The following is a 72089-nucleotide window of genomic DNA, read 5'->3' on the forward strand; positions in this document are numbered from 1 at the left end:
TAAGGATGATGCCCACTTTGACGCTCTGGTGGCAGGTGAAGAAGCAGAGAAAGGTAATAAGTTAGGGGTAATAAGGTACCTCAACAGCCTTAAAGGGTCAGTGCAGCTTCCAAGACAATAAACATAAGTCGGCACTAAGGAATTCATTGCTCAGGCCACCAGGCTGATCAGCTCAGAGGTAAATCTGCTCAGCCATGGCTAAAAGCCAAAAATAAAATCCAAAACCAAATACATAAAAGTTGCGAGAGCAGCAACAGCTAAGAATCACAGAATTCCCTACAGGTAAGGAAATCTTGTCAATCATCTTAGCCAGCCCTTTCATATTACCAGTGGGGAAAACAAGACCTAAAGAGGGAGAGGTAACTTGCCCAGCTAGTTTGTGAAGGAATTACCAAATGCCAGCCATTTTTGAGTTCCAGTCTGTTATTTCCCCCTACAGAATCCGAATTAAAGGGGAAACACCATGTAAGCACCCGTGTCATGAGATTATGACAGCTAATTAACTGACCGCCCTTAAAAACAAGTTTCCTATCGGGACACACATGGTGCCAGAAAAGAGCTGAAATTTACTGAGGGGAATAGAATGCTTCCTATCACTGGTGTAATGCAGCTGACAGAAACTGCACAGGATAAAGCATTAAATGGCCATCTTCCCAAGAATACAAATGCTGGTCTCTCATATTGTACGATAACATGGCAAGAACAGACTGGGAAGTTCTTAGAGCAAAGTTTGCATTGATCTGTTTCCCTCCTAACAGATCAAAGGCAAACGTTATCCTCATATCTTTGGTGTCAGTGACATAGAGGATCCCTCGGGCAATGAAGGCGTTGCCGGCCTTGGACTTGGGGTACGTAGTGTTGATGTGCTGCACCACGGAGAAGGTCCTCTCCTCCAGCTGTGCGACAAGGATGCTTGAGCCATCCGCGCTGGAAGCATAGATAATCCAAAGGCCCTTTTCATCTACAGCTATATTGAAGTACGTCTTGGAATTCGCAAAGAGGTATTTTCGATCAAAATACAAGGCATTTTCAAGCTTCAGAGTTTGGGATGTTTCTTTGCCAAATTCAAACCTGAAATGTGTAAAAAAAAAAAAAAGTAGATATGAGACACCATTTTTATGGACAAAGGTGGTTTTTAGGCTCCTCTGTTAACCTAGGGTGGGGCCTGGGATTCTGCGTTTCTAGTAAGTTCCAGGTTGTGCTCATTCTGCTATTACATCTGCAACACTGTGAGCAGTGAGGATGCAGAGGCTGGTGACTACATCTCAGTGTCCACCTACTAACCATGTGACCCCAGTAAAAGTCCTTCACTTCCTGAATCCTCAGGTGTCTGCTGACCTCCTGATATGCCCTCTCAAAGCTGCTGCTGCTGCTGAGTCACTTCAGTCGTGTCCAACTCTGTGTGACCCCATAGACGGCAGCCAACCAGGATGCCCTGTCCCTGGAATTCTCCAGGCAAGAGCACTGGAGTGGGTTGCCATTTCCTTCTCCAATGCATGAAAGTGAAAAGTCAAAGTGAAGTCGCTCAGTCATGTCCGACCCTCAGCGACCTCATGGACTGCAGCCTTCTAGGCTCCTCCATCCATGGGATATTCCAGGCAAGAGTACTGGAGCGGGGTGCCATTGCCTTCTCCTCTCAAAGCTGCAAGGGGCCTTAAAAGATAATCTAGTCTGTCATTTCATTTTACTAATGAGAAAAGGAGATGTGACCAGCTCAGGAATACAGATAAGCAGTTTAAACTCAGGCTTTTGACCTCCAAGTTTGGGGGTGATTCCTCTACTCCACGCTGGAGTTTTAAGACAAAAGTTTCACAGCAGGCTCAATGAAGGAAGTCAGCAGCTGAGAGGTGAAGTAGCAAAGTCATGGCTGTAAAGTCACTTTTCTTTCTTTGGTAAGCAAGTAGATCAATGAAGTGATGGCGTGAAACCCCATGCCCCTCAGCTCCTGGAGGCTGTTTGATTTGGCAGACTCCAAATCTACATCAGAGCAAAAGTGGATTTTGATTCAGCTTCAGGAATGAAAATTCAGGGACTCAAGGCTAAACGAAAAGAAAAGCACTAGAAGGCGCCATTGAGCAGCAGAAGAACTGTGACAGGTGCAAAGCTGCGGGCATGCACCGGAGTACAGCAAGCTTGAAGCCAGTTAAGAAATCCTGAAGTAAATTTGAAAAGAAACTAGACAAGAGTGAGGGCTTGAGAAGGTCTTTCATGCCCATCTCTGCTTTCAGGGCTCCCCTTCCTCTGAATGCCAGGGATTCAGGACTGTCCGTGTCTGGTACTGGCATTGACAGTTGCTTTTCTTGATGAGGTTCATCTCTTCCAGCAAAAACAGGGTCTAATTCCAGTCTGCCTCCGATTCTCCTCCCAGACTGTAGCCAGGCACTGGAGCAGGGCCCCAGTATAGTTGTTCTAACCTCACACAAGCTTAGTGTCATTAGAAGCCACTCTTTCTTAGGGTGGCCAATCCTCCTCTGGGCCTCATTCACCCCAGAATACGCCACGTAACTGCTCTCAGTTGCTCAGTCATGTGTGACTCTTTTGCGACCCCATGGACTGTAGCCCGCCAGGCTCCTCTGTCCAAGGGATCTCCCAGGCGAGAATACTGGAGTGGGTAGCCATTCCCTTCTACAGGGGATCTTCCCGACCCAGGGATCAAACCAGCTTTGATTGAACCTGTTTGGCAGGTGGATTCTTTACCACTGTGCCACCTGGGTGGCTCTATATATATGGCAGCCACAAGGCTTCCTGGTGGTAAAGAACCCGCTGCCAATGCAGGAGACAAACGAGATGTGTGTTGGATTGCTGGGTTGGGAAGATCCCCTGGAGGAGAGAATAGCTATCCACTCCAGTATTCTTGCCTAGAGAATCCCATGGACAGAGGAGGCTGGTGGGCTACAGTCCATGGGGTCGCAAAGAGTCGGACACAAATGAAGCAACTTAGCACACACGCACGTGCAGGGACTGAATGATAACAAATGTCACAGAAAGCAGTGTGTGTGGGGACAGAGGGCTTCTGAATGGGTGGTGGGTCAGTTATCTTTTCTTTTCACGCAAGATTCTGTCTAGATGAGGTAGCCAGGAGGTGCTGAGGTGCTGAGGGAACCCAGGATGGGAGGTGGTGCAGAGGCACAGGAGGGGGTGCCTCCAGCCACGGCTGACATGTGTGTCTGACGTGGCTGGTTTGACCACATGATGTACTAGCAAGCCCATGCCCATGAAGAAATCGTCTTCCCTCAAGATACAGGTCTCTTGTTTGGAATGATGAAGACCATGGCTTTCATAACACTGGAATTGTCATTTCCAATGGGAGTACAGTTGGAGGGCTGCAGAGGTTCTCATCCATCTTTCCATTTGTAGTGAGGGCACGGAAGTCACCGGAAGTGGTGTCTCTCCTCTGAGGTCACAAATAAGTAGGTGGGAGGGTTCACTGCTCCCTTGATTTGCCCAAGATGATGTCTGCCTCTAAAGCCCAGCACTTGATTTCTTCTTGAGCCATGCAGACAACCTTTAGCAATTCTTGTGCTGAGCCAGGAAGCCTGAGCTGCTGTCCTGGGCCCCGACTACCTGGGTGGCCACCTCTCCTGCCCATGGGAAAATGGAGGGCGTGTGGAGGCGGCTTGGTGAGGGCTCTGTCAGGATGACAGAACCACCTGAAGGCCTTGCAGTCTCTAGTCCTCAGAGATCTCAGCTGTGACATGAAATTCTTCACACCCAACAGTTTTCAGAACAAAACCGATTTGGGGGTGTGACACCTTCCTGCCAGAGGGAGGCCTGGACTCTGCTCTTTCTTTCCCAAAGGATGAGAAAGCTTCCACCACCATCCCCCGCACTCCCCCGCCCCACCACCGTCACTCCCGGCCTCCTTCTCTCTGGCCCTCAACTTACACTTGGTTCCAGACCAGCAATAAATGCAATGGGGGCTCACTCCTTGTGGCCTGTGGTTCATTCAGTCAGCAAACCCTGACTGACCTCTGGCTGTGCGCCAGGCCCCGGGAACATAGAGGGTAGAACCACAGTCCCTTCCCTTAAGTAGCTGAAGTATGACTGAAGCGCCACGCACAGTAGGTGCCAGCTGGGATGGGTGAGGAGAGACAGCGGGGCCCTGAAGGACTCACCTCACTATGGTGTTGGAGCCTCCCTTGTGGTAGTAGAGAGAGTTGTTGTGAACAGTGTGCCCACAGCCATGGAAATAGTATGGGAGGTGGATGAGCGTGTAACTGCCATTCAGCAGTGAGGGCTGGTCTTCGAACTCCTTCACCCTGATGCCTGTAGGAGGGAAACCAGGGAAAGGCAGTCACAGCTTGGAGGTGAGTCGGGGGAGGAGGGCTAAAAGGACAGAAGGTGAGAGTCAGACGTCCCGCAACGGTCCCTGTCCAGTTTCAAGATCCCAGGCTCCCAAACCCTAAGGCCGATTCTCTTCCGTGGATTCCTGAACCATCTTTTGAACACAGTAACCAGAGTTGCCTTTGCTCCTCCCAGGAAAATGGTATCATGCCCTCCCCTACAATTTCATCAGCTTTTCTGCCACAGGCCTGCATCGTGAAGAGCACCTGTGTGGTCGCCTCCCACCACTCCAAGGGGGCCATGCTGCCTCTGTGGCCTTGCTCTTCTCTTTAGAGTCACAGATTCCCTTTCAGCTGGTCATCTGGACAGTTACTGCCAGCTGATGAGTGAGCCTGGATGAAACCAAAGTAGCATGTCTGAGCTATTGCTCTGACTAGTCGGCATGGCCAGGCCTCTTCTGGCATGGGGCCACTGCATGCCTGACCACACCTGTTTGGGACAGTGTGATGCAGTAGACCTTCGAGATGGTACCTCACCCACTCCCCTGGGCTCTCAGATACTGTGGTATCTGAGAAAAGTGGCCAAAAGGATTCTCCTTAAAGAAAGATAGCCTGTACAAAAATAAATAAATAAATAAAAATTGTCCCTGACATTTCTTCTTCATTATGGTTTCAGGGTTTGTAAAGGGTTTATCAGTCAGGATGCTATTTGTTTCCTCCTGGACACTTTGCCAAAAAGCTGCAGTGGAGGCACCCTGGTCACGTCCCTCTTATCTGAACTGTGAGGTTTGTCCCCAATGTGCTCAACTGAGAGCAGCATTCTGCCCACTCATTTGGGCTTTCTAAAATAAAAAAAAAAGCAATTCTGTTATACCAATGAGCAAGGATTTCAGACACAGAAACAGGATAAGCCTGAAGGGAGGCAACAAAGGAAATATAAAATTACAGCAGAGATATGGATCATCTGCCAAGTAAAAGCACCTGAGAAATGTTCAGTCACCCAGATGCGTTCATCACTCTTGTTAGCAGACTCTCTTATCCAAGTCCCAAACGTCTCTTTAACTTTCAACACTTGTATTGGACTTCCAATGGATGTGATCATGGATTCTATCAAAAGAAGAGAAAGTTACTCACCTCCCAATTATGATTGTCACCTACAAATTGGCAGTTGCCATTGGCACTTGCCCCCTACCTCTACAAGGATTAAATCATGTGCTGATGCAGCTGCTGACTTTCCACATCCCCTGAAAGGAGCTAAGGGTGGAGAGCAGAAATGAGGCACTCTGTCCTCAGTGGAGGTGGGAGTGGGGGACTGGTAGAACAAGTCTTCAGATAGTTAGATATTTTCAGGAGCTGATTTTATGAGCCCAGGCTGAAGAATTGATGCTTTTGAACTGTGATGTTGGAGAAGAGTCCCTTGGACTGTAAGGAGATCCAACCAGTCCATCCTAAAGGAGATCATTGAAATATGATCTCCTGAATATTCATTGGAAGGACTGATGCTGAAGCTGAAGCTCCAATTCTTTAGCCACCTAATATGAAGAACTAACTCAGTGGAAAAGACCCTGATGCTGGGAAAGATTGAAGGCAAGAGGAGAAGGGGACGACAGAGGATGAGGTAGTTGGATGGCATCACCTGTGTGGTGATGGCTCAATGGATATGGGTTTGAGTAAACTCTGGGAGTTGGTGATGGACAGGGAAGCCTGGCATGGTGCAGTCCACGGGGTCACAAAGAGTAGGACACAACTGAGCAACTGAACTGAACTGAACTGAAGTCATGTATCTCTTCATATGGTGGCCAGACAGTAAAGAATCTGCCTGCCATGTGGGAGACCTGGGTTCGATCCCTGGGTAGGGAGATCCCCTGGAGAAGGAAATGGTAATCCACTGCAGTATTCCTGCCTGAGAATTCCATGGACAGAGAAGCCCGGCTGGCTACAGTCCATGGGGTACAAAGAGTCAGACATGACTGAGAGACTAACACTTTCACTTTCTAAGTATCTAGAAAAGCACCCAAATCCTTCATGGTGATGACTGCTCCATGTGACTTGCAGAAACCTTCTGCAAAAAACATGTGCTAGATTGCATGTACTCCTCCTTCACCAAAATCACATATATACTGACCTTTCCCCCTACTGCTCTGGAGCAGTTTCTCAGAGCTACCTGAAACGCTTTCTCCCGGGCTATAGTCCTCATTTTGCAACAAAAGAAACATGACTCACAACTCTCACATTGTGCTTATTTTATTTTTTTAGTTCATATGACTTTAAGGTATCTGATGTCTGAGTTTTAAAACAGGATGCTTTGGGACTTCCCTGATGGTCCAGTGGGTAATAACCTGCCTGCCAATGCAGGGAACACAGGTTCGACCCCTGGTCCGGGAAGATGCCACATGCTGCAGAGCAACTAAGCCCGTGTACCACAACTACTGAGCCCACACTCTGCAGCCCTCGAACCACAACCATTGAGCCTGTGCAACACAACTACTGAAGCCAGTGCACCTAGAGCCTGTGCTCCACAATGAGAGAAGGCACCACAACGAGAAGTCCTTTCATCGCAACTAGAGAGTAGCCCCCGCTTCTGCAGAAAGCCTGTACACAGCAATGCAGACCCATGCACAAATAATTAAAAAAATAAACAGGATGCTTTGCTTCTGTACCTTCTTGGGGGGAATGGTGTTCACTGACTTTCTCATCAGTTTTTCCAACCAAGGTGTCATCATTTGGTATAGCACATGTCTCACCTAAAACAACAAAGATAATCAGAGCAAATGCAGTTGGCATGGTGAGATGTGTATAAGTTTATAACTGGTGCTTTCCGCCACCTTATTCCAGATTCAAGTTCCATAAGCATCCTTAGTTTTTGCTTGCTTGCTTTTAAGCACCAACTCATATGCTTCCAATTTTTTTTCCTCTGCCTGGTGAGTTCCCAACAAGCATCTCACGATCATAGTTGCTAAGGCTGTACAATCCTGAGAGGATGTCAGTAATAGAAAAATGTCACCTGAGTCAGCTATCCTAACCCTCAACAACCTAGGGGAGGGGGGGAAGACTTACTGACATGTTCCTGGCCACTCTGGGCAGGTGGGAAACTACCACAGTTTGTATTTTCTGGAGGGATTTTCACCCTCAGAGAAGTTGATCGGGATGAGGGAGCAGCCTCATGATGGGGTGGCCCATTTCACCCGGTCTTCCTGAACTGCCAGGGAGCAGAGGAAGAAGAAGCCTAGAGACAGCCCAGACCAGAGAGGTCGGGGCCCCTTTCCCCTCCCCATTTTCCATCTGTTTTTTTTTTCTGCTGGAAGACCTGTGAGACCCAGGCCCTTGAGGGGCACCTGATTCATAGTTGGTTTGAGGCTATGACTAAGCATAGATTCATCTTGCTTAGCAAATGGGCTGAACTCAGACCTTTGGTGAAGAGGTGGCTCAGGTGGCAGAAGCGGGACAGAAGGCGGGGGTAGTGTGGCCAGTGTGGAGATGAGAGGCCACAGACCGGCTGGCCGCAGGTCTCAGCAAATCAGGCTTTCTGGGAAAGGCCAGGACCCCACTTCCCTAGGCAAATTCTGAGGGTTTCCGATCACCTTGTGGCTGCTAGATAGAGAGGAGCACCTCCACTGTCACTAGGGAAACACACAGAATAAACTAGAGAGGTGTCTTTATCAGTAAAATAGGGAGGCTCTTCTCAAACGTTCCTTTAGCTGGATGAGCCCTGTCTCTCTGAAGCCCTTCTGCCATGGATGAGAGCGGTCTCGGGGCTGTTAGACTCCCCACACACAATCCTGCCTCTCGAGTTCCCCCCTGAGTTTCCACTTAGGGGCCTGGGCTTCGCACAGAGAGGGACAGAGAGACCCTCCCATTCTTAATCTGAAGAAGGGGGTCTCATTAACTCGTGCAGGACCTACCCACCAGCTTCTGAAGCTGAGGGGGTGGGACGGGGTTAAAGGAAAGGGATAGGAGGAGCAGGAGAGAGGGCCAAGCTCAGACGCTGGATGCCTGGCAGCCAGGACTCACTCCTGGGAGGCAGAGCAGAAGGAAACGGCCTCTCTTTTAAAGCAGTTTTCACAACCCTGAAGCCCAACCTCTGCCAACCAGCCTCTTAGCAGACAGGCTAGGCTGGGAGGGCACCTCTCCAGCACCCCTCTCACTGCTGACAGAGCCTCTGGCAAGTCCGAATTCCACAGAAGCAGGGCCAGACTTCCTCTCCTCTCAGGGGATAGTTCCGCTCAGCCTGCACCCCCAGGGAGGCTGAACAAAGGGCTGATGCTAAGGGAAAGGGTGGTGTTGAATTAACAGCCTGCTCACTGCTGGGCAGGGTCATAATCAGGCTCCATTTACTGGGCGTGATGGTGATATCTCTGAAAGCTCAGATTCACCCACTCTGAAACTAAGTGTGTGCCCCCCACCAACCCAAACATCTTCCAGAAAGAACAGTGTACCAGACAGAATGAAAGAGTGTTTAGGAAAGTGGTGGAGAAATCCACAGCAAGCAAGAAAGAAACCCCAGTCAGGACCCTCTTCTCTGCTTGCCAGGAAGCCGGGCATCCAGTTGTGCCTCCTCATGGCCCAAGTTAGGGGAATAAGTCCCTGAACATCTCTGTGTGGAGAAGTTATAGCAGCATCTGAGAAGGACTTTTCATTCACATGGCCCTTGATTTCTTCTTAGCTCTCAACCCCATGGCCACCTCTGTCACAACTGGCCGAAGAACAAGCCATCCAGGCCTGCCAGAGATCAGGCGCCCTTGCATTACTTTGCCAAGAAAGGTCCGTCTAGGCCATTGTTTTTCCAGTAGTCATGTACGGATGTGAGAGTTGGACCATAAAGAAAGCTGAGCGCCAAAGAATTGATGCTTTTGAACTGTGGTATTGGAGAAGACTCTTGAGAGTCCCTTGGACTGCAAGGAGATCCAACCAGTTTATCCTAAAGGAAATCAGTCCTGAATACTCATTGTAAGGACTGATGTTGAAGCTGAAACTCCAATACTTTGGCCACCTGATGCAAAGAGCTGACTCATTTGAAAAGACCCTGATGCTGGGAAAGATTAAAGGTAGGAGGAGAAGGGGATGACAGAGGATGAGATGGTTGGATGGCATTACCGACTCAATGGACATGAGTTTGAGTAAACTCCAGGAGCTGGGATGGACAGGGAGGCCTAGCACGCTGCAGTCCATGGGGTCACAAAGTCAGACACGACTGAGCGACTGAAATGAACTGCCCTTTGTTGGCTTATTCTCAACGTGTGGATTTCTGTCTCCGAAAGGAAAATGCTCCAAGCAGGGGCTTTGCAGGCAGGCACACTGGGGTTTGAATCCCAGCTGTTGCTTACTAACTGAGTGACCATGGACAGACTACATAGCTCCCTGGGGTTTCAGCTTTGTATCTGTGAACTGGTCAGAATACAACTCCTATATCTTAGGGCCAGTGTAGAATTAAATGAACTGAGCACTTAGCCCTATGTCTACAATGTCGCTAGCATTGTTAGCAAAGCTTAGAGGTGGTGATGGCAGTACTGGGGTATCTATGGGGAGTTAGACGATATGAATTTCCCCATCATCTCCATCCGTCCAACATCAGTCAAGCCCTCCATGCTCCAGAGATGGTGGATCTGGCAAGAAAGACAAATAGTCTGGTGATGGCTCAGCCTTTATAGAGAATCCACCTGCCAAATAGGAGACCTGAGTTTGATCCCTGGGTCGGGAAGATCCCCTGGAGAAGGGAATAGCTACCCCATCCAGTAATCTTGCCTGGAGAATTCCATGGTGGAGCCTGGTAGGGTACAGTCCATGGGGTCGCAAAGAGTTGGACACGATTGAGCGACTAGCTCAAGTGAAGGAAGAGGGATGAGGGCAGGAGGCAGGAGGCCCAATTCTAAACCTGCCACCAGTCCTTACCCTGGGCAGGCTGTTCGGGCCTCCCAGGTCAGTGGAGAGGGGGAGGAGCAATCAGATCAGATCAGATCAGATCAGTCACTCAGTCATGTCCGACTCTTTGCAACCCCATGAATCACAGCACACCAGGCCTCCCTGTCCATCACTAACTCCCAGAGTTCACTGAGACTCACGTCCATCGAGTCAGTGATGCCATCCAGCCATCTCATCCTCTGTCGTCCCCTTCTCCTCTTGCCCCCAATCCCTCCCAGCATCAGAGTCTTTTCCAATGAGTCAACTCTTCGCATGAGGTGGCCAAAGTACTGGAGTTTCAGCTTTAGCATCATTCCTTCCAAAGAAATCCCAGGGCTGATCTCCTTCAGAATGGACTGGTTGGATCTATCTGGTCACAAAGTCTGGGTGAAGCCTGAGAGCTTGGGATTGTTAACTGAAGAGGTGTCTCCCTAGGGCAGGGGTGTGTGACCTGGGCACTGGCCGTTGAACATGTTTGGCTGCCGAGGGCCTTTGGATCTTCTGCTTCCAGGAGGACCTGGAGGACCCGGAGGGCCTTGGGGCCCAGGTGGGCCAGGTGGGCCAGGTGGGCCTTGGTCACCTTTGGCACCTGGAGAAAGAGAGAGAGAAGCAGGGGTGGGAGTTGATTAGAGAGCTGTAAGCAGAGATGGGTTCCATACAAGGGAAAAGGAGATGGAGCTGCTCCAGGGAGGCTGGCTGAATCCTGGACAGTGGTCCTCCAGCACTCACTCACACAGGGTCAAGGGAGCTCCCACAGAAGGTGATGAGTTTCAACTAGGTGCCAGGAACTGTGCTGGGAAATTTAGAAATCTCCCCTTCGTCCCTCCCAAGTACTCTGTGAGGCAGTACCAGCAGCGTCTCTGGTGACCCAGGTCTCAGGGAAGTTCAGGGCTTTGCCCCAGGTCACAGCTGGAGCAGAGCTGCCCCCCACCCGAACACTCAGGGCTGTCTCACTCCTTAGCTCATTCTCTTTTTGTTGGCTAATGTTGGGGGATCTCAACCCTGACTGTTTATTAGAATCACCCAAGGAGCTCAAATACAATTATAATGCCTGGACCCCATCCCAGATCACTTCATCAAAATGATGGAGAAGCTGGTCATCTGTAGTTTTTAAAACCTCCAAGGATGCTTCCAGGCATGAGAAACTCTGCTCCATGTTGTGGAAGAGATCGGGGGCGGCTGTCCAGCTCTGTGACCTTGGGCAGGCAGTGTATCCCTCTGAGACTGGGTCTTCATTTCCAGATTCTCATACTCCCTGCCCTGCCCACTGAGGTCACCAGGGTGAGTGCTCTGATGGTTGGTTTCCCTACACATCAGCAGGTGGAGTCACTACACACTTCTAACTTCAGGTGGCCGTGTGGGTACAGCCCTTTGCAGGGGCCTTTGGTTCTGCAATTTGCATAAAGATGCCGCTAGTCTGGGATATTCAGTCCTTTGGTTCTACACTCCTTTCCTGGGCTGACTGGTGATCTGAGATCTCTTTAGCTGCCTCTTCCCAGCCCCACCAAATAGGCCTTTTCAGCTGCTTTAGAACTGAAGAAGCAAGCAGGGGTCACAGAGGCTGAGGGTGGTTCTAAGCCCCCAGCTGAAAGGGCAGAGATCATGGCAGATGTGGTCCAGCCCTCCTATTCCTTCTCTGCCCTCTGGCCAGAGGACACACTGAGCTCTGGCCTGGTCTCTAGAGTTGGAATACACTCAGAGCTGCTGCTTTCCTGAATGCTTTGTGGTCACCCTCATTTGTTTGGTAATATAGGGGTGTGTGACATTCTGGATGTGTAGATTTCCCATATAACTGAATATAACATGATCTTATAGTTTCAAAATATATTCACATATATATATATATATATGAATCCTGTCAAAGCACCTCTTAAATCTTACATATTTTGTGCACAACCTCCTTTTTTTGGAATAAGGCATGCTAAACCTAATTTGATTTTTCCTGGGTGCTTTGATCTTCACACAGTACCTGGTAAATGGCAGGTGCTCAAGAAATTTTGAAAGCTGGATGGGGCATTGATTCAGGGTCACTGTCCTGAACGTCCATCGTCCCGGCTTCTCGAGGACAGATATCATGTCTTACTCATTTTCATATTACCATTTTCAGCTGTTACAGCAAAGTCCCTAATTCATAAATGGTGTTCTCTGATATTCAAAAATGCTTATTGAACACATGAATAGGATAGTTATGCTTTTCTAGTACAAATGGTCCCCAAAGTAAAGTGCTTTTAAAATTCTGCCTCTTCCTCCTCCATGACCATCAGCGGTCACTTACTCTTTCCACCATGCCTTTGCCTTTCTGAAGCTTGCTGTGCCACAGACATCAATTATCTGCTTTTAACCTGGGCTGGAAACCAGATAAAGAAGATCAGGACCATGTTTGCCTCAACCCTATGTTAAGAATCTTAGGATAAGGGTCTGAACATGGCCTGATCTCAACTCTGAAGCTTGTACTTTCTGTCTGTTGTCCTTTGAAATTTCCCACTTCTCTTGTTCTGGATTGTGCTGGATTTAACAGATATTTGGGAAAAGGAAGTTTCCTTCTTCCTAGATCCATCCAACTATGGCATAGTGCTTCATCTCAACTGCTTATGCTTAGATCTCAGATTTGGTCTTACCAACATTGGGCTTACATTACACATGGTTTTCTCCTCGTCAAAAGCACAGGACTGTAAAACATGCTATGAAACAGAGGGGCATCTAGGGCAGATAAGGAGAGATGACCCAGGGCAGCCTTAGTACAAGAAACCAGGATGGTTTCCAGGCCCATTCACCCCAGGAGAAGACCACAGCACCAGCCCCTTACCTGCGGGGAGCACATCATTGGACACGTCCCCTTTGTCTCCCTTGTCACCCTTCTGCCCTGCTGGGCCCTCGTTTCCAGGCAAGCCCAGCTCACCAGGGTCTCCCTTTTCCCCTGGAGTTCCTGTGGCTCCAGGTGGCCCTGAAGGGAAAAAAAAAAGATTTATGAGCCTGTTGTGCAGGAAATTCTGGTATACTACTTTGTAATACTGTGCTTTGTGTTTTTAAGGTGAAGCAAAACCAAATACATAACACTTCATAATCATTTTAGGACAGCAGCAAGGTACAAATTCATGAAAGAATATACTTCTAGGTAGTTCTGTTGAATTTTTTTTTAGAGACATTTTGCTGGGCCAACAGGTTGGAGATAGAAGGAACCCCAAGAGGGACAGTCACAGTAAGAGCAGAAAGAAGGGGAAGCCTCATCAGAAATCTGCCCTCCCCATCCCAGGAGGGAAGGCTGAGCACTTGGAGGACTTTGTTAGGCCCTTGAACAGTGGATGTTGTCATCTGCATTATCTGGTGTATCCCTCACAATACTGGGGTGGTAGGCTGGTCAGTTTTCCTTACTCTCACTTGGTAGAAATTGGAAATAAGGCCTACAACAGAGGCTGCTAAGTGAGCAGCAAAAATCTTGATTCCATCTCCAATGCCCTTTTCTGTGACATTTGGATACAAAATGTTTTTAAGCAAAATAGCAAAACAGGTCACACTGCTTTAGGGCAAGCATTATGAAGGAAGGAGATAGTGTGAACAACAGGTAATGGACAAAATTTCTGTCTCTGCCCACAGGGAGACATCACTACAGGAACCACAGTCCTACTAGGAGTAGTCAAGATCAGGCAGTGACTCATTGCAGATTGCAAAATGGGCAGCACAGCATTCTGATGCCGGGGAGAAAGGAAGCCAATCTCACGCATCATATGATGCCCCAACTCGTAGCAGCTTCCACACAGCAGCTTCGCTGAGGTGAGGAGACAAAAAAGTAGAGTTTGGGGAGATAAAGGTGGCTGGGATTCATGGGACAGAATATGAGAGAGGAGGTCATTGTGTAGAAAGAGCTCTGGTGAACTTCAGAGGGGTTTCCTCAAGTCTTTGGCAGAGTAATAGTCGGTATAAGGTGAAAGTCTACCAGGCAGGGAAAAGAATGAACAGAAAGCCACTCACTATACGGCTCTCAGAACTTGAACAGGAAAGGGTCCTCATTCCCACCAGTCAAAGCAGAGGGATCTCAGAAAATGGCAGGCTGTGAGGTAGAGTCCTTGGAAAGACTTGTCTTAGTAGTGAGGCTAAATTAGCTCAACAGTCAAGGCTGCTGTGGATCTATCATAACAAACCTTAAAAATACTGAGCAGTAAGCTTAACTGCCTGCCAGGATAGAATTCAAAATCTGAATCACTTAGTCAATGTAATGTAGCATATTAATAATTTAAGCAAGGAAAAAATTACATGATCATCTTGATGGATATAGGAAAGACATTTGATAAAATTCAACACCTATTCTGAATAAAAATTCTCATCACACTAGGAATAGAAGGAAATGTCCTCAATATGAAAAAGGGCATCTATGAAAAGAACCTACAACTAACATCATCTCCAGAGCTTCCCTGGTGACTCAGATAGGAAAGAATTCTCCTGCCAATGTAGGAGACTCGGGTGTGATCCCCAGGTTGGGAAGATCCCTGGGAGGAGGGCATGGCTACCCACTCCAGTATTCTTGCCATGGACAGAGGAGCCTGGTGGGCTATAGTCCATTGGGTCACAAAAAGTCAGACATGACTGAGTGACTAAACAACAGTAACAACGTCCCTAATAATGAAAGACTAAATGCTTTCCCCCTAAGATCAGGAACAAGACAATGGTACCTATTCTTGTCACTTTAAATAGAGTACAATAAAGCAAAGAAAAAGAAACAGAGGCAAACAGATTGGAGAGGGATGCATTAAAACTGTCTTTTAGAAAATTTATTTAAAAGCTGCTAGAACTTAGGAGCACCTAGGGATACTAAGAGGGAAAGTGATTACTTACTATGTGCAAAGGTACTGCCAGATATGGATAAATTAATATGATATCCCATTGCAGGCATTGTTTGTTCATTTTGACAAGAGCCTCCTGGAGATATCACTCAACAGAGATATTTTTCAAAGGGGCAGAGATTTCGGGCAACAGAGAAGAGCCAGAGGCAAGTTTCAGTGAAAAACGTCAGTTTCTCTCAACCTCTATAACCAAGAGGCCTTAGGATTCATTGCTTTTTCTAATTATGCGGCCAATCCCAAGCCCCTTCTTAAAGGTTCTGGCTGAGTGCCCCACCAGCTTGGCGAGTCCCCATTCTCCAAATGTCATTTTATGACATCGCCACTGTCCTCCCTCCAGATTTAAAATCAATTCTGATCCCCACCCCCAACTTCCTACCAGCTACACAGGATTCCTATATAACCATCCCAAGAGAATCATAGAATTTCAGATAGGAAGGCATCTTAGAGGTCATTTAGATTAACCTCCCATCCAACCCTGAACACCTCTCGACCCCACCTGATTGGCTCTTCTCAAGCCCTTGCAGCAATGGGGAGGTTATTATTAATAAATCGTGTCACACCACAGCTGGCGCTGGAATACCCTGCACTGCCATCCTAGCCCATTATTCCCTAAAATGTGCAACTGGCACTCCCAGCACCTTTTCTCTATGCCGAGGGGGTGATAAGCTCTATTAGAGTCAAGGGAGCCTACACAGACCATCCCAAGGAAGATAGCAGCATATGAAAGAACCTGAAAGTGTTGATCACTGTTAAAAAATGCAACAAACAGGGAAACATTTGCTCAATTTCTGCCAATGGAATTGCTGGGGACACGGTGGAAGAGCATGTGAAGAAGAGCAAGGGAAGCGCCTCAGTGTAGGTACTGGAGGCTGTGCCGTGGAGTCAGTCACATGGTGGAGGCAGGTCCCACAATGCATCTCTCACACCACACTGAGATCCCATGGCTGGGGGGTCACCTCTGCCCACAGTTATCAGGACATCTTTCTGGAAAGAGGTTCACTCACTGAAAAGCCCTTAATCAGGGACCTCTGCACGAGCGGACGTTCTTTTGTCAGAATTTTAAATAGGCAATTTGGCACATTATCTGAAGGACACAAAAGATGAGAACGTTGCCATAGAGTCCAGCCAGCACAATGCACCCGAAGATAACTGACACCTTCGAAAGGTGTCGTGTGACGCACATTCAGCAGTGCTCAGGGAAATGGTATCTTCTAGTTACTTGAGGGTTTTCTTTTTCAAGCATTTATTCTAGTCACAAAGAGCCTTTGGCATCATCGTTCGATTTCCTCTTCTTTTATTCCCTCCTTTCATGCATTTTCCCCCTTTCTCAAAAAGGCCGGGTGTGAAACAGGAGAACATTCTCACAGCTGTCATAATGCACAGGGGCTGGTGTTTAGTGCTCAGGATATTAAGCACTTCTGCTCACGGGTGTATTTTGACGCTCAGCTGTGTGTGCACATGATCACTTTCTTCAAGAAAGGGGAGGGGACGTTCTGTCTATGTAGTCTTCGCCACCTCCACAAAGTCTTCCCTCTTCTTGGTTGGTGAAACCACCTTGGCCGTGCCCTGGCCGTGGCGTGCAGAAGTACACCACCACCTCATCACGTTCGCTGGCAGAGGAGCCAGATGTGGCACCGTCTGCCTTCCCTGACTTGGCTATGGGCAGGGACACTGTTAAACACTGAGTGGCCTGGATCAGGGCAGTGTCTGTCCCATGACTGCTGGCAGGCTTGGAATCAGCACATTCTGCAGGAGAAGAAAGGCCAAACTCTGTTCGCCTTGCTTGGGTGCTGGGTGTGGCTTTCTGCTGTTTTCCTTTCCCGTCAGCAGTGCCCACTCAAAACAAGTCATTTTCCCAGCTTTAGAGTCTGGGGTTGTGTGATCAACTAGGGTCAACGCCATCTTCACTGCAGGGGGTGAAGGAGGACATCTTATTTTTGGCAGCACCATCTGTCACCCACTGAGGCAGAGGAGATGGGAGCTGAGGGTGTTATGTAAAACCCAGACCCAAGGCTGGGACGAATAAGGAGGAGGATGTTTATTTCTGTTTTTGTGGGGACTCAATTTTTAGAGAAAACACTAAAGCATTAACTCTTGAGTGAGAAAGTGAGAGGCAGATGGAAAGAAAGAAAATGCTTGGTTTTGGGGCATAGCACGTCAAACTTCGGAAAGGACGCTGTTTGCAAAACTGACGCCGTTTAAGTCCAATTCTCTCTAAATCTAAGTTGATGGTTTCAAATAAATGTAGGCATTTCCACTCAGATTTCCTTCCCCACCCTTTGAAACAACACCACCACCTAATATCTAAAACGAATGCAGCACTTGCTCTGTGTCAGACCCTATTCTAAGCACTTGATATATATATTTTATATATAAATTTAATCCTCCTAAAAACACTATTACTATTCTCATTTTCCAGTTGAGGAAACAGGGCGATTAAGTAACTTGCCCAAGTGCACACAGCTAGTAAGCAGAAGAGCTGGGATCCAAACCAAGACTTCAAGCTCTGACTCTGGCCTATTCCACTCTTGTTCTTAGTATTCCTAAGATCAGAAAGTGAGGGTTAGCTTCATATTTCAATATCCTGGAAACAACTGTTCATCTGGAGCTCTAAACTCTGGTATCATTAGGTTGGTCTTCTTCTCAAGAGCCCACAGTGGCTCCCGGCTGCCTTCTGCAGACACAGAGCTAAAATCCCTGCTCCCTCCCCACCCCACCATCCTCACCTGGGGCCCTTCTCATAGGCAGGGCCAGCCTCCCGAACAGTGCCTCCAAGTAGGGCCTTTCCCTTCTCTCCTTGCAGTGCCCTCCCCATTTCCCCTCTATTTATTTCCAAGGTGTGGAACACACGTCTCTCTTGTCCTTTACACTTAGCTCTACAGTACAACTCATCCTCTATACAGGATCCTATTTGTCCATTATCTGCACAATTAAGTTCAGATTTTTCTTCTGGCAGCATTCCCTGTTGTACAGTATAAAGCATCTTCATATCAGAATAACCAGTTACAGAATTCATGCTGTATATAAACTATCTTCTCTTCCAACAGGACTGCAAGCCCTTATGGACAGAAACTATGTCCTACTGTTCTCTCAGTTCTTTCCTGAGCCTTAGCTGGGGTTGGCTGAGAGCTGTGTCAAACAACAGGATACACAAGGCACAGTCTCTCCTTCACAAACACTGGAGCAGACTGTTTCAAAACTAGAAGCCATGTTAGAGTTGTTGGAAGCCCTGCTCCTCAGTGTACAGGTGAGGAGACCCAGGCCCTTGAAGCCAGTCAGAGTTCAAGGCAGGTGCTCCCAGAATGCCTTTCCTGGCTCCCTTCTGCTTGCAGAGCAGGGATAATTCTTTCTGCCTGACACGTGGATACTTGATGAACTGTGCATCCTGCCTGTGTCCTAAGGGCTTCTCTGATGGGCTAGCGCCTTCCCACCCTCCTGGTGAGACTCAGAATGAGGCTCAGCAACATCCTTAGACAATTAATAGCACTAGCTCCCAGTGCCCGGGCTTCCTTCCCCCTGCTCCTGCTCTGTGGCACCTCCGGTAATGCCTCTTGGACTCAACCCCCTCCAGCCTGGAAGTGTTCTGTGCTGTCGTGTTTAAGAGCAGGGGTCCAGGAGTCAAGGCCTGGAGTCAAGCCTGCCTCTTATGCTTATTAGCTTTTGGACACTGGGCATGTTATGTCCACTAGTTCAACAATGACTTGATTGCCGCCTTCACTGGGTGCACCAGGCTCCGGAGCCTGGTTCTCATGGACCTCACGTTCTCCCTAGGTGGCCAGACCATCAGCACAACAGCGAGCAACACGAGGAGAGGAGTTCAGGGAGGGATCTATGCTTCGGAGGAGAGCAGGGGATGTAACTGAGCTGGTGAGGCGGGGGCCAGACAGGGAGGTCAGGGGCGATCTTGAAGAGGAGGAGGAGGTATCAGCTGCAATTGCTCCAGGTCACGGATGGGCAGGGGCACAGCGGTGCACAGGCCCTGACAGAGGGCCCGGGCCTGTTTGGAAAATGGAAAGATGAGACTTCTTCATCTGGGAAAAATAAGGCCCGCAAATATCCCCATCTCCTGGGGCTGTTGTGAAGACTCAGTGAGGTAAATGTAGAGCGGACTTAGTAGAGTGCCTGACAGTTAATGTCAGCTATTAATATATTACCATTGTTAAGAGATCACCACTAGAGTGCACAGCCTGCTGCTGCTGCTGCTGCTAAGTCGCTTCAGTCGTGCCCAACTCTGTGCGACCCCATAGACGTGCACAGCCTAACCCAGTCCTATCTCTGTGGAACACAGGCTCTTTAGCCTGTTTATGGAAACAGCACTTGTTGTTCCCTCATTCTGGAAGGCATGCCCACTCCTCCCCTCTCCCAACCCTGCCTGCCAAACCACTAAAGATCCCGGAGCTCTCTGCTGACATCATGGCCCCTCCTTCTCCATGGCCATGACCCTGGCCCTGAGGGTCACATCCTGCATGTGGCTGGCAGAGAGACCCAGGCCACCATGCAGAAGGCTCTGGAAGGGCCTGGCCCCCGCCTCCCACCTCACCTGGCTGTACGTCCCCTCCCCCAGCTGCCCCAGCAGGGCCTTGGCAGGGGTGTGCACTCCACTTGGGCCACCGTCTGCCTTGCTCTTGTCCCTCAGGTCTGACCTCAGACATTACCTCTTGACCCTCTTTCTCTGCCCTACTTATAACATACTGTTCTTTCCTTTCTGCACCTCACACCGTGATTACAGATGTATCTGATTGTTGACTTTATGTCTGCCTACCCCCCAAAGACAGAAAGTTCCACTATACAATAGGGGCTGCATCTATTTTGTTTCCGCACTAGCACCGGGAACCCTCTCAATACATGCCTGCTGAGGAATGTCCCCACCCTCTCCTAGGGTTCCTCCTGCTGCTCAGCCTGTCCTTGGCTTCCTTTGCTGGCTCCTCCCTTCTACTTGGTCACTAGATACTGCTGCTCCTCCTGGATGGGCCCAGGCTCTCCTCTTGGGTGGCTCCCTCCCGAAGGGGCTGGGCTCATGGCCCAAAAGCCCATCGCCTCAGGTGACTCCTTAAGGACCTTGAGCCCCAGGGTCTCCTCTGACTGCAAACCTGCATCTTCAAAGCCCTCTGACACCTCCTCATGACATTTCAAGGCGTTTCAAACTGAGCACATCCCATGCTAGGACCTAAGTCGGTCCAGGGCTCACTATCTTAGGGAAGAGCCGTCAGGCAGGAGGAAGACCTTGGAGTCAGCCTTGGTGCTTCCCTCCCCCTTCCTACTTATATTTGCCTTCCTCAAGTACTGCTGATGTTACCCCCAAAATATCACTCAGCTCATCAACCTTTGCACATCCCACCTGCATCCCTTCTGCCTGCCTGCTGAGTAGCCTCTTCACTGTCTCCCTGTCTTGGCTCCCATGCTTGCTCGAGTTTGTCCTTCCCCAGTGGGGGTATCACAGAAAGGCAGATCTGATCATGTCACTCTCCTCCTCAAAACCCCTCTGTGGCTTCTCATGGCTCCCAGAACAAAGCCAGTTCCTCTCTGCGGCCCTGCCAGCTCTGGCCCCCTCCTCCCACTCCCTGCAATTACACTGATCTCTGGGTGGGATGAGAATGCATCCTGGGCCCAGGAAGGGAGCAGGGGAGGGCATTCATAGCCCCGGGGCTTTGGCAGGGTGGCGGGGACAGCACAGCCCTTGCTTTCTAGTCAGATGGTCCAGGCTAGAGTCTGAGCTGGTCGAGGGCTGAGCCATGCTCCCAACAGCCCGTCCTTAGAGAAAAGCTTTTCACAGCTTCCTCCCTTCCCTCCTGCAGCCTCCCTTGTATGGCTGCCCAGGGAGGTATGCAGGGCAAGGGGCTGGGTACAAACCCTGGTTCTTAAAATGCCCAGGGCTAACCTGATTTGGCTGTGTTACCTCTCTGGTGTCAACTTGACCACATTCACCTCTCATTCTCTCTGTCCAGCTACCCTGGCTAGGGCAGGAACTGACCCCTGAAAGAACTTGGGGTACCAGTACAGACACTCTTGCCCCTTCCATCTGTCTGTTGGTGTCAGAGCAAGCAGAGGCGTGGACATCAGTTCCCAGGAACACTGCTTCTCCCAGGCAGCCTGGACATACACCGTCATCAGGGTTGGACCAGAAAGGAGGCCCTTATAGCCCCAAGACACAGCGGCTTCCAGGCAACACTTAACCGGCCTTGCATTCAGAGATGCAGCACTTTTCCCCACTGCATCAGCGTTGGCTCATCCAAAATGCAATGATGGAGACAAAACAACCAAGGGATTTAATTAGAAAAACTGTGCCTAAATACCCATTTTTCCTCTTTTTCCATTGGCTCCTTTTTCGCCTTTTGGGCCCTGAGGACCAGGCTGTCCGTCTGATCCGTTGTGTCCTGGTAACCCACTGACTCCGGGAGGCCCTGCATCAAAACATGGGAAACGGGAACACTGAAAAAAATTTTCACTGAAGTTAACATTATTTCCTTTAGTCAGTGAGACTGGGCAGGCATCAATGCCTTTCCCAGAGCTTATCCTGCTTCTTCCTTTCCTTCCCCACCTTCCCCACCACCACCCAAAGCAGTGTCAGATAGGGAATGGTGATGGCAGGCTCTCAAGTAGGAGGGAGCAGGAGAGCTGGTGACTCCGGTAGAAAGAAGGTAGGGACACAGCTGTAGTCAAGGCTGCCTCTGGATTCTTCCCCCCTCCCTGCCTCAGTCCCTTCTGAGGGATCCTGGGGAGCCAGCCACCCACATCCTCCCTGCAAACTCAGAATATCTATAGGTTCTTACCTGCTGGGCCAGGTGGTCCTACAACAGAAGAAAAATTTAGATGATAAACCACAGATAGATGTAAGTTAACTCCCGAACCCAAAGAACAAAGAGCATCTTCCCCCTCTTAAAACATACTGATCATCTATGGGCCCAAAGGAATTGCCCTGTGCCTTTTATTTAGAACTCAGTATATTTACCCAAAGAGCCTTAAAAACAATTAGACAAATACCCATAGCCCAATCAAACCCACTTTTGCTCAAGTTCTAGTGGACTAAGAATAATTTCTAAGTTGCATCACCATAGACTCCGAAGTCAACTTAATTACATGAGGTTTGGTGACCACGTGGGTGGGCCCTGCTGCAGCCTGTGTGCAGCTAGGTGTCAGGAAGTGCTGCATTTGCAGGGCTGAGAGCCAGCTGTCCTGGGAGCAGCCCCGAATGCACTCATCCAGACAGCCTGTCTCCTCTGGGCCACCCAGGGGAGTTGAGAGCAAAAGCTGGTTTGCTGGGTTTCTATTTTGTTGCACAAAATTGCCTGAGAAAACCTGAGGGCTCAGATCAGGTAACAAATACCTTTCTTCATTTGTAATCACCCTAAAAAGGATCTAAGGTGTTCAGGTGAATCATTTACACATAATCTAACACAATAAATTGCTCCACAAACAGTTTTAGTGTCAATTATTCCACTTAATAAGCACTCATACAGACCAGTCAGGTTGCAACATGAACAGCTGAGGGTCTTTGTTTCTCTGACCACATAAACAATCAGCAATATTGGAGTGGGTGCGTGCAGGCTCAGTTGCTTCAGTCATGTCCGATTCTTTACAACCCCATGAACTGTAGCCCACCAGGCTACTCCATCCATGGAATTCTCCAGGCAAGAATACTGGAGTAGGTTGCCATGCCCTTCTCCAACTGGAGTGAGTAGGTCTGTCTAAAGATCCAAGTCCTGTGACTTTTCAGAAAACCACCATTTACAAAGCACTTACTATGTGCACCAAAATCTACCCATAGAAACCTTGGGACTTCCCTGGTGGTCCAGTGGTTAAGAATCCGCCTAATAATGCAGGGGACATAGGCTCGATCCCTGGTCTGGGAAGATCCCGCATTCCTCAGCACAACTAAGCCTTTGCACTGCAACTACTGAGCCCACACACCCTGGAGCCCACGTCCTGCAACAAGAGAAGCCACTGCAAGCAGAAAACCATGAACTGGCCGCAGTGAAGACTAGCTCCGGCTTGCAGCAACTAGGGAAAGCCAGTGTGCATCAATGAAGACTCAGTGCAGGTAAAAAAATTAAGAAAATAATTTTTTTTTTAAAAAGAAATCTTGGTCCTTGAATCTGTCGTGTTTACAATCGAACTGAGGAAGGTGAATACTCTGACACCACAGTGAGATATGAGGGAGCAACAGAGAAGCAACCACAGAGGTGCTGGGACAGTCTGGGCAAAGGGCAATCTGAGCAGGACTTCAGAGAGGGTAAGCCTTGAGTTGTAGCTTTGAAGACCCAGGGGGCCTGAGACAGTTGCAGGGGTGAGGGCTGGGCACCCCTGCATGAGACCAACTGGAGCAAAGGTCCAGGGGTGAGCGAGAGGAGGGAAGCTGGCCCAGCTGGAATGTGTAGTGATGAGGCCGGGGTACTTGGCGGAGGGATATGACACAGCAACACTTGAAGGCCTGGTGGCGGAGCATAGACAGTATCTGCAAGGCAGCGCGGAGCCATAGTCGAGTTTTAAGAAGGGAAGATGACACTGAAATCAGTGCGCGTTTGCGATCCTTTCTGTAGATGGAATACAACTAGGGAGTGAGATGAGAGAGAGAAAGAGGCGGGGGTGGGGGTGGGGAGGAGAAACTATCCATAGGATGTTTGTAGTTAAAACTCGGGACAAGGTTGAAGATAAATGTGGTTGGTGACTGTAGCGTTCTAGAGGGAGCTAGAAATGCGAGAGGTATTTTCAGCAGAAGAACGGGCAGGACTCCATGTCTGGTTGGAGGCAAAACAGAAGGCCTCTCAGATGATTCGGTGCCTGGATACTGATGAGCCTATTTGACAGACTTGAAAACTTTCAAAAGAGCAAGTGTTTGACAGTATGCTTTATATATATATAGTCCTATATTGCGCAAAAATGATTTGCTGAAAATGGCACGGCATTTTCTAGGATCAGGGTAGCCTGTAGTCATACCACCAGATGGCGCCACAAACGCCCTGCTGAGGATGCAATGTGGACTTTCCGTAGCTGTCAGACAGAAATCAATCCACAGTCAATTCGGACTGCTGATAGAGCCAAAATCAGATGTGCAGGTTGGTAGAAAAAAAGGTGAACAAGCAAGAATCAACTGTATATAGTAGGTTGCAAGAGTTCTCAGGACAGTCCATTGCCGTGCAATGGAGTATTAGAGAGAGGTTCTGGCCAGAGCTGTATACTTAGGGCACATTAGTTAGGGCCAAGGATATTGGTATGATGAGGTGCTTAGATTAGGGTTTACTGACCCTCACCCGACGTCCTTGACATCCTACGGCTACAGTTCTTAGTCACTTGAGGCCTAGAGTCGACTAGAATGCTTGTAAAGATGCAGATACCTGGGACCAAACTGGAGATTCTGATCCAGTTTGAATTAGCATGAGGCCCTGGGAACCTGCATTTTCACCAAGCACCACAAGTTACTGGCATGCAGGTGGTCCTGGGTCCCCTGGACCTGATGTGAAAGTTTTCTGGGAAAAGAATCAGTCATTATCCTTACAGGGGTTCCTGACCCTAGAAAGACTGGGAGATACTAGCCTTGAGGTAAGAGTGAAATATCTGAGCCAAATCTGGGGATGCAGAGAGGGGGACACACCCTACCTGGAGGGAGGCAGGAGACAGAAGCAGCACCAGGAAAGAGAGAGAGAGTGCTCTGGAGAAGGAAGAGCGAGGCCAGCCCAGCAGGTCCCATGCACGTGTGCATGCTCAGCTGTGTCTGACTCTTTGTGACCTCAAGGACTGTAGCCTGTCAGGCTTCTCTGTACATGGGACTTTTTGGGCAAGAATCCTGGAGTGGGTTGCCATTTCCATCTCCAGGGGATGATCCTGGCCCAGGGGTCAAACCCACATTTCCTGCGTCCCCTACATTGGCAGGCAGATTCTTTAACACTGCACACCACCTGTGAAGTCCATGCTTAGGCCTTGAAACTAGAGAATTTCAGAAGAGAAAGGATGACAGTTTCAAAGAGCTCAGGGGCAGAGTGATGGTGACTGTCCCAGGGTCCCCAGGATACCAACAGAGCTGCTCATGGCCCCTCACACCCAGAAGAAGCCCCCAATATGAGTCATTATAATAATGTCAGATGTCAAACAACATGTGCCAACTAGCCCCTAGAAAACTGTCTTGCAGGATGCTTTCTCAGCTCCTGACCCTTGTCCCCTTCGGAAATAACAGACCCTCTGGGAACACGCATAGGCAGTCACTTTCCTATTAAGGCTGTATGCAGAGCTGTTCCCTGGGCCTGCCGCCAGTGCACTTATACAAGGTTCCATGCTAAGAAGGGGGCTCCCCACTTGGGTTGGACTGGCTACAGCTTTGAGGCCTCAGCTCCCACCCTCTGTGTGCTGGTCCACCCTCTGCAACTGGCCCTGCTGCCAGCTATTCTGCCAGTCCCAGGGTACCTGATGTGGAAAAATATATATCTTTCCCCACATGCCCCATTAAAGTGGAGCTTTGGTCTAATCTCATTTATTTGGTGCATTTCAATTTTGGATTATGGCCATGACAACCTTAAAAATGAGAAGAGTTGGATATTATTTCAAGTGCCAACTCCAATCAGTTAGTACAACTTTCTGCAACACCAGAAAAGAATGACCTGGGACCTGAGGCCATGCTAGGTAGCAACAGTGATCCACGACAGATGCCTGGGTATAGGATAAGAAGTGTTATCACAGACTTGGAGTCATGTCTCTGCAAGGAGAATGGGCACTGTGGATTTGAAGCACCTTGGTCCCAACAAGCAGTTCAGCAATATGATGATTTAGAGATTTTCCAACAAGCCTATATGTGGAGGCCACTGGAAGTGAAGAATTACCCAAGACCTGCCTTCTTCACGATAACCTGCTCTTCCAGAAGACATGCTTCTGGGGTCCCAAGGAAACCTGGGATCAGGGGTAAGATGCATCCAGAAAACCATATGTCATTTGACAAACTCTGCATTAGCAAAATCCTAAAGCCTGACTGCTCTGGCTTGTGAACTGCCCTCACTCTTCACCGAGATGTCACAGGCTGCACAAAGCTCCCCGGCATCTGTCCTTGTCCCCAGAGCAGCCACAGCTGAGTCCTGGGACAGGAACAGGAGGGGCTTTCCTGGTCACAGCTGGACTAGCCTCAAGTCACAAACACCTGCTTTTTCAAATATGCCTCCAGTGAAGAGCTAGATCTTGTTCTCAGGCCCAAACCCAGGCTCTGTCCTGGCAACCCTTCCTGAAGGTGTCATCTGGGAGCCTTGTAACCCTGTAACCTCTGGACCGCTGCTCTCTGCCTCTCCCCCTGAAGCTCCCCTGTTCGGTCCTGGGTCCTCTCACCTCCCTGCCCCCAATCCAGGCACCTTGGCCTATCCCTGGGTGCCTCCTTGCCTTGTAAAAAAGTACATACAACTTGTACTTTTCACACCTAAGTTTTAATTGAAGAGCTTTCTGTGTAAAAGAAGACCCAATTTCAAGCTGTCATGAAAAAAGGAACTGGCTTTTGAAAAGCATTTTTAGGTGCCAAAGAATAACCTCCTCAACCCATCTCCAGCACAGATGCGATCCCGTCAATCTTTCCTAAGTGGTCTCAATAGCTCTGGCCCACATTCACTGAACAGCCTGGCTCTCATTCTATCACTATAAAAATCAAAAAGGAAGAGGCTTTTCCTGTGCCTCTCAACAGGGCTTTTGTGCCTGTAATTCTATCCATTTGAGCATTTCTCTAGCGCTCATTACTGTCACATGCAGCAACGCTGAAAAGGGACTCCCAGAGATGTAAGAAATCCTTGTGCTTAAGCCACAAGGGTTTCAGAATAAAGGACTAAGCTGTTCTGAAGATATTTAATTTTCTGTGAGGGCTGAAATGTGACTTGAGTAATAACTCAATTAGCATTTTCTAAGAAGCCACAGCATTACAGCTTTTCTCTCTGAGGTTAAACTAAGCCAACAAGAGTCAGGTTTGGACTCAGAGTTCCTCCAGGAAGCATCTTTCTTGCTAGCCCACCACCCCCATTAATCACTTACAAAAATCACAGATTTAGTCATTCTACAAACGCAGCCAGAGTTCCTAATGCCGGGCAGGTAATGAGAGGTCCTGGGGAGAACACTGCAGCAGGTTTCTTGCAAGTCCATGCACACTGTGCAAGGCTTCTCAGCCTTCCCCAGTGCAGCCCTGTGAAGAGACCAGGACCTCCTCAGAGCCTGGAGCCTTAGACTGAGGAGCCCCAGCACAAGCTCCAGATGGCTTCAAAGTCTTGTGCTTATCTTTAGAGTCCGTGGGAGCAGTGCATTTATTCCATAATAGAATTTTTTTTTAATTGAAGAATAGTTGGCAAATTATATTAGTATCGGGTGTAGTACATCATGATTCAACATTAATATATATTACAAACTGATCACACAAGTCTAGTAATCCTTCACAATACTAAGTTACTGTGATAATATTGACTGTATTCCTTATGCTGGACACTACACTCCCATGGCTCATCTATTTTATAACTGGATGTCTATACCCCTTAATCTCCCTCACTTATTTCACTTATCCCCTAACCCCTCCCTCTTGTCTCCTCTGGCAACCACCTGTTTGTATCCGTGAGTCTGTTTCTGTCTTATTATGTTTGTTCACTTGTTTTGTGTTCTAGATTCCATGTGTAAGTGAAATGATACATTTGTCTTTCTCTGTCAGACTTATTTCACTTAGCATATTACCCTCTAGGTCCATCCATTTTGCTTTAAATTTCGTTCTTTTTTAATGACTGAGTAGTATTCCATTGTGTGTATTTATACCATACCTTATTTATCCATTCATATATCAATGGGCACTTAGGTTTTCATATCTTGGCTATTATAAATAATAAATAATGCTTCAGTGAAGACAGGGGTGCATATATCTTTTCTAATTAGCTTCTTATTTTTTTCAGATAAATACCCAGAAGTGGAATTGCTGGATCATATGCTACTTCTATTTTTAATTACTTATTTTTAGTTGTCTTTTTGATAACAGCCATTCTAACATGAGTGAGGTGATATCTCATTGTGGTTTTAAATTGCATTTTCTTGATGGTTAGTGAAAATGAGCATCTCTTCATGTCTCTGTTGGTCATCTGTATGTCTTCCTTGGAAAAATGTCTATTCATGTCCTCTATCCATTTTTTAATTAAATAGATTTTTATATTGTGTTCTTTATATATTCAATATTTTGAATTAACTACTTATCAGATAAATCAGTTGCACATATATTCTCCCATTTGCTTGGTTTGCTTTTCTGTTGATGGTTTCCTTTGCTGTGCAAAAGATTTTTAATTTTTTTGTAGCCCCATTTGTTTATTTTTTCTTTTGTTGCTTGTACCTGAGGATACAGAGCCAAAATTTATTGCTAAGGCTGATGTCAAAGAGTATACTTCTTGTTTTCTTCTAGGAGTTTTACGGATTCAAATCTTATATTTAGGCCATTTATCTGTCTTGAGTTTATTTTTGCAGATGGTGATCCAGCGTCATTCTTTTGCATGTGGCAATCCAGTTTCCAAACACCATTTTATTGAAGAGATTGTCTTTCTCCACTGTCTGTTATTGTCTCCCTTGTCATAATAAATTGATGATAGAAGCATCTATTCTGTTCCGTTGATCTATGTGTCTGTTTTTGTGCCAATTCCATACAGTTTTGAGTCACTGTGCAATACAGCAGAAAGTAACTCAACACTGTGAATCAACTATGCTCCAATATTTCTTTTAAAAAAGAACCACACAGTTTTGGTTACTATCTTTGCAATACTGTTTGAAATGAGGAAATTTGAAGTTCTTTGTTCACCTTTCTTAAGATTGCTTTGGCTATGTGGGGTCTTTTGTGGTTTCATACAAATTTTAGGGTTTTTTCAGTTCTGTGAAAAATAACATCAGCATTTTGATAGGGATTTTATTGACTCTGTAGATTGCTTTGAGTAGTATAGTCATTTTGACAATCTTAATTCTTCCAGGTCATGAATACAATACATCTTTCCATCTGTTTGTGTCATCCTCAGTTTCTTTTATCAGTGCCTTGAAGAAAAGCTACGACCAACCTAGACAGCATATTAAAAAGCAGAGACATTTCTTTGCCAACAAAGGTCCGTCTAGTCAAGGCTATAGTTCTTCCAGTGGTCATGTATGGATGTGAGAGTTGAACTATAAAGAAAACTGAGCACCAAAGAATTGATGCTTTTGAACTGTGGTGTTGGAGAAGACTCTTGAGAGTCTCTTGGACTGCAAGGAGATCCAACCAGCCCATTCTAAAGGAAATCAGTCCTGAATATTTATTGGAAGGACTGATGCTAAAGCTGAAACTCCAATACTTTGGCCACCTGATGCAAAGAACTGACTCATTGGAAAAGATCCTGATGCTGGGAAAGATTGAAGGTGGGAGGAGAAGGAGACAACAGAGGATGAGATGGTTAGATGGCATCACCAACTCGATGGACATGAGTTTGATTAAACTCTGGGAGTTGGTGATAGGGAGGCCTGGCGTGCTGCAGTTCATGGGGTCACAAAGAGTCAGACACTACTGAGCAACTGAACTGAATTGAAATGTAGTTTTTTGAGTTGTTTTTGTTGTTCAGTCACCATGTCTGACTCTTTGGTGACCCCATGGACTGTAGCCCGCCAGGCTTCTCTGCCCGTTGGATTTCCCAGGCAAGAATACTGGAGTGGGTTGCCATTACCTTCTCCAAGGAGTCTTCCTGACCCAAGGACTGAACCTGTGTCTCCTGCATTGGCAGGCAGATTCTTTACCACTGAGCCACATGGAAAGCCCAGTTTTCTGAGTACAAGACTTTTGTCTCCTTAGTTAAAGGTTCACATATAACAACTTATGTATAGAACAGTCTCTTTTAAGTTGGTGGTCACTTAAGTTTGAGCACATTCTACAAACATTACGCTTTTACCTTCCTTTCCTTCATTTTGTTTCTGACATCATATTTTACATGTTTTTATTTGTGCATCACTGAACTAATTATTTTAGTTATATATAATTTTACTACTTTTTGCCTTTTAAACTTAATACTAACTTCCTTGGTAGTTGATTCACTACCTTTACTATATGTTTGCCTTTATCACAGAGATGTTTTTCTTTCATAATTTTATTTTTAACTATGGTCTTTTCTTTTCTATTTAAAGAAGTTTTTTTGTTTTTTTTTTTAAACATTTCTTGTAAGGCTTGTTTAGTGGTAATGAACTCCTTTACAAGCTTTCTCTTGACTGCAAAACTCTTTATGTCTCCAATTCTGAATGATGACCTTGCTGGGTAAAGTATTCTTGGCTGTAAATTTTTTTCTTTCAATACTTTCAATATATCATGCCACTCCCTTCACACCTATAAAGTTTCTGCTGAAAAAACAGCTGATAGTCTTATGGGGGTTTCCTTGTACATAATTAGGTTTTCTTTCTTGCTGCTTTTAAGATTCTCTCTTTAATTCTTGACAATGTGTCTTGGTGTGGACCTCTTTGGGTTCGTCTTTTTGGAGGATTCTCTGTGCTTCCTTTACTTGGATGTTTGTTTCCTTTGACAGGCAAGGGAAGTTTTCAGACATTATTTCTTTAAGTAGGATTTCTGTCCCTTTCTCTCTCTGTCTTCTTCTGGGACCCCTGTGATGCAAATGTTGGTACTCTTGATCCAGAGGTCTCTTAAACTATCTGTTTGTTTAAAGTTCTTTTTTCTTTTCAGTGTTTTGATCAGGTGATTCCCACTGTTCTTCCAGACTGTAGTCTTCCAGACTGCTGATCTGTTCTGCATCCTCTAATCTGCTGTTCATTCATTCTAGTGTATTTTTCATTTCAGTTACTGTATTCTTCAGTTCTGGTTGGTTCTTTTTTCCTATATTTTCTCTCTCTTTGTTGAAATTCTCACTGAGTTCATCCATTGTTTTCTCGAGTCAGTGGGCATCTTTATGACTGTTACTTTGAACACTTTATCTTGTAAATTGCTTATCTTCGTTTAATTTAGCTCCTTTTCTGGTGTTTTGTGTTATTTTTATTTATTTATTTTTTCATTTGAAAGGTATTCCTTTGTCTCTTTATTTTGCCTCTCTGTGCTTGTTTCTATGTATTAAGGGTGTTGGCTACATCTCCTAGTTGTAGAAGAGTGGCCTTATGTAGAAGGTGCGGCTCAATGGTGCAATTGCCCCAGGTCACCAGAGCACTGCTGCGGGCCTGCTGATGTGTGGAGCTAGCTCCAGTGCCACTGGCTTCAAGGCCAGGCTGGGACTATTGTGAGTGCTCTGTGGTGTGGGGCTGGCCCCCTAAAGTGGGAGCTGCTTTGGAGGGGGGTTGGTGCCAGCTAGGGCTGCCCTCTGGGTAGGGCAAGGCAAGATGTATTTTGGAGGGACTGGCTGGAGTCAGTCCTCAGGGGAGCATCAGAGTGGGGCACACAGTGTCAGTTTGGTGGAGAGTGACAGAAATGGTGTCTGCCAGGGCTTCCATTCCCAGAGGAAGTTCCTCCAGATCCCTGTCCCTCCAGCACATGCCTTAAAATTTGTCAGTGAATCTCCTTTTTATGTGACCCAAGCACTTTTCAAGCTGCTGCCTCTGTGCTGGAAGTTAGAGTGAATGAATGTGTATGCAAGGAGCAGAGTCCCAGATTCCCACAGCCCTTCAGCTCTCCTGAATGAAAGCCTCACTGGTTTTCAAATCCAGGTGTCGTGGGGGCTCGTCTTCCCCATGCACGTCCCACAGGCTGGGGAGCCTGATGTGAGGCTTCGACCCCTTGCTCTTCGGGGGGAATCTCTGTGGCTGTGACATCCCTCCTGCTTGTGGGTTGCTTCACTGGGGGTGCGGGTTTGACTAGACTGTGTCTCTGTTCATCCTACATGGGTCCCTCACTGTGTCCTTTTCTTTCTGTCCTTAGTTTAGAAAATCTGTTCTGCTAGACTTCAGGTTGTTCTCGGAGATAATTGTTTTGTAAGTAGTTGTAGTTTCGGTGTGTCCATGGGAGGATGAGAGCTCAGGATCTTCCTACCCTGCCATCTAAGATCTGGACCTCTCCATAATAGATTTTTAATGCAAAAATAACTTCCCTCTGTTTCCTCAGAATGCTGCACCCCCTTCAAAGAGACAGGAAACGCAGTGTCTGCGACCAGGCACTGTGGGCCTGTCCTTGGTGATCAGTGCCTGGTTGGGGCAGAGGGTGATGAATTGGGTGACTGGCCTCAGTTCAACATACCACACATTTCTGATTACCCAAGACCTAGTTATTTTCCATGGTCATACTACTATGGTAATAATGAAAATGTTATTATTTTTCATAATTTTAAATTGATTTTTAGCCCATTAAAAATGTCTGGTAAAAGCAAATCAACGTGTATTTTCATAACCTAAAGTGTTTCTAGGTACTCATTCTGTCCCCAACCCTTTGGCCAGAGCAGCATTCCGCATGTGAGCTTGTGAGCTCTGAAGGCAGTGGGCAGGCACTCCTCCCATGAGATGAGAAGCCAATCTCTGCCAGAGTCAGGTATAATCACACCAAGACCACTCCCCAGGGACTTCCCTGGCTGTTCAGTGATTCAGACTCTGCCCTTCTACTGCAGGGGACACGAGTTTCGGTTTGATTCTTGGTCAGGGGAACTAAGATCCTGCATGCCTACATGCCTTGCAGCCAAAGAAAACCAAACACCATGCCTCTCTTTCCCTGCTCCACCCCCATCAGCCATTCCAGGTCCTAAGGCTTGATGTGCCTTGAGGTTAATTCCGTCCTTCCTTTCTATTTGTCTTTGATTCATTGAATAGAAGGGGACAGGGTGTGACCAACTTCCAGTCCCATCGAGCACACAGTAGGCACCGCATAGACAAATCGTCATAAAAAACGTTTTCTTGACTAATTAGCAGTTTGCATCTAGAGCTTCCCATTCAAGCTATATGTACGATATGGGGAAATAACTACTGGTAAGGGCTCTCTACTACTTAGCAAGGTCTTTTTCCTTTCTTTTCCCTTTTAAAACACTAATGGGAATTAGTGTTGGCCTTAGTTCAAGGTACCACATATTTCTAATTACCCAAGACCTAGTTCTTTCCCATGGCTGGATTTCTATGGCAATACCAAAAATATTATTGTTTTTCAAAATTTATGTTACTACTGAGTTTTAGCCCATTGAAAACATCTGGTATGCAAGTAAACCAGCAAGCATTTTCATAAAGCTAAGGAGTTCCTAGGTGTTCACTCTGCCCCAGGCCCTTCGGCCAGCACATGCACTCCCCATGCGAGCTGCTCTTGGTCAATGCCGGCCAGCTTACCTGTGAGGCAGATGCCCCTGGTACTGTTGCATAGGTCCACCATCACTCGGATCTGTGGGAAGAGAGGACCATTACCAGCAGCACGGTAGGCAGTAGACCCTGAACTTGCTCTTTATTCAGACAAGCAGAAAACAATTATAAAAATTTCCAAAATAGCTTCAGAAGAACAGGTAGAAGTCTGAGGAAAAGTTAACCTAAAACTGAAAAGACACCCCTGAAAGAGCTAAAGATAAAGATTTTTCTTGTATCAGCAGCTATTTCTATCGACATTAACAGAATCTCCTTGATTTCTATCAAACCCTGAGAAGGCAGAGGATGGGGGAGGAACAGCCAAATCTAAACCCAAGCTGATGCTCCCCAGTGTCTGAAGGACTCAATCTGTGGATCTGAATAAACAGGACTGGTGAACTTAGCAGTCTGAAGCACATACTTAACTCTGTAAGTGGGTATGGGTAAGGTACTTGACTCCTTGATGTTTCGGTTTCTTCTGGAAATGTAGATTATATGAATTGCTGCTTTTAGGGTTAGGGAGCTCCATGCATGGTGTGTGGAAACTGCCCTTAGAGCAGTGATTCTCTTGTCATGGGGACACTGCTTACTTGCCATTGGATGTTCATCTGGAATGCATGGTCACTGCACCGTGCTATCAGCCTGACACAAGATTTCCACACACCACATTACACTCCCCCCTCTGCTGTTGCTTGTGAGCTTCACAAAACCCAAATCTGATCAGGTCAGCCCTGATTCAATCACTTTCGTGATGCCTTGCTGCTCTAAAGATACAGCAAAATTCCTCTATATCTGGCCTCATCTCACACCATCCCCCTCTCTCTTTCTGTTCTCTAGTTCTACTTCCCTAGTGGCTTAGTGATAAAGAATCTGCCTGCCAATGCAGGAGACACAGGTTCTATCCCTAGGTCAGGAAGATCCCCTGGAGAAGGAAATGGCAACCCACTCCAGTATTCTTGTCTGGAGAATTCCATGGACATAGGAGCCTGGTGGGCTACATTCGGGGCTATAGTCCATGGGGCTGCAAAAGAGTCGGACACGACTTAGAGACTAAAGCAACAAATTCCATTCTGCCTCAATTTGCTTATCTGTGAAATGGGGCTATTAGTAGTACTTAACATCTTAGGAGGAGGAAATGGCAACCCACTCCAGTGTTCTTGCCTGGAGAATCCCAGGGACGGTGGGGCCTGGTGGGCTGCCGTCTATGGGGTCGGCGCACAGAGTTGGACACGACTGAAGCTACTTAGCAGCAACATCTTAGGATTGCTGTGAAACTTAAGTGAAGTTATATATGAAGTTCTTAGAACAGCTCCTTGGATGTAGGAAGCATACACAAAAGCGTTTTCTATTTTGTGAAGGCAGCAGAAAGTACAGATGAAGGCATGAATCCTGAAGTCAAATTGCTTGTGTTCAAATCACGGGTTTGTCATTCACAAATAGTGTGACTTAGGGAAAGTTACTTAACCTCTCTGTGCTGCAGCATCCTTGTCTATAAAGGAGCTAATAGTACCTACCTTACTTATAGCATGGTTATGTGGATACATGATTGAATACATGCAGTACACTCACAACAGGGCCTGGTATGGGATAAGCAAACTCTATTTACACTATTGTTTTGATGGTCTCTTGGATATGCCAGGAATGATTTAGTTAATTTATCAATTTACCATCTAAGAATTTCAAATTCATACATAGAGAAAATTTTAAACCCAAGTAAGGTGGCATTTCAAAACTGTGGGAAGAAACCTTATCAATTGGGAAATGGAGTTGAGACAGCTAGACACACATCTAGGGAAAAACATAAATACAGATCCCTATTTCACTCCTTACACTAAAAAAGTTAATTGAGCAGCATTAGTTGAAAATTTTAAAGTTAAAAACAAGCTAGTAAAAATACTGAAGGAGACCTTTGGAAAAATATTTATAATGGTATTAGAGTAGAAAAGACTTTTCTAAGGAAGAAACGATCCCCATACTATATATAGGAAAAATGTGATAAATTCGACTGTCTAATAATTAAACATTTCTATAAGACATAAAATAGTATAAACAATAACAAAAGAGAAATACAAACTTAGAATAATTATGCAAAGAGCTTGTATACAAAGAGCTGCTACAAAGCAATAAGTAAAGGAACAAAAAAACAAAGGAAAATGGGCAATGGATCCAGGCAGAAAGCTCAAAGAAGAAAAATAAAAGAGTGTCTATCTTCACTTATAGTTGAAGAAACACATCAAATTATGAAATACTATTTTTACCTTTTCGGTTTGTAAATAAAAAGAATAACAGAGTACTTCTCACAAGGGTATTAGGAAAGGAGCACTCTCATACTGTGTTGATGGAAATGCAAGTGGACACTGCCTCTTTGGAGGGCATTTTGACAATATCTACTCAAATATAAATGGATCTGTCTTTTGACTCATTATATTTTGATTTATCCTACAGATACACTCATGTATGTATGACAGGATATATGTACAAAGATGGTTATTTTAGAAATGTGGGCAAGAGCAAAAGTTAGAAACAACCTCAATATTTATCAGCAAAGTCTGGTTAGAGAAATTGTAGCATATTCATACAATGAAATACTGTGGTTAAAGACTAAATTTAAATCCATAAAGCCAATATTGAAAGATCTCTAAGATAAAAAAAAACAAAAAAAAAAAAACAAAAAAAAACAAGATATAGAGAAGCATGTATAACATGCTTTCATTTAAGTAAAAAAGTAGTACATATGAAAATGCTTCTATACACTTTCTCTCTTGCTATTTTCCAGATTCTCTTTGTCTATGACTTTCTAGACTATTTCTGGAGAGAACCTTAAAAAGGAGAACTAAAACCTAAAACTCCTCCTCAAGTAAGGAGGAGTAGCCAGGGTGGGAGGGAGCTATACTAATGCCCGCACTTAATAAGACAAAATGCACTTTTGTTTTATTCAAAAATTTTGCTGATTTCTCTCTCAAACTCTTTTTAAAGAAAACTTGTTTTGATTTGAAGGGAAAATTTGTTTTGTCTTCTATAGGTTTATTTTGTTTGCTAGGGGACCTGGAGGAAGACTTGTACTGTATTTACTGTTTGTGAAGTGTGTCACAGGTGCCTACTGACTACTTTAGAAATTTATTGTGAAATATATCATATATACCACAGAAATATAAAATGTGTGCCTATAGTATAAGATGAATAATAAAACAAACATCCATATACCACCTCCAGCCAAGCAATGCATTAGGACATCCCAGGTGTCCCTCCCAACACAAACCGTTCCCTCCTAGCCCCCAAAACTCTCTGAGCTGAAGTATATTGGGCAGTGGGACTCTCCCTTTTGTATAGATAAGAACAGAGAGGCTTAGCAAGGTGATGTCATTTACTCAAGGTCACACAGCTTGCTCGTGGAAAAGCTGGGCTCAACTCCAGGTTTCCTGATTCTAGGTCTACTGTATTTTCTGTTGTGGCTTGGATGAGTATTATAACATAGCCAGAAGAAATTTCGATTCACTGCTTTGAGTCATTTTCATAAATTAATGCAATCAGCTGCACTACAAAATTTATCTTCTTAAAATATGCATAATTGTTCATTGAGAGAACCATTAGAGACTTCATAAATGCCTCATTTGTTGCCTGGGGGATCACAGCAGGAGAAGTAGTTGGAAACAACAGAAGCATCAATAGGGAAAATTAACCTTTCTCTCTTTTATGTTCATCACTGGTCTGGAGTTAGCATAGCTTCTATAAAAGTGATAAAGAAGGAGTTTTCATTTCCTGACCTTTTGGCTTCATTTATATGCTAAAAGTTAATTTAGATATTTACCAGTAAATTGTGTCAATCTTCACTTGGGAATATTCTTTAACAAACATGGTTTATATAAGATTGTATCAAAGTAAAACATGGTATGAAAAGGTATGACCATAAGAAAACCAGAAACATTTTTTTTTCTGTAATAATAATGCTTATAAGTTTGGATGAAAATCAGAAAATTCAAAATTGAAAGTCATACAGCCTTTAGAATGGGAGAAGATAATAGCAAATAAAGCAACTGACAAACAACTAATCTCGAGAATATACAAGCAACTCCTACAGCTCAACTCCAGAAAAATAAATGACCCAATCAAAAAATGGGCCAAAGAACTAAATAGACATTTCTTCAAAGAAGACATACAGATGGCTAACAAACACAGGAAAAGATGCTCAACATCACTCATTATCAGAGAAATGCAAATCAAAACCACTATGAGGTACCATTTCACACCAGTCAGAATGGCTGTGATCCAAAAGTCTACAAGTAATAAATGCTGGAGAGGGTGTGGAGAAAAGGGAACCCTCTTACACTGCTGGTGGGAATGCAAACTAGTACAGCCACTATGGAGAACAGTGTGGAGATTCCTTAAAAAACTGGAAATAGAACTGCCTTATGATCCAGCAATCCCACTGCTGGGCATACACACTGAGGAAACCAGAAGGGAAAGAGACACGTGTACCCCAATGTTCATCGCAGCACTGTTTATAATAGCCAGGACATTGAAGCAACCTAGATGTAAATCAGCAGATGAATGGATAAGAAAGCTGTGGTACATATACACAATGGAGTATTACTCAGCCATTAAAAAGAATACATTTGAATCAGTTCTAATGAAGTGGATGAAACTGGAGCCTATTATACAGAGTGAAGTAAGCCAGAAAGAAAAACACCAATACAGTATACTAATGCATATATATGGAATTTAGAAAGATGGTAACAATAACCCTGTATACGAGACAGCAAAAGAGACACTGATGTATAGAACAGTCTTATGGACTCTGTGAGAGAGGGAGAGGGTGGGAAGATTTGGGAGAATGGCATTGAAACATGTAAAATATCATGTATGAAATGAGTTGCCAGTCCAGGTTCAATGCACGATACTGGATGCTTGGGGCTGGTGCACTGGGACGACCCAGAGGGATGGAATGGGGAGGGAGGAGGGAGGAGGGTTCAGGATGGGGAACACATGTATACCTGTGGCGGATTCATTTTGATATTTGGCAAAACTAATACAATTATGTAAAGTTTAAAAATAAAATAAAATTAAAAAAAAAATTGAAAGTCATAAAACCTAGCTTGTCAAGTTAAGGAGTCATATTTGGTATACCAGGCTTTCTAGATCTTCATTTACGATTTGAGAATGGTGAACTGAAAACAGCCTCAGAACTCATAGCCTGGGGGTGTCAGGCAGGATCCATGCAGGACGTGGCCCTGCCCTGTCTCAAGGCCATCTACCCCGACTCCACCACTGTTACCACTGTTCGACTCCAATTACACTGACCATCACCTCTGGTCTTTGCCAAGCCTTATAAACCGCTCACATCTTCACAGAGGCCTCAGCTCAAATGCCACCTCGTTAAGAAGGCTTTCCCTAACTCCCCACCTGAGAGTAACCCTAGCAGCCAGTCCCCATCACCTCAAGGTTTTCAGCCTTTGTAGCACTCACCATTATCCAATATTATCTTGGCTTCTGTATGCATTTGTTTATTACCTGTGCCTTTTCTCCAAAGAATGAAGGCATTTTGACAGCAGGAGAATTTGCTATTTTGTCTGTATCCCTGTGCACAGAACAGTACCTGTTTCCAGACCTAGAACTTTTCCACTGGTGAGATAGGGTTCAAGTAGGAAAGTATGTCAATGGTCTCCAAAGGACAGCTTGTCTTGAGAGCAGATGACCACAGCTGTCGACCTGGGTGTAACATAAAGAATGGTACCCTCGGATAGCTCAGGTCAGTTTTGCTGAGGAGGTGGGGACATCCTCCCAGAAGAAATGCTGTGGCATCTCAGGGTCACCTTGAGGTCATGCTACAGTGGACAAAGACATATCACAATACATGGGGACTTGCTTTCAACTTTTATAACATATGGCAGCAATGAAGGAAAAGACAGCCCAAATAGGTCCCATCTGTGGCCTGACCAGATCTCCCAGTTTTCTCTCTGGATACAGAACTGGTCTCACTGGACTAGTAGAACCCATGGAATCTTGGGCAATTCAGGGGCAGGGAAAAAGCCTCTGAAGAAAAATAATGGACTTCTTGCTAATTTGGCACCAGTTGGCTTGAGTTGTCTTTAATTGAAACTAAAAATAGATGGGACTAATTTTGCAGCCTCTATGAGAAAGAAAATGCTATGAACTGGGAACCTCACTTGTAAGAAGACTATACAAGGATATCTGACGAGAATGTTCATCTCTACATTGTGATGGCAAAAGCATGCAAACAATCTAAATGTTTATCAGTAAGGCACTTATTGGGCTTCCCTGGTGGCTCAGATGGTAAAGAATCTGCCTGGAATTTAGGAGACTTGGGTTCAATCCCTGGGTCGGGAAGATCTCCTGGAGAAGGGAATGGCAACCCACTCCAGTATTCTTGCCTGAAGAATCCCATGGACTGAGGAGCCTGGTGGGCTACAGTCCGGGGGGTCACAAAGGGTTGGACATGACTGGGTGACTAACACACACATACACACATGCACACAACAAGGCACTTATTCAGTTCAGTTCAGTCACTTAGTCGTGTCTGACTCTTTGCGACCCCATGAATCACAGCATGCCAGGCCTCCCTGTCCATCACCAACTCCCAGAGTTCACTCAAACTCACGTCCATCGAGTCAGTGATGCCATCCAGCCATCTCATCCTCTGTCGTCCCCTTCTCCTCCTGCCCCTAATCCCTCCCAGCATCAGAGTCTTTTCCAATGAGTCAACTCTTTGCATGAGGTGGCCAAAGTACCGGAGTTTCAGCTTTAGCATCATTCCTTCCAAAGACCACCCAGGACTGATCTCCTTTAGAATAAGGCACTTATTAAGCAGATGCAAAAGAATGAAGTAGATCTATGTGTACTAATCTTGAAAGCATACTGCTGAGTGATGAAAACAGCACAAGCCACATAACAGTAGAACTTTTTAGTTGAAAAAGAACATTTATATATGCCTGGATAAGCACAGAGAAAAGTTTGAAGGCTCATGAACCAAACCATTGAGATCTTGTTTCCTCTTGAAGACTGAGACTAGGAGATTAAAGGGTAATTTTCACTTCTTAGTTTATATCATTTGAAAAGATATATTGGGATTATGGGTGGTTTTTACTTGCTGTGTTTTTAATAATTCAGAGTGAGAGAAGAGAGCATGCAAACATTATAGAGCCCAAAGGATGGTTTTAATTACAGAGCTTTCCCTAGGGATCACAATGTCATGTATTCCTCATTACGCCCATCACTTGGAATAACTTGGACAGATCTCTGTTTCTTCTAGACAAGTGAACGTAGAATGAACTAGAATAGCTGTTTAGTGATTTTGAAGTTGTTTATTAATCATAATATTTTTCTTTTTCCAACATAAATTGCCAAACCCCTAAATAGAAAACAAATAGAATGGAGCTACTTTGGGTTGACTTATCCATAAAACGAGAGAGTTGAAGTAGACAGATGATTTCAAATTCTACTCCCAGGAGGAATTGGGGAGGAAGCAGGGGGAGACACCCAGAGACCTAGAGTCAAGCGGAGGAGGGATGAGAAAGCTGAGGTCCAAAGAAATCAAGTGAAGTAGCTGGCCCGGGCTCCCAGAACTGGCTTCCAGGGCACAAGTCCTATTTTGTACCACATCTATATTTTTTGCGGCTTCCCAGGTGAAGCTAGTGGTAAAGATCCTGCCTGTCAATGTAGGAAACCTAAGAGATGAGGGTTTGATCCCTGGGTCAGGAAGATCTCTTGGCAACCGACTCCAGTATTCTTGCCTGGAGAATCCCATGGACAGCCTGGTAGGCTGTGGTCCATGGGGTCACACAGTATTGGACACAACTGAAGTGACTTAGCACGCACTACTATTTTTATACCATTTAGATTTTGCAAAAGGAATTGTGTGAAATTCAACAGGAAATGCAAATCTCTGCTTTAGTTTTACTTTGAATGTGAACAAGACACTAGATTTTTACTAGTTGATTTTGCATCAGCTTCAAGCAGTCTCTTCTGTTCAAAAATGAAAGGCTTAATCAAAAGTGTTTCTTTCTCATCAGGATGAATAGAGCGAAATGCAGTGTACTGCCACTGCTCATCTGCACACAAAGCCTCAGGTGGTAGGCCGGCTGCCCTCTTGAACTCCCTTCCTCTCACATTTTACTGTCAGGACTGATTTTAAAAAAAAGGAAAAGAACGAACCTGCCCATCACCACCAGTTTGCATGCTGCTGAAATAATATGTCCTGTCATGGCTTCTCTGCCGTTCCCCAAGTACTGGCTCTGGTTTGCTGTGGAGGATGCTGTTTAATTCCAAGTCACCTTTCAGATGTGACCTATTTTGTAACTTAAATTCCATTTTTCTTAGACAACTGTATGGCTCTCCTTAATTGTGCAAATTGTGGCTATTATGTGCGTGCAAATAGTCCTTTAGAAACAGCTTCCTGGGAGTGGATAATCAGCCTGGGATTAAGCAAGGAAAGCCTTGGCCCAGCTGCTGAAGGATTCGACCACAGGTGTTGGAGGAATCCCTCATGGAGTCTGAAGCTGGGGTCAGCTACCCCAGACTCATCCCTCTGAAAGGCAGGAATTCACACTGGGACCAAGATGTGGTGATGACAATCTACAGACCCCAATAGGAAGGTAGGCTTTGCCATGTCTGTGGATGAAATACTGAGGCATGACCTTCTTCTTGCAGCGCCACAGGAAGATCAGCCAAAGGTCCAGGCATTTGTTGGTGCAAGGTAACAAATGTTGGCCATCCCATGCCGATGGCTTGGGGCTGAGTGCTCTTGGTTCAAATGGGTATCTTCAGAGTCCAGCCAAATCCTGCCCAACCTTCCCCAAAGACCTCCATCCCCACTGACTGATCCCTTTACAGTCCAGCAACATCACTGTGCTCCTTCATGTTGTTCTGGCTCCCCAACTAAATAGGCATCTATTGGTAAGAACTCTTGCGTCTTCTTCCTGTATGCCCCATTCTCTCATCTGGTCCCTTGCCAGCATTAGAATGACATTCAGCATATAGTGGATATTTGATAAGTATTAATACCTCCGTCTAGTCAAGGCTATGGTTTTTCCAGTGGTCATGTATGGATGTGAAAGTTGGACTGTGAAGAAAGCTGAGTGCTGAAGAATTGATGCTTTTGAACTGTGGTGTTGGAGAAGATTCTTGAGAGTCCCTTGGACTGCAAGGAGATCCAACCAATCCATTCTAAAGGAGATCAGTCCTGGGTGTTCTTTGGAAGGAATGATGCTAAAGCTGAAACTCCAATACTTTGGCCACCTCATGCGAAGAGTTGACTCATTGGAAAAGACTCTGATGCTGGGAGGGATTGGGGGCAAGAGGAGAAGGGGACGACAGAAGATGAGATGGCTGGATGGCATCACCGACCCGATGGACAAGAGTTTGGGTGAACTCCGGGAGTTGGTAATGGACAGGGAGGCCTGGCGTGCTGCGATTCATGGGGTCACAAAGAGTCGGACATGACTGAGCCACTGAACTGAACTGAACTGAACTGATTGATTACTCAGTCAACTGGGAACGGAATGTGCTCTTCAGATATTGTTCCTTTTTAACCAGTAGATTATGGGAACCAAATGTCTAGCATGTGGTTACTCTTTCTCTTTGTGTCTATTTGCTTAAGATAACTTTATTTTGGCAAATAATCCACTAATCCCTAGAACATGGGAGCCCAGAGATTGGCCATCTCTCTCCTGCCCATAGCAATATCACTGCAAAACCAGGAGCTATTGATGTGCCCCTGCTTTGGATGGAAATAACACAAACCTTTCATGCTCTCTTGAGTAGAGACATCTAGTTAGGGCTGGGTCAGCCAGACAGAGACTGGGGTGCTGAATGAAAAGTGGTCTCAAACATCAATGAAAATGCAGTGTAAAATTAAAAGACATTTGCTCCTTGGAATAAAAGCTATGACTAACCTAGATAGTGTATTAAAAAGGAAAAACATCACTTTGCCAACAAAGGTCTGTATAGTCAAAGCTATGGCTTTCCAGTAGTCATGTACGGATGTGAGAGTTGGACCATAAAGAAGGCTAGGCTGCATTGAATTGATGTTTTTGAACTGTGGTGTTGGAGAAGACTCTTGAGAGTCCCTTGGACAGCAAGGAGATCAAACCAATCAATCCTAAAGGAAATCAACCCTGAATATTTAATGGAAGGATTGATGCTGAAGCTCCAATACTTTAGCCACCTGATGCAAGAACCGACTCACTGGAAAAGACCCTGATGCTGGGAAAGATTGAGGGCAGGAGGAGAAGGAGGTGACAGAGGATGAGATGGTTGGATGGCATCATCCACTCAATGGACATGAGTTTGAGCAAACTCTGGGAGATAGTGAAGGACAGGGAAGCCTGGTGTGCTGCAGTCCATAGGGTTGCAAAGAGTTGGGCACAACTTAAGAGACTGAACAACAAAATTACCACCCCCCTCCAAAAAAAAAATGAAAACCCTGTAAAAGAATTAAAAGATAACACCCAGGGCTGAAACGTGTGGTGTAAAGCACATAGGTTTTGGGAGTCAGACACAGTTAAGTCTGATGTGAGTGCCAGTTCCTTCACTCACTGGCTCTGTGACGTTGAACAGGATGTTTTATCTCTCTAAGCCTCAGTAACCTCAGGAGTAGATGGACTATTGGTTAGAGTCTCCCTGTGTCCAGGTAGTGAATATTAGCATGCTCGGCCTCCCCACTATTTCTTGGGTACACTGCCAGCAGGGATTCCCTCCCTTACAGACTCAGGTATTCCGCTGCCTCTTCAATATCTTCACTTAAACATCTAACAGAAATCTTGGTATTAACATACCCCAAGCTGAACTCTTGATATTCCCCTCAAAATCATTCCATCTGCAGTTCTTCTAGCTCATTAATGACAATTCTGTTTTTCCACTACTTGGGCCACTAACTTTGAAGTCATTGAACTCCTTCCCCCCGCCCCCTACCTCACATCACATGTTTAAGCTGTCAGCAAATTCTAGCAGCTTGACATCGACATATCTAGACAGAGTCCACTTAGCATTCCACCCCTCAGCCACTAGCGTTTTTTCACTGCAATAGCCAAGTAAATAGCTTCCCTGCTACCACTGCCCATGCTTCCCCTCCAAAGAATCTAGTCCACTGTAGTGATCCTTTGGAAAGGCAAGTCAGATCATATCATTCTGCTTAAAATCCTTCAAAGACCCCCCGCCCACAAAGGCCAATGTCTTTACAACATCCTGCAAGGCTCTACATGAACTGGTCCTCTGGTCCTTTTTCTGCCCAGTTATCCTCTGACCCCATTTCCTACTACTCCCTCTCACTCCCTCTTCTTTCTGTTCCTTGTGCTCTCTATACACTCCCCCATCTCAGAGCTTTTGCTCTCACTCTTCCTTCTGCCTGAACAGCCCTTCCGTAGATTTCCACATGGCTCACTCCCTTACCTTCTTCAAGTTTTCTGTTCAAATGTCACCTTCTTAGTGAGGCCTTTCCCACCCAGAAGACTTCTAATTGCATCTCCCCCTTCCTGCTCCCTAATCCTCATGCCGCTTTATTGTTCTTCATAGCACTTATCACTTTCTAATACTGCAGGTAATTTACTTATTTACCTTGGCTCTTGTCTGTCGCCAACCCCCCAGAATGTAAACCCCAACAGGACAGGGATTTGCATGGTTTGCTTATACTGTTTCTTGTGCACCCACGGTGTGCCTGTGATATAGTAGGTAACTACATGTCAAATGAATGAAGGAATCTCCAACAGGTAGAGCGGGCCTGCTAAATCAGTCTTACCAATACCTGACACAAACTCCTATTTGATGGCTAGCAAGAATTCTTAGAAAAGACTTTAAAAATACTCCAGGACTCATCTCCAAAACTCCTCATGTGTAAAGAAACTAGATTCAGAAACTGGCAGTTATCTTAGTCTATATTTGTCCTTGCTGAGTTGTAGATGCCTGTATCAGTGAAGAGATATTCATCAAATACCTCACTAATGGTGTAGCAGAGTGGTGAGATATATTTAAAGAGACAAAGGTAACTAGAGATGACAAATTAGAGACCAAAACTGTACACAAACAAAGTTTTAGTTGTGATACAGACAATAAGTGCATAAGAGGTTATGGGTGGAAGAGATGAGTGTTCTGAAGTGAGCTAAGAATCACTTGTCTCCCCCAGGCCTCTAATGGATTTTTCTGAAGCAGGAGTGCTGCTGGAATAATCTTTCACTAACTGTTAATAATAATATTCTGTGCTCCCATTATTCCTTTCAACAAGCATCTTCAGATAATTTTGATATTTATCTAAGTATGCTTATCTTCACCTTATAGTCAGAAAAGTATACATAAATGGTAGTTAAGTAACTTGTCCAGTGTTGAGGGGGTGGACAAAGAATTAATCCATTATCCCAAACTGTGCCCTTTGGCATTCTTTGTACATAGCAAAAACATTTGTGAAGATGTTTTGTCAAGCTACTCCCTGCTCAGCCTCCTCCTCCCTCTGCACAAGAAACAGCTATAAGAGGTTAGTCCAGAAAATATTTAGAGGAGGTCCCTGGGTTTAAAGGAGAAGCAAATGGCAACCCACTCCAATATTCTTGCCTAGAGAATCCTGTGGACAGAAGAGCCTGGTGGGCTGCCGTCTGCTGCTGTTGCTGCTGCTAAGTCGCTTCAGTCGTGTCGGACTCTGTGCAACCCTATAGACGGCAGCCCACCAGGCTCCCCTGTCCCTGGGATTCTCCAGGCAAGAACACTAGAGTGGGTTGCCATTTCCTTCTCCAATGCATGTAAGTGAAAAGTGAAAGTGAAGTCGCTCAGTCATTTCTGACTCTTAGTGACCCCATGGACTGCAGCCTACCAGGTCCTCCGTCCATGGGATTTTCCAGGCAAGAGTACTGGAGTGGGATGCCATTGTCTTCTCCAGGGGCTGCCATCTATGGGGTTGCAAAGGGTCGGATATGACTGAAATGACTTAGCAGCAGCAGCAGCTGGGTTGAGATGTTCATCCACAACAGTTGTGGATGTTGTTAGCACTGAAACATTGGCTGGATGAAACTGTTGACTTGACAAACATGCTGTTTCTGTGGGGTTTAAAAAGTTTGGATCAACAGAAGAAGGAATGCACGAGTTCACCTTGAACATGAATATTTACAAATTATGCTTAGTGTAATTAACTTCCCTAAATTCAATACCCAGCATATATGTATGGTTTGAACCCATGAACCATACATAAAAATGACTATCTGGGAAATAACATTCTTTCTAGAGGTCATTATATAGGCTTTGGGAACTGACTTTTACTTTTTAGACTTGTAAAGACCTCTCTGGTGGAGAACACATAGTTCTTGGAAGAAGGGTATTCTCTTTTCCTTGAATATTCTTTCCTTCTTCAGTTTTCCTTCCCCTTTTCCTCTATTTTCATCTCACGTTCAATCTCAAAACAAATGCAGCATTCTCTCATCTAAACTAACCCCCTTCAGTTCCCTCAATTCTGATCACTCCACGGTCTTTGGATGGATGTGGACCAGGTGGCTTCTTTCTCTTTTCTTACATCCAATTAGTTCCCAAGTTCAATTCATGCTTATTTCGTGGTATTTCTAGGATATAGATCTTCTCCATTTCTGATACCATCACCTTAGCTAGAAAGAATCATTTCCTGCCTGGACTAAGGCAATAACTTCCTAACTTTCTTCCTGCCTCTCATCTCTCTCTAGTACAATCTTTCCTGTATTGTACAGCCAGATCAGTCCTACAAAATTGCTTCCTTCATGAGTGCCCAATGGAAGATTCTCCCAATTGCTCATCAGATTCATTCTCAGCTTTTCAAAAGTAGAAATTCAAGGCTCTCTCTCCTGTGGCCCCCTTAATTCCTCTCCCACAGCCCAAACTCCTCAGTGTAGGAAAGCTTCTTGCTCTCTCAGCCTTGCAACCATGTTCATTCCTGTCCCCAGACCTTGGCTCAAGTTATTAACTGCACTTGCACTGATTTCCCCTCCTTGCCTGCTCAAATCTCATCAACACTTCATCACCCATTTCCAGTTCTGTCTGCTCCACAAAACCTTCCTTCATCACTTGAGTGAGGACCGGTTTTCTCTGTCACTGCCCTGATGCTCACTATTAAAGAATTTTCTCTAAAGGCCTGCCTGTTCAGAAGGATGGATTCCAAGGACCTCAAGTGTTGCCTATAGGAAGAAGGCATTTTCCACCTTTGAGTGAAAAGATTCCAGACCCCAAAAGCACTGAGTCACTGAAAAACTGGGGAATTATTTTGCAGTTGCTAGCTCATCATTTTAGCTTGGGTACAGTTACCCACAACGCATTTCCAAGTCCTTCACAGTTTTACATATAGCTTATGCAGCATCTCCAAAATTCCCAGCACTTTGATGAACACAAGAAACTTTCTGAGTGGCCGGAAGATGGGGTTACTCTGCTTATAGCATTCTGAACAATTCCACAAATTGCATTTTAAGTGATCTTTAGTTGGCCTTGTTCTTTTAACTCTACCTTTCAGTAAAGAAAATTGTGTCTGAACTTCAGTTAAACTAGAAGTAAATTATATCTACTTAAAATATAGAGCTGTTACAACTCAAAAAGCTGCACAAAAAAAGCAACTGATGGGCTGAAAAATGCTCCCTTTGTAGCAGAATTACAACCTAAAAGCTTCAGCTTGTTTTACACAACATGACCTTTAGTCTGTAGATAAAATGCATGTAAATTAAGCTTGAATGTCAACTAGATTTGGCCAAGGATATTTTTGAGGCAGGGAGTGAAGAAGAGTTTAAAGAATGTAGATTTTAAAAATGTCTTTTTTCGCCAGATAAGTTATGTCTTATAAGATCTAGGACTATTTTGGTAGTTCCCACATAGGTACCCATATCCTGGAGAACATGAGACACCCCACCCCAAGAAGTAAATTGTTCCCCTTTCTTAGAAGTTTTTTGCTCTATCTTCCACTCACATTTTGTCAGTCTTCCAGATGAAAGCATCCAGAACTTTTTTTCAGAACTGCCATCAACAGAAATCAACAAGAGTACACAAGAACTATGCCAGTATCTCAGAATGGGGGTGAAGATGACTCTCCTCATGGGTGTCAAACCTCGTCATCAGTGGCCATGAACAGGGGTGAGGCCCTGGGAAAGCCTGAACTGTTGAAGAAGCCACATCAAGGCTAAGTCTGTTTTGTTTTCAACGATGAGATGATTTAGGTTGGTGCGATGCCACCCTAGGCTTCAAAAGGCAAAATAGGATCCCAAAGCAGCAGCTGATAACAGCACATATGATCAGACAACTCGGCATTCTGAAGAGACTGAAGATAAAGAGTAAAGCAAGAAACACGATACTGAGGGCATGGGGCAAGGAGGGCTACAAGATAAACTCACAGCGATTAGTCTCAGAAATGGCTACAATGAACAGTTACTGGAAGTCTGGCTATACCAGGCATTGTCCTTTACCTATATCATCTCCCTTAAACTTCCAAACAACCCTATGAGGTGCATATTCAATATTATTATCTCAGTCTTACAGAGGAGGAAACAGAGGCTGGGGGAAGTTAACAGACTTGCCCAAAGGTGCCCAGCTACCAAGCTGTGGGCCCAGGATGAATCTGCTTGATTCCCAGGTCCACACTACTTATTGCCATAACGTACTTCAGGGAAGCACTGGGGAGAGAGAATTTGCCTGGGAACCTGACCGTGAAGAAGAAAGAATTCCAGGTCTCCCGAGTTAAGGGCAGGCACATAATGGCAGCAGCATCACGTGAAGGCAAGCCTGGACCAGCCAAAGAGAGATCCTGAGATAAGGGCTTTGTGGAGGGGGAGCAGCATCTCAGCATTGGAAGACTCATGGTCTGAGAAGTTCTGCAACGCACCCAGAAAGAGCCTTCTACCCAGAGATCTCTCAGCCTGTCATCTAGTAGGCAGTGCTGCGAAAAGACAGGCAGGTCTGAGGGATTCAGCCATCTCCCCAGAGTGGAGTGGTGCTTTTCCAGAGGGTGGAACATGACCTTGAGTTCATTTTATCCTTGGCTCAGAAGGTTGAGCGGGGAAACAGTAGAAAAAGATGGGAGTGGACAATTCACCAGGCCCTGGGAGGTTCATCCTGCTCAGGTTGTATGGGCTCAGGGGGCTTATTCCTGCTGCCCTCATCTCTGCTGCTATGGCTAGAAAGAAACTAGGAGCTTTCGCATAACCACAGGACCTGAGAGTAGATCCAGACAGTTCAATGCCTTTCATGCGGCCAACACAACTTCCCTGTCCCCACAGGTCCAGATGCTCAGTCTCGACCCACTTGTTTCTTCCATAAGTCCTTAGAGAAGCATGACAACTCTACATCTTCACTGAAGGTTTTATCTGCATGTGTGCAGAATATGTATCAATGAAGAAAGTGTCTGAAGGATGTAGCTAAGGGGCCAGCCCTCTCCTGTCTTCCTCACATACCATCACGACCTGATATATGAACAAAGTTTTTAGGTGTGTTCATAGTACCAACACCAGACACAGTCTTAGCTGAGATGTAGCTTCAGGTTCTCTCTTACCCTTAACTGATACTTGGACATGGCTTCTGACACGCAAATTAACGTGTGACATCCCAAATGCCCATTAGCACATGCTGGTATGAGAAAGGCCACAGAACCTGCCCTCCTCTCCTGCCACAGCCAGGCTCCACACGTGGGTTATTGCTTTGGCCGCCTGTCTTATTTTGTTCTGCTCTGTCAGGCCTCTGAGCTCTCATCAGGGCCCAGTCTATACGACAGGACCTAATGGGGTATAAGTTTCTCCCCTGCAACTGAACCAAATAGATGCAGTTTGAAACAAGGCCTAGATATGAGGCTAAAGGGGTGGCTATTCTAACATTATCCACTCCAGACTTGGGAAGTCAGCTTAGAAGGAACCAGGCTTGAGGGCTGGCTCGGTCCCACTGCCTCCCTCTAGAGTGAGTCTACTCTCAGTGCAGCTCTGTCCTGGACTCTCTCCTGCAGGAGGGCTTAAACTCCAAGGTTAACACTCTGCTTAAACAACCCCGATTTAGTAGCTTAGCTCTCCAAAGGTACAATGCCTAGGGCCCTCCAGTCCCATGGACCACTGTCTAAATGAGAGGTTGGTAAACTTTTCTGTAAAGAACAAGATAGGAAATACCTTAGGCTTTGTGGGTCATATGGTCTCTGGTGTGACTACGCAATCCTGTGGTTGTCATGTGACAGTAACCACAGACAATACATAAACAAGTGGGCACGGATGAATTCCAATAAAACTTTATTTATAGTTATTGAAACTTGAATTTCATACAATGTTCATGTGTCACAAAATACTGTTTCTCTTACTTTTTTCCTATGCATGTGTGAATGTAAAAATCATTAATTCACAAGCTGCACAAAAACAAATAGCAGGCTTGATTTGACCTTAGGCCATAATTTGTTGACTCCTGATCTAAATCCTCAGCTTTTACACCATGGAAGTGACCCAGTTCAAGGGGTGGGAAAGGCAGGTGACCCCTGCCATGATCAAGCTAAGGCCTTCAAGGAGATACAACATCCATGCAAGCAGAAGCTATGACTACGGTAATGTGACTTTTATCCCCTGTAAATAAGATATTGTATAGATCCATCTACCTCAGAGTGGTCATCATGAAAAGCTGTTTGCTACAATGCATTACTAGTTAACATAGCTGGAATCCCCTCTATGAGAACTGCCCACAGTAAATGCTTTTGAAAAGCCACAGTGACTGGAAATCTCCATCCACTGAAGGTACAATTTATGTTTTGTGCTCACATTTAGTTGCTAAGCTGTGTCCAACTCTTTGCGACCCTATGGACTGTAGCCCACCAGGCTCCTCTGTCCATGGGATTTCCCAGGCAAGAATACTGGACTGGATCACCATTTCCTTCTCCAGGGTATCTTCCCAAACCAGGGATCAAACCCACGTCTCCTGCATTGGCAGTCAGATTCTTTACCACTGAGACACCAGAGAAGCCCCTATGGTTGATGTTTAGGGACAGCCAAAACCCAAACAAAATGAAACCAACCAAACCAAATGAAATGCAAAAAATCAACTCCACTTAACCACCAACAATGATAACAATGGCACAGATTTCACTATTCTTTCAAAATTAGGCTGGGAAATCAGTGGTGAGGGTGGGGGTTGTGGTGGAACTAAATAAAACCATTTTGTTCAAAACCAAGTCTTAACTCAGCCCCTAACAATGTGAGTGTTGTTCGGCCAACACACTGTCAGTCAAATAAAAAACATGTTGAGAAAATTTTTGTCAATACTTAAAAGCCAAGAGATTTCACATAAAAAGACAGATTTTTTACTTTTCTTGACAAAAATCAAAAGATCAGGCGCACGAGGCTCTCATTCATGTACAGCAACCATCGGCAAAAGCCTCCCCTGTAGACAGAGCACATGAACCTTGGGTGGGCACAGTCCCTACTGTGCCCTACGGCCCCCAGCCCAGTGGCAGCTGCCATGTACCCTTGGGCTTGCAGCCTTTTCACTCACAATAAGAGTAACACAATCACACGGTTCAAAAGTCAAAATAATGCACAGAGCTATGCAGTGAAAGTCATGCCCACCTTATCCCGACCCTCCCTAAGTAAGTGATTTTGTTCATTTATTTTCCCCTTCTTTCTTACACTTTTGTCATTTAAAAATATATCTTGGGGGTTGTTCCAATAGCAGAACAGAGAATTTACTCATTCTTGCTTTATAGCTACCTAGTATCCCAGTGGATATATACGTTAGTTTATTTAATTAGTCCTGTAGTGGACACAGGATGTTAGTGTTTTGTTTTTACCGATATTCTGCAGTGAATAACTATGTGCATATGTCATTTCATAGGTGACAAAGTCTTGTGCAAGATACATTCCCATAAGCAAGATTGCTGGGTGAGAGAGTAAATGTATTTGTTATCCAAAGGTATTGCCAAATTGCCTTACTTATGGGCTGTAGCATTTTGCATTCCAAACAGCAGTATAAGAGCAAGTCTGTTTCCTTTCAGTTTCCCCAACAGAATATGTTGTCAAACTTTTGCAGTTGCCATTCAGAAAGGTAAGAATTATATTTTGGAGCAGTAATTGCATTTTTAAATCAAGAGTTCTTTTCCTGTGTTTTTAAGAGAAATTTGCATTTCTTTTCCTGAGACCTATGCGTTCCATATTCCTACCGGATTCCTATTTCTGTTGCGGATTTCCCTATTAAATTCTTACCTTGTTAAATCGGCTTCTAGAACTGCTATATATATATATATATCTTCTGCATATATATAATCTGCATATATAATATATGCAGAAGATTAGCCCTGTACCTATGATATGAGCTGCAAATATTTCTTTCCAGTCTATCATTTATCATTTGCCTTGGATAATGGTGTATGTGTTTGTTTTTATAATTGTTTGTCATGCAGTTTTTGTTGTTGTGTGTGTGCTTTTTAAATGTGGTTAAATTTATTCATTTATTGTTTGCTTTTGGCTTTTGAGTTATAGTTCTCATTTCCCTTTCCAAGATTAAAAATGAACTTACTCATATTTTATTCTAACAGTTTTAGAACTTCATTTTTTAAATGTAAACTTTTGATTCATTTAGAACTTGTTAAGGCACACATTATAAGTAGTAAAACTTTCTTCCTACTGGGTGCTCAATCCAAGATTTTAGGGAGGATGATAAAGCTACCAGAACATCAATAAGGGTGAGATTTGAAGAATGGGATGAAAGAGAGAAACTGATGTGGCGAGGAGTGAGAAGAGCAGTGGGAGGGAGTGGAGACTATACAGCACCAACATCTCTTGCAGGAGCTCCTGGCAGATGAGTTCCCATTACTGGTCTAGCTCAGTGGTACCCAGGACCCTTTTCATTACTTTTCTCCAGGATACTTCCTTTTAAAGATTTAATGGCTGTACCAAACTAATGGGCTTCCCAGGTGGCTCAGCAGTAGAGAATTGCCTGACAAGCAGGAGACATGGGTTCGATTCCTGGATTGGGAAGATCCCCCGGAGGAGGAAATGGCAACCCACTCCAGTGTTCTTGCCTAGAGAATCTCATGGACAGAGGAACCTGGTGAGTTGTAACAAAAGAGTCAGACACGACTTAGCGACTAAACAATAACAACCAAACTAATTGTACTTAAGTAATAATTAGTTATTCTGTCCTTTTAATAAAATTACTTAGAGCTGCCAATCAGTTTCTGGTCAGACTGTGCTAACCAGAATTAACATGCTGAGTTGAAGTACTTTCAGCCAAAAGCATAGAACTTAGAAGTACTGGTTGGCTTGAGAAGGCTCATCTTGGATAAATGAGCCATTTTTGGAAGACTTTTTGCAATGCTGAAATTAGTCTGCATGCAGTTTCTTTGTTCCAAGATCTCTCAGGACATGGGACTTCAGTAGTGAGGGGACCTCTGATCTCATCCTCATTGAAGACCTACTGGCGCTATATAGAAAGGTGAGATAAAGTGTAGACTTTAACCCTAAGAAGTTGGTACACTTACATCCATGCTGTATCCTACATCTTTAATAGTTCTCTTAGCAATTTTTCTACTTAGGTGCCCTGTTGTTGTTCAGTCGCTAAGTTATGTCCAACTCTACAAGCCCTGAGAAAGTTCTTTTTTAAAATTGTTTCCTCATGTGAATAATTCTCTGTTCTGAGAAACACAGAGAGTAAAGATGAGGAAAATCTACAGAGGTGAATGGTGAGAATGTTGTCACAATAAAGTATGTAAAAAGCTTTTCACCGTTAAGTTTGTTCCTTTGCCTAAAGCAGAGGCCTCAAGGGAGACCTGGGGAGAGTGAGGTGCTTAATACAACTGACCATCATCAGGAAGGCATGCCAAGGCCCTTTGTGTTGGTGAGTGGGCACCCGCCCTCAGGTGCACTCCTAACAATTAATTAAGAATCTCTGGGAGATGGGTCCTAGGCATCAATCATGTTTAAACTCCCTATATGGTTTCACTGTGCAACCACTGCTCTAGAATGGAGTTATTCAAAGTGTGGTTCTCAGACCAGCAGCACCAATATAAGTGGGAGCCTGCTATAAACACAGAGCCTCAGTCCCCAACTTAGAGCTTCTGAATCAGAATCTGTATTTTTTACAAGATCTCCAAGATCTTCATATGCACGTTAGAGAAGTGGTGGTCTAGAGGAGCATTTCTCAAAGTGTTGGCACCTGGACCACTTGTATCAAACTCACCAAGAGGTTGGGAGGGTGGGAGATGGGTAGGTCGGGGGACTTAAGGAAGCTGGTTATGGAGATTATAATTCTACAAGTCTGAGGGTGGGACCCTGAAATCTGCATTTTTAATGTGTTCCCAGGTGAACCCTAAGTCTACTGTTTGGGAACTACTTCCAAGAGGACTGTGATGGTGACTTTCTCCTGGCCTGCATGGAAAATCCCTCAGTGACTCCTAAAGGTCAAAGCACATCCATTGCAAGTGGGGATGAGTTGGGGACAATCTTCAAGTGCTTCTCATCCAGATAAATGTAATGTCTGTTCTCTGACTTGCTACAGAGCACGTTGCTGCTGCTGCTGCTGCTGCTAAGTCGCTTCAGTCGTGTCCAACTCTGTGCGACCCCATAGACGGCGGCCCACCAGGCTCCCCCATCCCTGGGATTCTCCAGGCAAGAACATTGGAGTGGGTTGCCATTTCCTTCTCCAATGCATGAAAGAGAAAAGTGAAAGTGAAGTCGTTCAGTTGTGTCTGACTCTTCGTGACCCCAAGTTCTGCAGCCTATCAGGCTCCTCCATCCATGGGATTTTCCAGGCAAGAGTACTGGAGTGGGGTGCCATTGCCTTCTCCAACAGAGCAGGTAGTGGTAGTTAAATCAGCTTTCATACTGACACAGATATGAGTGTCTGCATTCTCTTGGATTAATGATGAACAGAATGCAATCTGGATACATAAGCCTCTACCTTAAAAGCAGGATTAAAAATATAAAATGTTGATGCTCAGGTGCAACCTTCTTGGATGGTTTAACAAACCCCTAAAAATGCACAGTGGAGAGCCAAGAGAAACAGTGAATTTCCCTAAAGAGATTTTTTCACTTTACAGAGGTCCTTTTCTGAAATTTTTGCTTGGGTCCAGATTTTTAAATGATAATGTGGGTAAAAAAAAAAAAAGAACTCAGGAATGGAAAAATGTGATCCTTCCCAAAAGATGTGCTTGAAGTGTGTAGTACTTTCATGTAGTTATGAAAGCACTTCAGCTCATGTAAGATATTTAAAAGCTTCTATGATAATAGGATTAAGTGAATTTATCTTCAAACACCTAGGATTCTGAAATATGGCTCACACTTGACTTGAGATGACAACTGAAATTTTGTAAATTTAAAGTAAAATATCCATCACAGCTGTAATGGATAATGAAATAGAATGGGGAAATGCAATGTGATCCAAGTGTAATAGTTAGATAATTACTGAGCTAATATCAGCAAAAACAAATGAAGTTAAAACTGGAAGAAAGATTTTTGAGGCTTTGCTTTAAAGACTTTTTAAAGTGCAGTGTTTCTGAAATCATTTTTGAGGAGCACAGTGGCCTTTGAAAATCTAATGAAAAGCTCTGGACTCTCCCCTAGATGCATGAGCCTATGAAGAGCTCACTCTGACATTTCCTGAGGTTCCATAGACTTCTTGGGGGGCTTCCCAGGTGGCGCTAGTGGTAAAGAAGCCTCCTGACAATGCAGGAGGCATAAGAGAGGTGGGTTTGATCCCTGGGTCGGGAAGAACCCCTGGGGAAGGAAATGGCAACACACTCCAGTATTCTTGCCTGGAAAATCCCATGGACAGAGGAATCTGGTTGGCTATAGTCGATAGGGTCTCAAAGAGTCAGACATAGCTGAGCGACTGAACTGATAGACTTCTTTGAGCCCACATGATAAACCCCAACCTTCACATTGCGTTTTGACAAAGTTGCTCTATGTTGAGTTCCATTATTTGTAACCACTTGGTACCCAAAAGTAAGTTTCCCCTCAAAAAGGTCCCAGGGGTTGGTAAATTAGGACTGTTTTCACATAAACCGAAACTATTAGGTTGTCAGTCTTGGTGGGATGAGCTGAGGCCAGGTGAAAAGCCAGACCAGTAGATGATGTCAGAGAAAGAATCACTTTACAGAAGTGTGTGCTCTTCCAGAAATATTACGTCTGTGCTCTCAGGGGCCCCCTGCGAATTTCACAGGCAGAGCTCGGGCCGCTGTGGCTCCTGTCACACCAGAAGGTGAAAACCTGTGTTCAAAGTTACGAAGTAGGCTCTTAAGAATATTGCCTACCCACTAATTTATCTGCAGTCTGAACGACGTCAGAGCTGGAAGACTTACCCCTTCACCCCTCCCCCGTTTAACAGATGAGGAAACTGACCCCAGATGGGCTAAGGTGCTCGCCAAGGTAATTTTCCCAGCGGGTTCACACCCAGGACTTCTCCCCAAGGCACCGTGCCATCTGGCCAGGGGAAGAGAGGATGTCTGAGGCTCTCTCCCTACACTGTCCGCTGCCCACCCCGGCGGGGGCGTCAAAGGGAGCTGAGACCCCGCCTACCGGCACCATGGAGTAGGTCATCATCATCAACATGTCTTGGCTCTCCGCACGGATGTGCTGCGCAGGCTCCCCGCCGTGGCTGCGCTTGTTGCGCGCGGCACTCGCGGGGTCTGGGGGTGGCGCGGGCGCCCGGCGAGGCGCGCGACTCAGCTCCGCCAGGAAGGCGCGCAGGGCGCTGTCCTCGCGCTGCTCCCGGCCCCGCTGCTCCTCCAGCGCCCGGAGCGCAGCGCTCAGCCCGCGCCATTGGCACAGCGCGAACACCGTGCCTGCGGCATTGAGCGCCGAGAGCAGCGCCACTGCGGCCAGGGCGCCGCGCAGCCCCCAGCTCGCGCCCCCGCGGCCTCGCTCCGCGCCTTCAGCCATGCTCTGCGCACCTCGGACCGGGTCCGGCAAGGCTCTGCCGCCTCTCACCCCGGCAGCCTTTATATGGCTCGGGCAAGCCGTGGGCTGGTGGCAGCGCCGTGAGTCACGCCGCCCTTTGGCTCTGCTGGCGGGGCGGGCTGGGGACAGTAGTAGTGGGGTTCGAGCAGCCCGGAGGGACAGGCCGGCGGAGTGGGGGACAGGAGCGAGACAGTCTGCGGAGGAGGGCAGGCTCACACTCCTGGTGCCTGGCCAAGCAAACTAGCAAACCCGCCTCTCCTTCCTTCTCCCCCACTGCCCTGACCGTGGGCATTGCCATGGCCCAGACGGGTATAAGGAGGGTCAGACTGAGGGGGAGAGCAGGAATTCTTATAGCCTGAGATGTCACTGGATTCCACCCCCTCCTCCCCCTACACTGCCCTCTCTGGAGAAAAAGATCAGCATGCCCAGATGCCAAGGCATGTGCCCACTGCCCCTGGGCAGTCTGCTGTTGGGCTGAGTCCCAGGCTGCCTGTCATTCCTCCCCAGGGTCACAAGGCCTCATGTGGCCACTGAAGACCCTACTCCATCTTTCCTGGGAGGAGAATGGATAGAAACAGGGAAACAGCTGGCATTGGATGGTTCACAAAGCCATCCATCAGAAGGAGAAAGGCCCAGCCCTGCATGACAAGCAGGGGTCATCTGTGAAGGGAGATTTTCAGGATATGACAGGCCAAGAACTCTCCCATGAGATCCATATCTGGGAGGTAGCACAGTGATGAGAAAAAAAACTCCAGAGTGGAAACTGGGAGGAAAAACAAAGACTCCTGGTTCTAACCTTATTCTGCTGCTACCCAGCTGGAGGGCTTTGTCCCAAGAACACTCTGGTCGGATTCTGAGGTGCTCTCTGGCTGAAGGTTTGGGATGGTGGCCAGGCCCCTACTGGACTTTACCTTGCTGCTGCTGCTGCTGCTAAGTCGCTTCAGTCGTGTCCGACTCTGTGCGACCCCATGGACTGCAGCCTACCAGGCTCCTCCGTCCATGGGATTCTCCAGGCAAGAGTACTGGAGTGGGTTGCCATTTCCTTCTCCAATGCATGAAAGTGAAAAGTGAAAGTGAAGTCACTCAGTCGTGTCCGACTCTCAGCGACCCCATGGACTGCAGCCCACCAGGCTCCTCTGTCCATGGGACTCTCCAGGCAAGAGGGGGGCAGTTGCCTCATACCTCCTGGCTACCTCTTCACAGCTCTCTCCAACTCCTGTTAGGTCATACGCTTGTTGTGCCTCAGAGGCCACTAACCACCCCTGCCCCTGGCCCCCAGGGCAGTCACTTCTCCGTCTCTCCCAGGACCTCTTCACTCCCCATTTTTCTCAGCTTCCTTTAGAATGACTGCCTCCCTGGGGCCCCAGGGCCTGCAGGAGGCCCTGGTGGTGTGGGAAGCCACAACTTAAAACCAAGATTGCTGTTTCCACAGCCCATTATCTCAGAGGAGGAGCTGGCTCCCTGCCATTGAGCCAGCTGGAGCTGTCAAGGTTCTGTGTCAAGGTCTGGATTCCTTAGTTTTAATCGAGGCTGACCAGCTTGCGTATTCTTAAAAGAACATCCAGGATAAGGAATCAGGAAAGCATAAAGGCCCAAGTGCTTCATGAACGACCTCAACTATGGGGACATGAGGTCTGGTAGGGGATGGAAGTGATACAGACAGTGTCCCAATCCCAGCATACTATGACCTATTGGAAGAATTGCTATCTGTCCTCATCTCTTTTCATTTAGGCTTAGGATGCCAATTGTCAGGCTTACAACCAATAGGGAGAAGTCACAGAGAGGCAGATTGGAGGTCAGCCCCAGTAAGATCTTCATTTAATTCACTAAAAGATTACTGAGTGCCTACTGTATTTCAGGCACAGTAATGGGTGCTGAGTACAAAAATGAACAAGACAAACAGTTTGCAGAGGAAGCAGCTGGAGTCTCATGGAGCCTCTTGAGGGTCCTTTTATCCCAATGTTCATGCAATTACTGTTGCCTGACTATCTGTTACCAATGCCCACCATTAACAACAGTGTACAGCTTCTGAAGTCAGGGGCCACATCTTGTTTAACCCTGTCTCCTCCCAACACCTAACACAGTCCCTGGCTTAAATGGGCATTCAGCAGTTACCTGTTGAATGAGCAGATTAACAAATGAATGAACGAAAGGCTGTATGGTGAGGGCATGGCTTTGTTAAATCATGTGTGTGTAGTGATAGTAGAGCTTAAGCATGAAACTGCTTATGCCACAGAACATGCCCCCCTGTCCTTGGCAGGCTGCCTGTCTAATGGTCACGGGAGTGAATGCAGCCTGACACACACTTCCCCATCCCTTCTGGTTCAGAGCCCACAGCCTGTAGAAGGAGTTCCCCTTGGAACAAGACTGGCTTTATCTGACAACCTCAGAACAAGATTTCCCAGAATCTTCCACCTGATTCTTCTTCCCATTCCCTCTCCAAGTCTTTCTGTGCAAGAATACAGTGTTTTACAAGAAAGGAGAAGGCTGGGGCATGTTATGGTGGCCTACGAGGCAGATCTCTTCACCCATCCCTCACCCCAGACCAACTGTATCCAAGCAGCTGACTTTGCTCTGTTCTCTTTCCCTGTTCTCCTCTCTCCTTCCTGTGCCCTGTACACCGTACACGCATCTTTCTCCTTCTCTGGTTTATCTCAGGGTTGCCCCTGTTTAAGATCTAGCTCAGAACCTCCTTCCTCGTCAGGCCTTGCCGTCCATGCCCACTTCAAGCTTTCCCACTCCCTGAACTCTGCAAGCCTCAGGTACTCAGAGGTTCTGAGCAAGGGCTTTGGAATCAGATGGACCTGAGCCAGAAACTGCTTTTTATGCGACTTTAGGTACCTTACTCAACTCAATTTCTTAGTTCTTCTGGATCTTAGTTCTTTTGTTGGGTTATAGTGTGCTTAAGGAAGGGACCTCTCTTCACTGTGTCTGTCACAGCAGGGACTTGTGCCAAGTATGAATATTTGATTAATTGATTGTCAGTGTTTTTTTCAGGAACAGAACTTTGAGTGGCTGGTAAACTTAGCCTCTTGTCTGAATACAGTGACTTTGAGGTTGGTTATAGGCAGCCCTTCAATCTTTGGCTTCTTAAGTCTCCTGAGGCTTCTGAGAGGCAGGTATGTCTGTGTAGACTGCCCTGCCTAGTATCATCTGGATGAGCTGGTACATTCTACTTATTATTAAAAAATAAAGTTAGCTATTAATCTGGCCTGTTGTGGTGACATAGGGGGTTCAAGGTACAATGGGAACCTGGGGAGATATCTGAGTTTCCTTTGCTGGAGACCAAGGGAGCCAAGAACATCATGTGCTGTCTTTACAATAAGTAGTTTTTCCATTAAAAGGCAGATGCTTTATTTTCCAAGGTTAAATAGAATGGTCTTAAAAAATGATTCCAGGTTAGCTTTAGGGCCCTGGAGTATAAAATTCAATTCAATAATACACTCCAACTTTAATTCCATAGCATTTTCTCCTGATGGTGAAGTGAATAGTTTTCATTTACTTTAAGGCCTGGCACTTGGGTATTTTGGTCCAAAGGTTGGCAGCTATGCTGTGACTTCTGATGGTGCTTTGCTACCTCCCCAGCCCTATTCTTCCTCTTTACCACCAGTTAGAGAGAGAGTCTCTCTGATTTTTGTCAGCATGTACATCTATCTCCCACCCAACCGCCTCTGCTTTTAACTCCCTATTTCTACATTTTAACCCGAAGAAACTTCAACAAGTCACCCAACCGAAGTGAGAAATTCTCTCATTTTCCCTGTTTGTTCACTCACTCATTCATTCAACATTTGTTTATCCACTTGTTCGACAAATTGAGTGCCTACTTTCTGCCAGGAACTGTGCCGGGATCTAGGAATAAGATGGAGAGCTAACTGGGACACCATTCCTGCCTTCCTGCAACCTGCAGTATAAGCAGGGAGATGATTAACCAAATAGATCTCACAGATGTGAGGGTATAATTCCAAATGAGATGATGAGATAGATGCCCTGAAAAAACTGACTGTGATTCTGTGAGACTGTACCACTGAGGAACCCATCCTACATGTGGAGTACGGGGCCAGGAAAGGCTTCCCAAAGGAACTGACGATGGTTGAGTTGGAAACTAAAGGTGAGTTGTCATTAAAAGGTGACAGTTTGGGTGGGGGAGTTGCAGGCAGAGGGGATAGTATGTGTGAGGCCCTAAGGAACCATAAGAAGGCCAATGTGGCTGCAGCATTGAAAACACTGGAAACAAGGAAGGGAGAGTGTGCAGTGAGGCTGGAGAAAGAGTTAGGGGCCAGTCTCTGTGGGTTAGACCTCATAAGGCTGGGGTCTTTACTGTAAGAGGAGTGGGAAGCCAGTGAGGAGTTTTAAGTGTGTGTGTTGGGGTGGTGGGAGGTTGGTTTGGTGGACCACAGGTGACAGATTTTCATTTTCAGAGATTACCTTTTATTGTAGGATTTTCAGTGGTTCCTGGCACTACTGAAACTATGTATAACCTCTAACCCCCACCAGACTAAATCTCAGCCTTTAAACCCATTTTTCTGAATGAAATAAGAAAACATTGATTTCCAGAAAATGCCACTTTTTTTTTCACTGCACATTTGAAGGCAGTTGAAACATAAATCCCTGACTAACATTTAGATGATTTGGCTAATCTTGATATTAACTGAGGTTTCTGTATAATACCCAGTAACATTTGCATTTTCTGAGAAGTCAGCCTTCAGTGCCTTAGGCTGAGACCACCAAATCATGTTATGCCTAGGACTGAGATGATAAGATAGATGCCCTGAATAAGGCTGGATGATTCTGCGTCCCTTATGAGATTTTGGTAGTAGTAGATTTCCACCCATCATAGTTATAGTTTCTTAGACATCTGGGTAACCCAATCATTGATAGACTGGAGCTGTCCCAGGTTGTACAGTAGTGCTATTTCAGATTTCCGCTCTACCTTTCCTGTGCTTTCTTTGTTCCCTTTGTTTGCAGTAAACATACCCCTCCACCAATCCCATCCTGCCCTTTTAGTGCATGGTAACCAATTGTCACAGATTGGGTACCCTGGAGTAGATGCTGAGATGGAATTTGGGGTACAAGATATTCATTAGGGATCAGTACCTATGAAAGAAAGAGAGCAAGCAGAACTGAGCAGAAGGAGAAGTCCAGTTCAGTGTAGTCCTACCAAGCCTTAGCCAGACCAACTGGGAGGCTCTGGATTGAGTATTGCCCATCAGTATACTGTATCAGGCCAGAATGACTGGACTTTCTCCCTCGTCTCTCTGGGTCACCGGGCAGATGTGGGCTATACTGGGGAGGGTGTGGCCTTGGGCCAGGCAGCTCTTGAAGCTGAGGCACACCTCCCCCACTCCTTGCAGCAAGTCCTTCCTTGACGGCGGACGTGGGCACATCTCCGTGTCCACATCTCCACCTGATTGGTGACAGACAGGGCCCCAGACTCCAACATTAGTAGAATCTAAATTGTAACCCTGTTACACTGTAAAGAGAAGCTTTCTTTTTCAACTGGAGTTATGGTCTTTCAGTAAATAAAAGAAGTGATTGTTTTCAGAAACTGAAGGGAAAAATATGAAGAGGAGCTCTGAGTGGTTCTGAAATGGCTAAATTCATGGAAGTAAGTTAATACTGCAAAGCCCCACTTAAGAAACTTGAACCACTGTTTTCGAAAAATAAAACAAAGCTTTATATGTGTAGAGCAGTTCAGTTTTCAAAGTACTTTCTCATGTTATTTGAGCCCTATAATAAGCCTGTGAAGTTTGCAGGGTAAGTCTTACAACCATTTCACAGATGGAAAAGCAAGGCTGAGGTTGGGTAAGCAATTTGCCTGAATATCATCCTGTTGTAACCTCACCAACACCTATCCATGCCCTCTTCATTGAAAGTGGGAACCTTTTGGGCCTAAATCTTGGCCAGTCAGGAATGCTCAAGATGATGGGCAGGAAGTAGGGAAAATAGGACAGGGAAAGGATTCAATTTGATGAAATGGAAAAGGGCTTAGAGCGGCACTTGGCTCCAAGGCTTAAAAACAAAGGCGGGGTAAGCACTCACTGCTAGAATGTGTGAGCTTCTCAAGGGAGAGAAAACCAGTCCTAGATCTGGCATTTTATGGTGGGTTCACAGAGAGCAATGATGTCAGAATATGATCTCCTGGAGACTAGGTAGTGGAACCATCATTTCTGCATTTCAGAGATGAATAATAAACCTGAAAGAAAGATGAACTAGGAGACTAAGAGCCCAGGACCTTTTCTTCTTGGGGTCAAAAGGCAGAGTGACAAGCAAGATTTTATATGCCTCATCTCTCCAGCGGCTAAGTGGGAGGGACCAAAGGGATTCCTGACAACATCAAGACTGGTGAAGATGGCACTCCATCTACAGAGCCAGGGGACTGAAACCAGGCATTGGAGGACTGCCACCAGCCAGGGGGAGTGCAGGTCAGACTACAGATCCTGACTTCAATGGCTTTCTTTTTTTAAGAGATGTGCACAGCTGTGATATTGGTCTGTGTCTCACCTATCTTTCCCTCTCTCTCTCTCTCATTCTTTTTTTCCCACTATCTTACACAACAATTAGGAATGAATTACTCTTGTGTATCATTTTACCTTCTTTCTTTTTAAAACATTTATTGTGGTAAAAACACTTAACATGAGCTCCACCTGCTTTACAAATTTTAAGTGTGTGATACAGTATTGTTGATTGCAGGTACAATGTTGTACAGCAGTTCTCTAGGGTGTAGTCTTTGTGCTTAACTAAAATATTATGTTCTTTGATTAGAAACTCTCCATTTCCTCCCCCGCTCAGTCTCTGGCAACCACCATTCCACCCCTTGATTCTATGAACTTGACTGTCTTAGATACCTCACATAAATGCAATCACGCAGTATTTGTCTTTCATGACTGTCTTTTTTCATGATGCCTTTTTAGTATAATGTCCTCAAGGCTCATCTATGCTGTCTCATATTGCAGAGTTTCTTTATTTTTTAAGGCTGTGTAAATGTTCCATTGGGCTTTCCTGTTGGCTCAGACAGTAAAGAATCTACCTGCAATGCGGGAGACCTGGGTTCAATCCCTAGGCTGGGAAGATCCTCTGGAGGAGGGCACGGCAACCCACTCCAGTATTCTTGCCTGGAGAATCCCCATGGACAGAGGAGCCTGGTGGGCTACAGTCCATGGAGTCGCAAAGAGTCAGACACAACTGAGCAACACACGACTGAATGACTAAGCATACACATAGATGTTCCATTGAATGTATATACCACATATTTTTAATACATTCATCTGTTGATGGACATTTATGGTTTCCACATTTTGGCTATTGTAAATAGTGCTATAATGAACACAGAAGTGCAGAAATATCCTTAAGATCCTGATTTCAATTATTTTGGATGAATACCCCAAAGTGGGATTGCTGGATCATGTGATAGTTTTAACTTTTTGAGGAAGCTTCGTACTGTTTCCCATAGCAGCTGCACTATTTTATAGTCCTACCAACAGTGTACAAAGGTTTCAATTTCTCTACATCCTCACCAACACTGTTGACTTTTGCTTTTTTGATGATAGCCAGTGTGAAATGATATCTCATTATGGTTTAGATTTGCATTTTCATAATGATTAGTGACATTAAGCAGTTTTTCATATACCTGCTGGCCATATGTATATATTGGCATATGTATATATTCTTTGAAGAAATGTCTACTCAAGCAGTTAGCCCATTTCTTTAATCGGGTTATTAATAGTTTTTGTGCTATTGAATTGTAGGAGTTCATTATATATTTTGGAGATTAACCTCTTATCAGATATATGGTTTGCAAATACTTTTTACCACTCCCTAAGAAAATTGTGACCCACTCCATTGTTCTTGCCTGGAGAATCCCAGGGACGGGGGAGCCTGGTGGGCTGCCGTCATGGGGTCGCACAGAGTCGGACACGACTGAAGCGACTTAGCAGCAGCAGCAGCAGCATGTCATCTTTTTACTCTGTTTATTGTTTCTTTTGCTGTGCAGAAGCTATTTAGTGGGATGTAGTCTCACTTATCTATTTTTGCCTATGCTTTTTATGTTAGATCCATGGAACCATTACCAAGACCAATGTCATGAAGGATTTCCACTATATTGCCTTCTAGAAGTTGTAGAATTTTAGGTCTTACATTTAAGTCTCTAATCCATTTTGAGTTAATTTTTGTGTTTGAGGGTCCAATTTCATTCTTTTTAATATTTATATCCAGTTTTCTCAACACCATTTGTTGAAGAGACTATCCTTTTCTCTTTATGTATTCTTAGCACCCTTGTCAAAGATCAGTTGATTATACATGCATGAATTTATTTCTGGGTTCCCTATTCTGGTTCATTGTCTATATTTCTGTCTTTATGCCAGTACCATACTGTTTTGATTACTACAGTTTTGAAATATATGTTGAAATCAGGAAGTGTGATGCCTCCAGCTATGTTGTTCTTTCTCAAGATTGATTTGGCTATTCATGGTCTTTTGTTGGTTTGTGTGAATTTTAGAATTGCTTATCCTATCTCTGAAAAAAAAAAAGTTGCCATTGAGATTTAAATAGGGATTGTATTGAATCTGTAGATACTTTGGGTAGTATGGACATTTTAAAAATATTAAGTTTTGTTATCCATGACCACAAACTGTCTTTCCATTTGTGCATATTTTCTTTGATTTTGTTGTTGTTGTTGTTGTTGTCAGTTTTGTAGTTTTAAGTATGTAAGCCTTTTACTTCCTTAATAAAAAGACTTTTAACTTTTTGGTGCTGTGGTAAAGGAATTGTTTTCTTAATTTCTTTTGCAAATAGTTTGTTGTTAGTGTATAGAAACACAACTGATTTTGGTATTTTACAACTTTACTGAATTTGTTTATTCTAACAGTTTGTTTTTTTTTTTAAATGGAGCTTATAGGGTTTTCTATTTATAAAATCATGTTGTCTGCAGACATGGACAAATTTACTTCTTTTCTTCCAGTTTGGATGCCTTCTGTTCCTTCTTCTTGTCTATTTGCTTTGGCTAGGACTTCCGGTATTGTACTATGTTGACTAAAAGTGGTGAACGTAGGCATCCTTACCTTGTTCCTGATCTTGGAAGGAAAGCTTTAGTTCTTCAATATTGAGTATGGTGTTAGCTGTGGGCTTCTCATTTATGGACTTTTTTATACTGAGGTACCTTTATGCTATTCCTAGTTTGTTGAGAAGTTTTTATCATGAAAGAATATTGAATCTGTCAAATATTTTTCTGTATCTATTGCAAGAATCATGTGATTTTTATCCTTTATTCTGTTAATATGGCTCACATTAATTGATTTTCATCTGTTGAAAAATTGTTACAACCCAGAGATAAATTCCATTTGGTTATGGTGTATGATAATCTTAATGTGCTGTTGAATTAAATTTGTTATTAATAGTAAGGATTTTTACATCTATATTTATCAGGGATGTCAGCCTGCAGTTTTTTTGTTTTTTGTGGTGTCTTTGTCTGCCTTTTGGTATCAGGGTAGTCTCATAAAGTGAATATGGAACTGCTCTCCCCCGCCTTTAAATCTTTTGGAAGACTTTGAACAGGATTGGCACCAGTACTACTTTAAATGTTTGGTAGAATTCACCAATGAAGCCATCTAGTCCTAGGCTTTTCTCTGTTGTAAGGTTTTTGATTACTGATTCAATCTCTGTATGAGTTACAGGTCTGTTCATATTTTCTATATATTCATAATGCAGTCTTGGTAGATTGTATATTTCTAGAAACTTATCAGTTTCTTCTAGGTCATCCAGTTTGTCAGTGTATGATCATGCATAGCAGTCTCTTTTAATCCTTTTATTTCTGTGGCATGGGTTGTTCTGTCCCCTCTTTCATTACTGATTTTATTTGAGTCTTCTTTTCTTCTTAGTCTGCTGCTGCTGCTGCTGCTAAGTCGCATCAGTCGTGTCTGACTCTGTGCGACCCCATAGACGGAAGCCCACCAGGTTCCCCCGTCCCTGGGATTCTCCAGGCAAGAACACTGGAGTGGGTTGCCATTTCCTTCTCCAAAGCATGAAAGTGAAAAGTGAAACTGAAGTCGCTCAGTCGTGTCCAACTCTTAGCGACCCCATGGACTGCAGCCCACCAGGCTCCTCCATCCATGGAATTTCCCAGGCAAGAGTACTGGAGTGGGGTGCCATAAGGGTTTATCAGTTTTGTTTATCTTTTCAAAGAACTAATTCTTAGTTTCATTATTTTCTATTAATTTTTTATACTCTATTTCTGCTCTGCTGCTGCTGCTGCTGCTAAGTCGCTTCAGTCGTGTCCGACTCTGTGCGACCCCATAGATGGCAGCCCATCAGGCTCCCCCATCCTTGTGATTCTCCAGGCAAGAACACTGGAGTGGGTTGCCATTTCTTTCTCTAATGCATGAAAGTGAAAAGTGAAAGTGAAGTCGCTCAGTCATATCCGACTCTTAGCGACCCCATGGACAGCAGCCCACCAGGCTCCTGTGTCCATGGGATTTTCCAGGCAAGAGTACTAGAGTGGGGTGCCATTGCCTTCTCTGATTTCTGCTCTAATCTTTATTATTTCCATTCTTTTGCTAATTTTGACCTTAGTTTGTTCTTTTTCTTGAGCTGTAGAGTTAGGGTGTTTAATATCTTTCTTCATTTGTAGTGTATTTATCTCAATAAAATGCCCTTTTAGTATTGTTTTTGCTACATCTTATATGTTTCAGTATGGTGGCTCAGATGGCAAAGAATCTGCCTGCAGTGCAGGAGACCTGGGTTCGATCCCTGGGTTGGGAAGAACCCCTGGAGAAGGGAATGGCTATCCACTCCCATGGGGTCACAGAGTTGGACACGACTGAGTGACTTTCACTTTCACATGTTGTATTTTTTTGTCTTGAAGTATTTTTCTAATTTTTTTTTTTTACCTCTTCTTTGAGCTTATTATTGCTTAACAGTGTGTTGACTAGTTTCAACACACTTCAACACACTTGTGAATTTTACAGTTTTCCTTCTGGTACTGATTTCTAGTTTCATTCCATTGTGGTCAGAAAAGGTAACAATCTTCTTAAATTTATTAAGGCTTGTTTTGTGACCTAATATGGATCAGTCCTGGAGAAAGTTCAATGAATAATTGAGAAGAATGTGTTCTGCTGTTGGCTAGAATAGTCTGTGTATATCTGTTAGGTTCATTTGGTCTATAGTGTTGTTCCAGTCGTATGTCTTCTTATCAATCTTCTGTCTAAATGTTCTATCCATTATTGAAAGTGGGGTATTGAAATATTCTATTTTTTATTGTTCTCTATTTTCCCTTCAGTTGTTGTAAACATTCTGTTGATGTTTACTTATATGATGAAGTGCTCTGATGTTGAGTGTGTGTTTATGTATATGTGTGTGTATGTATATGTGTGATATCTATCTATCTTCCTGGTAGAGTGACACTTTTATGTAATATACTTCTTTGTCTCTTGTAACAGTTTTTGCCTTAAAGTTTATTTTGCCTGATATAAAATTAGCCACTTCTGCTCTCTTTTGTTTACCATTTATATGGAATACCTTTTTCTATCTCTTGTTTTTCAGCTTACGTGTGTCCTTAAATCTAAATCGAGTGTCTTATAGACAGCAGGTATTTGGGTGCTGTTTTCTTATCTGACTAGCCACTCTATGTCTTTTCATTGAGGAGTTTAATCCATTTACATTTAAAGTAATTATTTATAGGGAAGGATTTTCTATGGCCATTTTCTTGTTTTCTGATAGTCTTGTAATTCTTTTGCTTGTCTTTTCCTCTCTTACTGTCTTACTTTGTATTTTGTTGATTTTTTTGTATTGCTATGTCTTGATTTTTCTTTTGTGTAACTTTAGGTATTTTGTGTCTATGGTTACTTTGAGGCTTACATAAAATATCTCATAGCTATCAGAGTCTATTTTAAGCTAATAATTTAAATTCAATCAGATACAGAAGTTCCACCCTGTAACTTCTCCTGATCCCTCCTTATGTTACTATTGTCACAATTTACATCTGTTCATGTTATGTATCTTTTAAAATATTTTAAAATTATAGTTATTTTAGTATTTTTGTTTCTTAATGTATACACTAGAATTAAAAATTATTTACCTACCACCATTACAGGAACAAGAAATTCAGAATTTGTGTATGTATTTACCTTTACCAAGGTTTTCATATTTCTTATACTATTGTGTTGTTGTTTAGGACACTTTTATTTTAATTTGAAGAACTCCCTTTAGCATTTCTTGTATGGAGAGTCTAGTAGTGATGAACTCCTTCAGCTTTGGTTTGTCTGGAAATTCTTTATCTTTCCTTCATGTTTGAAAGATAGTTTGCCAGGTGTAGAATTCTTGGTTGGCAGTTTTTTTCCTTTGAGCACTTTGAATATGTCATACCATTCTCTTCTGGCTGGCAAGCTTTCTGCTGGGAAATCACTGATTGTTTTTTGGTGGCTCCCTTCTATGTGACAAGTTGCTTTTCCTTTGTTGCTTTTAAAATTCTCTCTTTGTGTCTGAATTTTGACAATTTGATTAAGTCTCAATGTGGGTTTTTTTTTTTAATTTGGTTCATCATATTTAATGTTCTTTGGGCTTCTTGGGTCTAGAAGTCTATTTCCTTCTCCATATTTGCTAAGTGTTCAGTCATTATTTCTATGAATAAGCTTTCTAGTCCATTCTCTCTTTTTTCTTTCTGGGATACTCACAATGCAGCTATTGGTCTATTTTATGATGCCCCATAGGTCCCTAAAGTTTCTATAGTCTTTCTCTTTTCCTTTTGCTCCCCTGACTGAATTATTTTCAATGATTTGTCTTTGAGTTCATGGATCCTTTCTCTGTTTAATCAGTCAGTTGCTGAATTCCTCAAGAAAAATGTTCAATTTAGTTATTGTGTTCTTCAACTCCATGACTTCTGTTTGGTCTTTTAAAATATTTTCTACCTTTTTGATAAAATTATAATTTTGTTCATGCATTGTTCTCTTGACCCCAGTGAGTATCTTTATGACATTATTTTGAATTCTCTGTCACGTGGATCATATAATTCCATTTCATTAGGGTAATCTTCTGGAGATTTATGTCTTTTCCTTGTTTGGGAGATCTTTGCGTGATTTTTTATTTTCCTCAACTTTCTGTGTTAGTGTCTGTGCTAGACAAAGTAGAGTGGCCTTGTATAGGAGGAGACACCCACCAATTAGCCTGGCCAGCAGTTCTGAGGGCCTCTCAGTCTTTCATGCTAAGCTAGTCCACTTCTGTTGTTATTTGCAGTCTGCAGATGTCTAGGGTTATTGGACACTCTGTGTAACATTTTTCTTTCCTAAAGAGAATCTGGAAACTAGGTTTGTTTTTTTTTAAAAAAACACTGCTTGCTCTATGCTGCAACATGAAAGGGTACTATGCAAAAAGCTTCTTGATGAAAGTGAAAGAGGAGAGTGAAAAAGTTGGCTTAAAGCTCAACATTCAGAAAACGAAGATCATGGCATCTGGACGCACCACTTCATGGCACATAGATGGGGAAACAGTGGAAATAGTGTCAGACTTTATTTTGGGGGGCTCCAAAATCACTTTAGATGGTGATTGCAGCCATGAAATTAAAAGACACTTACTCCTTGGAAGGAAAGTTATGACCAACCTAGATAGCATATTAAAAGGCAGAGACATTACTTTGCCAACAAAGGTCCATCTAGTCAAGGCTATGGTTTTTCCAGTAGTCATGTATGGATGTGAAAGTTGGACTGTGAAGAAAGCTGAGCACCCAAGAATTGATGCTTTTGAACTGTGGTGTTGGAGAAGACTCTTGCAAGTCCCTTGGACTGCAAGGAGATCCAACCAGTCCATTCTAAAGGAGATCAGTCCTGGGTGTTCTTTGGAAGGACTGATGCTAAAGCTGAAACTCCAATACTTTGGCCACCTCATGCTAAGAGTTGACTCATTAGAAAAGACTCTGATGCTGGGAGGGATTGGGGGCAGGAGGAGAAGGGGATGACAGAGGATGAGATGGCTGGATGGCATCACCGACTTGATGGACATGAGTTTGGGTGAACTCCAGGAGTTGGTGATGGACAGGGAGGCTTGACGTGCTGCAATTCATGGGGTCGCAAAGAGTCAGACACAACTGAGCGACTGAACTGAACTGAACTGATGGTGACTGCCAGCTCAAATCTATGTCTTTGTTTTCACTAGCCCCCAGTTGGATAGATTTTGCCAGATCCCATCAACGTTCCAAGACAAACAAGTTAGAAGCTAGTCCTGCAGGGAGCCCCAGGAAAAGTTGTGGTATTGGAAATCTGGGCCAACTCTTTCCCTTGCCAAGGAGAATCAGGCAGCTATGTTTTTTGTTTGGTCACTCTGTGCTAAATAGAGAGGAGAAGCCATGGTATCTCCCAGTCCACATGGCTGTCTCTGTTCTCCCCTGTGTGATTAGACTATGCTGGACATGTCAGAGCTCCAAGACTGGCAAGACAGAAGCCAGTTCTCTGAGTACCCCCTTGAAAGAAGATTGTGGCACTGGAGATGTGGAACAGCTGTTTTCCTTCCTAGGAGAAACTTGGAGCTATGGTTTCTCTTCTTGGTCATATGGAACTGTACTGGGATAACAATGATTGCAAACAGGTGTTTTGACTTTCCTTACTAGCTTCAGCAAGTCTGGCTTACATGAAATTTTCAGTTGGTTTCTGGGTTTCTCACTGAGGTAATTTTGTCCATGAATTGTTGCCGAATTGGTGTTTTTGTAATAGGAAAGAGGGCCTAAGTCTCTCTACTGTAATATCCATCTCAGATATCACTCTGAAATGATTTCTCGAATGGAATCATACTGTTTTCTTAAAGCTGGGCATGTGAGCACCTGATCTCTACACTGCCCCTTCTTCTGTGATCATAAGAAGGCACTAGTATCTGGCACCAGTCAGTATCCTGGCAAAGGGACCAGCTGGGTGAGAGGGAGAGGAAAAATACAGGTGTACTGAGTTTATCTTTGTTCCTGAGAGTAGGAAGTGAGAGAAAACTGGGGAATGAAAGTCTTCCTCCTGTGGCCTTGATAA

The 72089-nt window shown here is 44.8% G+C and overlaps 1 protein-coding gene across 1 annotated transcript; it reads right to left on the minus strand.

Moving 5' to 3' along the window:
* Window positions 1-295: 295 nt before the first annotated feature.
* GLDN (gliomedin) lies at window positions 296-57078 on the minus strand. Its single transcript, XM_055536395.1, has 10 exons — window positions 56716-57078; window positions 33239-33290; window positions 21790-21807; window positions 21313-21420; window positions 12988-13125; window positions 10633-10770; window positions 6944-7027; window positions 5265-5390; window positions 4116-4266; window positions 296-1071 (listed from the first exon to the last, which is right to left on the minus strand). The coding sequence occupies exons 1-10, from the start codon at window positions 57076-57078 to the stop codon at window positions 594-596; spliced, it is 1656 nt and encodes a 551-aa protein (XP_055392370.1). The 3' UTR covers window positions 296-593.
* Window positions 57079-72089: the final 15011 nt, after the last annotated feature.

Source organism: Bubalus kerabau, chromosome 10 (assembly GCF_029407905.1).
Source record: "Bubalus kerabau isolate K-KA32 ecotype Philippines breed swamp buffalo chromosome 10, PCC_UOA_SB_1v2, whole genome shotgun sequence".
NCBI lineage: Eukaryota > Metazoa > Chordata > Mammalia > Artiodactyla > Bovidae > Bubalus > Bubalus kerabau.

Bases quoted from the DNA above. Each gene is read 5' to 3' on its own strand.
- GLDN (XM_055536395.1), bottom strand. From the start codon at position 57,078: ATGGCTGAAGGCGCGGAGCGAGGCCGCGGGGGCGCGAGCTGGGGGCTG. The intron at 5,391-6,943 runs GTACAGAAGCAA...TTCTTTTGATAG, and splicing joins ACACCATTCCCCCCAAGAAG to AATCCATGATCACATCCATT. The intron at 1,072-4,115 runs GTGAGTCCTTCA...TACACATTTCAG, and splicing joins GGCTCCAACACCATAGTGAG to GTTTGAATTTGGCAAAGAAA.